Here is a 72089-nt window from a genome sequence, read left to right as displayed (position 1 = left end):
AAAGGCTTGGTTTACTAAGCAAAAAGTGCTTTGTGTTGTTCTTGTGTTACTACTGTTGTTGATTCTGTGTGGGGTGTCTTGGGTTTTGAAATGTGATCAGAATGCACCATCATGTACTACACACAAGATTGTCTCTCAAGTTTGTACAAAAAGAACAGTCCCGAGCAACATATTTCTGGACACCCATAAAAGGTTCTTTGGAGAAGGTACTGCTTGCTACCCTACTGAGTCTGTTACTAGTTTATGGACTGCATATCCATTGTAACTTGTTAAATATACTCATACTCGGCCCCATGGTTTCGTAGAAGTAAAAGGAGCATTTGGGTTTGGTTATCCAGCCCATGTCTGTATTCTCGAAAGCCTCAAGGTACAGGTTATCCAGGATGTAACAACACTTATTGTGATAATTTATATATGGAAAAACAGAATGTAAGGTTGGTGGGTTGGCAGTACAAAGAATTGACAGTTCCCCGAGAGGCTGGTATTTACCCAGCATGTTGCCCAATTGTTAATTTTACCAACCTCATTTTGTATGTCAACTGCTCAGGAATAGTTTTGCATAAGGGCACATACTCTAGGCTAAACCCAAAAGACCCCAGTACCATTGGGTGGAATTCCAGGTATTCTGCTGTGGCTTATGATATGCCTATCTATGCACACCCAGGGTTTTTCTTTTTATTTAATGGGACTTATTCTAATATACATAATGGTGCAAATTATGTGGCCCTTGGGGTGGTGTTGCCTTTAGGTGTGCCTTGTAAACATGCGAAGCCTATGGTCGGATGGATTAAAAGAACATTGACAAAGGAATTTTGAGAAAGGGTGACAGACCTTGAGATAAATATTTACAGTAATGGTATCACTTTGGAGCATATTATTTCTTCCATTATTACCTTTTGGTGGTACTGCAATGGCTAGGGGTGAAAGGGATAGAGAATATTTTAGATGTAAGCTGTGGATACTATCTAGTTCCACAGTGGCAGCCCTGCGTGACATCACCACCCAATTATAAAGTATGCAGCTATATTCCGAGCAAACCAGATATACTGTTGACTTCATCCTAGCTAGTGTGTGCGCGGTAGTGGGAGACCAGTATGTAGTCGGAATCACTAATAATGGAAAATAATATTACCCAACATATTTTAGACATCTTGGAAAATGTTAAAGGAATGGAGAGCGGAAATTGGAGTTGGTCCCTCTTTTGTTGATGGGTTTGGATCCTTGAAAGGGTGATCTATTTTATTGTAATTCAGATTGCTTGCTGCGTTCTGGTGCAGTGTCTCCCCTTATGTTGCTCTTCTTGCACCACCCTTCTCGCCCCTAAGAGAATATCGATCCATGATACCAATGCAGCAATCATGATCCAAAAAGAAGTGAACAATGTTATGCAAATAGATAAGGGTATTTTTGAGACTTCTTCCCTCCTTACTGTTTCTCTCCCTGAAGCTGAAGATATGGAATGCTCCTAAATCGATTTATCATGTTTTATTGAATGATATCTCTTTTGTTATTACATACAATTGCTTAGCTCATGCTAAAAGGAGGGTCTGTTAGAATAATAATTATATGCTTTCGTATTGTTTTTACATAAGTTAGCATTTGCTGCGCCATTTGTTGTACGGAGGCCATCTTGTATCATGATCGAAAGTAGTTCTCTGCCATTTCCAAGAAAGGGCCTTCTGTAGGTTATTTTTTTTCAGAGCTGAGTTCTGCCACACTAATGAATGCCTTGTTCTTATTAGCGCATGCCTTTCCTTTAGATGTAAGCCCTCTCCCACGTGTCTAGTGGCGGGGACAGGCAGGATGGCCTTGACTGATAGACAATGTGTTCCCGGCTTCAGAACCAAAAATTACTCCTTTGTAATATACTGTCCAGCTGCAGTGTTCTGGAAAATTCCATGGTGTGCGTGTTTTTATTGATTCTGAAACGTACATAATGTATTGTTATACTTACTGAAGTCAGACTCTCTCTGCAGCACTCTTAGCAACTGGGCAGACAGGGCTCCGCTCTGAGAAACTTTGAATAAACTAATATTGGTTTGTATTCTCTATTGTCTGACAGACTCTCCATTTCATAGAAGGCAGAGAGGTGGTCGTGAGTGACCCGAGTGACCCGAATTGGGCCACTTCATTCACTTCTTTTGGTGAAGCCCAAAGTGTGCAGCAGGTGCAGTCATTAAGAGTGCAGTCCTCTTGGTACAGGCCAGGGGTCCATCAGGGAAGATCCACTTCTTGTTTCTTCCAAGCAAGGATCTGAATTACTGGTCAGCTCTCCCATATCTCTGGGCTGGCAAGAAGGGGGTAACTCTGACCAGTGCGGTGCATGTTGCTGCCCTCTGTGAAGACCACTTCCCCTGAAGCATGGCATGTTCTTGTCCTATAAAAGCACTATTCAAAAAATTCCAAATTGGAGAATATGTCTTCTGGAGCTTCAGATCTGGCTAAGCCAACGCACAGGAACTTTACCTAACACTCTCCTGGGGGTGCAGGAAGTGGGGGTGGTCCGGGTCTTTAATTTGCTGTCTTTCTCCCTTTGAAGACCAGTTTGGCTACCCAGCCCCCTTCCTACGTTTTACTCTGCAGCTGCAGATCTCCTCCCCCCAGATGTCTCTCGGTTTTCTTGCACAACACTTAAACATCATCAGAGCAGTATGACTCAGCCCTTCAAAGGCTTGCCAATCAGGAGAGGCTGCTCCAGAACTGGATTCAGGCACATCAGAAAAGCATGTGCTATAACTTCTTTATGTCAGAGTTATATTAAGTCCAACATTTACAAGTTGTTGGATTCATTTGATCCAGCGCAAAATCCACCTGGGAAAAAGAGAGAGAGATCACAACTATACTCCCTGCGTCACAGACCCACCGTCACACTAACTCATTCACACACGCATTCATTGGTGGGGCCCATAACACCAACACTTGCACGTTCTCTTTCACAGGTCTGCACACAGGAGGGGGAACGATGCGCTGGACATGTGGGTGGGGGTACTTTATAACCTATAGGGAAAGAAAAGTTATTTTACAAAATATACATTAACATTCGCCACCTATAGATTACTAATCCTAAACATCAAGGCACTCCGCTCACTTGGTCGATAGGACCAATTAGTTGGATTGGTTGATGGTGATTTAGAACCAGCTAAAACACATTTAAGACTCAGAATCCTTTATTCTCTTTAACGAAGAACCACAAACTCATAATTTCTGTTAATCAATAATTGTTTATCTAAAATTTCATTATAATTAATATTAGCATTTGTCTCTTCAAAGTTTAGAATTTCTAAATCAAATTATTTAAATCGCAGAACATCATATTTACCTATTCTGGCTATCTAGGTTTTCTCTAATTCATTGGCTCTGCATAACCGAATTTTGTCGTTAAATTGTCCAAATAAGCAGGTCAGAGCTCAGAGTCTGAAAGTCCTTTGCTCAGCACGTTACAGTCCCAAAGATCATCAAAGGACCAGAAGTCGTGCCAGCATCCGTCATCGCCTGTGGGGTCAAAGAGGTTGTGCAGTCATAGTAACCGCCGAATCTCATAGAGTAGCTGCCTCGCATCTCAATCTAGCCCCTCCCTATTCTACTACTATTTTATAATAAATTTCGGGATAACATGAAACATTTTTGGGCGGAGAAAGATTTCTATTGGTCGGGGGAAAAAGTCCAATTTTGGGACAGTCCAGGTTCACATGGATTTTGCAGATATGTTTCCGGTGATGAACTAATTCTGATTGTTGCAAAGTTTCTAAAATGTCCATTGCTCATTTATACCAGTTTCTGGTATTCTGGGGTCTTTGGCAGTCCACCAATAACCTATCCTTGCCAGGAACGGCGTGTACAGAGGTCGTTAGGAACTTCACGGTGCCATCCAAGTCTGCGCAATAAACTTCACGCCTCACGAGACGGTGGCCACTTCTGAACTCGTTTTCTGCCGCCATGTTTCGATAGGCCCAAATGTCAACTTAAGCGAAACAAACACAAAAGAATAATTAATACAAAGAAATGATGCTGCTAATGTTATACCCGTACTAATCCCTTTATGTATTAATATTTTCCTAGCATATAGCGACATTTAAAGCAGTATATTCACCTTTTCGGTCCTCCACGAAGATGCAGATGTCACAAAAGCACATAAATCATGCGATATCTAATTGCCATATATACTACAATTAATATACGTACGTATTTTATTTATAGGGTAATTTTGCCATTCAAATAGCAAGTTCCCACGTGTAATTTGTGTACGCAAATTAATTAAATTTAATATATCACAGCACACAATTAGTATTTTATCATAAGTAGGTTATTCAATTAATACTTTCATGCAAAATAGAGGAGGTATACAACATTTTGCACCACCTGCTCCATCACATTCTAACGATTATTTTGACACTTTGAATTATTATTTACCTCTCACCTGTCAATAGTTAGACTTTTTTACTGTTAAATGAAGGCCTTCCATGTTAACCTATGGAGCTAATTCACTACAATGGGAAAAAACTAAATTGGTTGTTCTTCCCTCATCAGGGTGTATAAAACTTCTTTAATAATGTATCTGCTTATTTTAACATGCATCTTTACCTTGGGGCAACTAGCGTAGGCCTTGTATGTGACTTATATGTAAAAATGAGGTAGTTTACTACTTTAGAAGTACCTTTAATTCCAAAGTGGAATTTGGATATAGTTTTGTTTTAAAAGCAGCCTGCAAGGCAGGACTGGCTTTTACATGACAGCAGGCACCACAGCGGTGCACACTTAAGTGCATTAAATCTACTGGTGCTCAAAACATACATGCCCTACCATATACTAGGTGTTTACAGACAGGTTGTCTTACCAATTTAATTACACCTAATTACCAAATACCTTTTAAAGAAAGCATTGGCCCTGGGCTTGGTTAGCAGGACCCTGGACACAATCTAAGTCAGTAACCACCAGTATCAGTCAAAAAATGGGGGTGATCAGGGCAAAAAGGATAAGTTTTTCACAGCAGCACACTGGCAAGGGCCAGATAAGTGGGGCACAGTTCCTCACACCTCCCACAGGAGCTACACATGTCTGAGCTCCCCACTGGATCTCACTTCCACCAACACGTTCCCCTCCCTCATGGACACACCGGTCTTGGCAGGTACTGGGGTTCCAACGTCCAGGGCAGGTAATTTTGGTTTACGCTGAATAGTATTGTTATGCCCTTATACCATGCTGCTACCAGCATTTCCACATGCAGCACACCCACTCAGTCTCTGCACACGGGTCAGCCCTACAGTCTCTTTGTACTGCTCCAGATTGTGTCACTTTAAACACCCTCTGCCAACACACACACATTTCCACCCTGCACCCTCTGTGTAGTGTATGGCTTGCACTTTCCCATGCACTCAGGACATGCTTTCACTGTGCATACACTTCTAAAGAAACCTGATGTAGGCCAAGGGTTACTTTAAAACACACCAGCAGAGCATTTAAAAAGGTGAGTGAGCCAGGAGGCCTCACTCCAATGACTCAGGGTAAAAAGGACCTGTTCCCTACCATTGATCAGCACACGGTATGCTGCCACCACCGTGCCTGTGCCGGTTAGCTTCTGTAGTAGCCTTCCACCACCATGAGCATAGTGCTTTGGTCACCCCTCCTAGTCCAACAACACTGAAATCCATGAGACAGGCCTATACCATGGTGCACATGCATGATCCGTGTTCGCCTATGACAGAAAAAATCAGCATTAGATATTCAGACAAGTAAACAGTTGGGCACTTCAGGGCAGAGGTACATGCTTTTACCATGTCGAGGACTTTTCTGGCCCAACAGCACCTAAGGTGATTATCTGGATGCCCTGGACCAGGGCAAAGCCAAAGTCAAGAGATTAGGCCAACTGTGATGGAGCACGGGTCAAGGTCCGGAGCAACGCTGGGCCCGCTGAACAAAAGTACATTTATCCTGGTCATATCAGCAAGATGCGGGGTGCAGCCAAGTGATGCGTCAGTGTTTATTTCACAGTTGAGGTGATGCGTCGATTTTCTCCACGCAATGATGGTGATGCGCTGGTTTACAAGATGAAGCGCTGGTTCCAAGATGAGTTAGTTATGAAGCCAATGGGCATAGTTTTCCCACGCAATCAAGGGGATAGATTGAGCGTCTCTCCTGCAGGAGCGGCGATGTGGAGGTTCCAATACATCGCTTCTGATGGTGATGCGCTGGTTCCAAGTGCAATGCGCAGTTCTGTTCTTGCAACACCTGTGATGTATTGATTCTGCCTCACATAGCAGAGGATGCGTTGGTTCAAGCACCTTATCCACATTCATTGGACCAGGCACAGGAGCAGGGACTAAGACTTTGATATTCCTGAGTTTTAGAACAGGAGCCAAGCCAGCATGCCCTTGGAGATCACACTTGGTTCAACCAATAGTCCAGATTTTCTCAGCAGGGCAGGGGGTAGCAGGCAGCAGGGCAGAAGAAAAACCGTTCTTCCAGAACAGAGTCCAGCAGAGTGGCAGTCCTTGTAACAGCACAGCAGTCCTTCCTCCTGGCTGAGATTCTTCACAGGTCCAATAGTGTCTCATTTGGTGGGGTCAGAGATGCAGTACTTATACCCAGTTGCACCTTTAAAGTGGAGATTACTTCAAAGCGGGGCTTGAAAGCGCACAGAGGTTTTCCCTCCCAGCTCTGGCTTCAGGCTCACCACAAGGGGAAATGCAGCCCTTTTTGTGGGGACAAAACACTGCCTATTCAGGTGTAGGTGTCAGTTCCTACTTTCCATCTTGAGCAGGATGGCCCATAAGGATGTGGATGGCAACTTAGGCACACCTAACCTTCCTTTGTGTGTGGCTGTCTAGAGGAAATGCACAAAGACGAGTAGTCACCAACCCCAGATGTGTATTGGAGACAGCCTGCAGGCATACAAAGCTAAGAGGAAAAGTCAGTGGTCTTGAGCACAAGGGCTCTGCAATGGCCTGCTTTAGGGAGTCAAATGCTGTTGGCATGCCTCTGTCCAAATTGTATTTCTAGGCTGCTTCTTCAAAGTCAGCTCTAACAAGAGGGCAACAATGGTGTAATATCTCTTAACAAACCTCCCGTAGTTCCCTGAGAGGTGCCTTAGAAGGCTCTTACCTCAGTTTGGGGTTGTGGGGTCTCTCAGGCCATGATAGTCTCTAGCTTGGCCTGGAAAAGCAGAACCTTACCCTGCCTACCAGGTTCTCCCAAGTAAACCACAGACCCCTGCATTATCTGACACTTACTGGTCTTGATAGTCAGGCCTGCCTGTTGCAAGGTCTGAAGCACTGCCTGAAGGTGAAAAAGGGGGGTCCTTCCAGCTGCTACTGAAGACAGCTATGTCATCTAAGTAAGCAGTGCTGAAGGCCTCCATACCAGCCACAAAACTGGTTCACCAGCCACTGGAAGATGGCAGAGGCATTCTTCAATGCAAAGGGCATCACTCTAAATTGTTAGTAGCTCTCTGGAGTGGAGAAGACTGTACTCGGGAACTGGGCAGCCCCTAACCTGAAAGGGAACAAACACAACATTAGATCATAGTTCCATTTCAGTCCAAGGGAATGGTATCCCTATTATAAGTTCTCACTGCAATTTCAGAATTTGGGCACAGGACCAGCAGCCACTTCAAAGCCGAAACCCAAAAGGAGAGGGTGACTAAATGAAAAGAACCTTTTGAGTGCAAACTATAAAGGATTTTGTGACATTCTTTGTAAAAATTGTGCCTCTAATTACTAACTGAAGATCGCATGGAATAACGTTATCATAGTGGACTCAGCAGGCCTCAGCCCTTTTTAATTCTGAAATCGCAGTGAGAACTTATAATAGGGATACCATTCCCTTGGACTGAGATGGAACTATAATCTGATGTTGTGTTTGTTCCCTGTAAACCCACAGTTTTGCCTAAAAATTAGTGGTCTTGAAGAAGGTGGCATTAAAGCAATCATGAGTCACCGAAACGTATGTTGACCCAGATGTCTGATACCCAACTGATAACACAACCATGGGTATTGTTTTCAATCTTTTCTCACCATGACCTTCTTTTCAGTGTATTCGAATGGGTCGGGTATTGAATATGCCTGATGAAATTAGTGAGGCAGTATGATAGTATGCTTGGTTTGTATGAGAGTGGGGTTATATTCTAGGGGACATGTGATTATGATGAAATGATGAAATCACTATTTATGATGAAAAAATTATGTAAATGTTAGCCTGTCACAACTGATGAAATTGTTGTAAAAAATAAAATTGTGAGGAGAAAAAAATGTCCTATTGAAAAATATGTGTATCTTTTATCACTTTTTGTATGTAAATGAAAAAGAAAAAATGATGAAATAATTTCATAATAAAAAAATGACGAAGGAACATAGAAATTGATGTTTGTTTGATCGATCGCCCTGTTGAGCTGTTGTCAGCCGATATAAAAGTAATATGGTCTTGTGGGAGGCTTTTGCGACATTGTTTCATTTATTCACCCTTCTCCCAGACCTGAAAGTAACTCTTAGTGGGTACCTTTGGATGTTGAGCAGGAGGACACTGACATCATCGGTGGATGCCATCAATGCTGTCTCGGTGCCGGGGTTGGCTTGAAATCCAGATTGGGAGGGGTCCAGGAGGATTTGGTATTCCAGGTGTTAGGTGAGTTGCTGGTTGATCGCATTCTTAAGGACCTTTGCTGGATAAGGGAGAAGAGAGATGGGTTGGATTTCTACAGTTCAGCTGGGTCAGTGGATGGTTGTTTCAGGAGGAGGTTCACTTCAGCGTGTTTCCAGTCCTCAGGGAAGGAGGCTGAGTTGATGGAGGTGTTCAGGACTGAGATCATCGTCAATTGTCTTGCTTCCGAAGTTGAAGAGGTGTTCAGTGGGTTCTCTCAAGTGCACAGAGTTCATGATGGAGATAGTGTCATGTGTGGTGAGGAGGTCCCAGTTGGTGAGCAGGTGTTCGGGGTTAGTATTCATGGGTGTGAGCTGGTTGATACTGTTGGTGGAAGAGGGTTGGTATTTGAAATTTTCATAGATTGCCGAGTTCTTGTCATTGAAGAAGTCAGCAAGGTTAATGCACAGTACCTTGGAGGGTGTAATGTCGTTCACGGTGGAGGTAGGATTGGAGAACTCCTTTATTATGGTGAAGAGATCCTTGTTGTGGTTTTTGCTGGCTTTGATTTGGTCTGCTTAGGCATTCTTCTTAGTTTCTTCCAGGAGGTGGTGGTACTGGTTGACTGCTTTCCTGATGGCAGTGAGGTCTTCCGTCTTTTTGCTGATTCACAACTTCCTGTATAATTGCTGGCAGTTGTACTTGGCAGATTGCAGTTCCTCAGGGCTCTATTGTTTGGTTCTTTGGACTTGGCTGTCTTGGAGGGAGCAATAGTGTAGGTGCATTCTGTGAGACCCTGGGACAAGTTTTTTGCTGCTCGTTCTGGGTCGGATGTAGAATCTAGGTGCTCCACTGGTCTTCTGATATATTTTTCCAGGCTCTGCGCCTGGATCTGGGGGGCATGGAGCCGGAGTTGGTGGGTCCTGAGATGGTGAAGTGGATGGTGTGGTGGTCGGACTAGGTGAGTTGTGTGGAGTGGTTGCACTTGACTCTGTTACTGGAGGTGAAGATGGAGTTGAGCATGTGTCCTGTGCCGTGAGTAGGACCTGTGGCAAGCTGCTTGAGGCCGATGTTACTCATGCTCTCCAGGAGGTCAGCGGTGTTGGTGTTGCTGGTGTTGTCGAGGTAGAAGTTGACCTTCCCTAGGAAGATATAGTGCTTGGAGTCAATTGCAATCAGGGTGATTATGTCCTGGATGGAGTTGCAGAAGATGGGGCATGGTCCTGGTTGTCTCTGGACAATTATGCCTCTGATGGTGCTTTTTCCATCTATGTGGAGTTGGAAGTTGAGGTGTTCCATAATCTGGATGAGGTCATCTGGGGATGTTGTGCAGCCAATGGTTTCTTTTTAGATGATGGCGATTCACCTCCTTGTGTGTTGGTTCGGTCCCTATGGCTTATTTTGTATCCTTCTTGGATGGCGATGGTGATGTCTGTTGCGGAGGCAGGGTTCAGCCAGTTCTCTGTGAGGAAAATGATGATTGGGTTGAGGGATGAGATTGTGTCCCAGATCTCCGTGGTGTGCTTGCCAAGTGATCGTGCATTGAGTATGATCCACTGGAGTTTTGCTACAGTGGTCTCTGTTTGGTCGAGGTGGTAGACGCGATCGATCTTGCGGTGTCTCTGTTGTTGTTGACTGTTTCATTGCTTAAGGTGAAGCGGCAGTGTCAGCAGGAGAACAGTTTTCTGGTGGTGCATGGGGATATGTGGCAACAGTTGGTGTTGTTGCATCCGGGGTCCAGGGCTTGGATGTCTGCAGTGGTGTGGCTTCATGGGGTGGAAGAGCCGAAGAGCCTGGCACTGGCTTCCATCCAGGTGTGGAAGGGGCATACAAGCTTGCGTTTGTCACACTGGTGGCACGCACACTGTGCGCGGCCATGAAGCGGCCTCCATAAGTGGTCCTGGGAGGTGGAATGGGCCAGCAGGGAGGTGGGAGGGTGGGGAGCGGGAAGCGGGAAGCAGGGAAACTGGTGGGAGAATAGAGGGCAGAGACAAACAATAGGGAAAACTCCCAAAAACAAGGAAGAAACCACTAAGCCACTAAAAGTAAAAAACACTAAGCCATTAAGCCACTAAAAGTAAAAACCTGAAAGTACCAGTAAAAATACATAAGGTAAATGTCCTTTACAGGCAAGGTCTCCACAGCGGGATTGAACTGAAACGTTGGGTGATTGCAGCATGAGCCAAGGCAGCTGAATAGTGGTAATTGGGGAGCAGTGAACAAGACCGCAAAAGTCAAGGGCTGCTAACAAGGGCTGCGCAGGGGCCTGCATAGGTATTCCTGGGAGATGGAAGGGGCAAACAGGTTTCTGAGGAAGCAGGAAAACTGGGGGGAGAATTGGCGGCAAATACAAACAATAGGAAAAAAAACTTAAAAACAGGAAGAAACCACTACCTCTAAAACTAAACACCACTAAGCCATTAAGCCACTCAAAGTAAAAACCTGAGAGTAACAGTAAAAATAAAATAAATAGGGTAAATAGGGCATACAGGCAAGGCAAGGTCGTCACAGCAGGATCGAACCAGATTGCTGAAAGACTGCAGAGCTGTCACCTGACTAGGGGTTGTAGGAAAGTGCCCCTTTTTGCATGGTTGCCCCCCACTTTTTGCCTAATGTTGATGTACTTTGACCGAGTGTGCCCTGGGTTTCTGCCAACCAGGTACCCAGGGCCTATGTTCTTTCCCTAAAATGTACTGTTGCAAAACCCAGTTGGCAACTCTCTGGCCACACATAACTCCCTTTTCATGGGTACCATAGGTATCAAGGGCACTGTGACCGGGGAAGGCCACTAAGGAATGCAGCACTTATTGTGCCACCCCTAGATGCCCATTACCTTCACACACACACACACACACTGTCATTGCAGGCTCCATGTTTTGAGGTAGAACAAAGTAAAGAGTCAACTTGCCACATATCCCTGTGTGCTACGCCTACAACTCACTGCCCTGGCATAGGTAGGCCACCCCTCTAGCTGGGTGCACTATACCAATGGTGAGGTTACAGGTGCATGAGCCCTGTACGCCTACAGTGTCCAAGTCAATTCTTGGACATTGTAAGTGCAGTAATGCCATAAAGAATATATGGTGTGGGGGACTCGTCATTTTGAACTCCACAGCACCATAATGGCCTTAAAAAAACTGGGAAGCTTGGTATCAAACCTCTCAGCACATTAAACCTACACCGATGCCAGTGCAGGATGTAATGAAAAATGCACTCAGAGGGAATCTTAGAGGTGCCCCCTGAAAAATGACCTAACTCTAGTGTCCTGGCCGAGTGGCTGCTCACCAGCTGCCACCACCAGACATGTTTCTGGACCCCTGGTGCTGCTTTTGGGGTACTGAAACAAAGCAAATCCTGGGTTGAGGTGCCAAGCCTCCCCCCCCTGATGGGGAGGGTCCACCAAGGGATATCTTCAAAGGCTTTCAACCTTTGTGAGCTACCCCAGCCATTTGCTGGCCCCAGCAACTGGATCCCACAGGTTCTAGCCCCCACCTTGGACAGCACAATCGGTGGGGAACCAAGTGAGGAAGAGAGGTGCGTCCACCTTTGTCAACTCCACCCCTCAGGTTGGGGAGGCGAGATGAAGCAGTACTCCCAGTCCCCACTATATTGCAGATGGGTGGACCCAGCCAACCAGAGTGAGGCCTATGCCCCCCTCCCACAGGATGGTGGCATAATAGGGGGTGTATGCACCCCACGGTAGGGACCCATTGGTCCTGACCTGTACCTACCTGTAATGCCCCTAAGTTTAGTGATTAGGGGCAACCCTGAACCTTGCCTCCTCAGATCAGAGCAGACAAGAAGAAACCAGAAGAAGAAGGACCGAACAGCTGTGCAGAGAAATGAAGAGAAGGACACACATTGGCTTGGCCCCAGCCCTATTGGCCTGTCCCAACCTTAGACTCCTTCTGCAAAACCTCAGTGTGTCCTGCAGCCAGCAGTCCTAAAGAAAACCCAGAGAACCCGCACTACCTTCGAAACCAAAAAGATTCTGATCTCCCGTGAACACCGTACTCGCTCAAAACCAACTGACTCTGACTTCAGCCGAATCCGTGAGTCTCCAACACTTCCCTCTCGGCGACCCGAGCCTAAGTGACCCAATACCCTCAAGAGGTCCTCCTGGTAAATCCTAGCCTGGATCCAGTGTCCCCTGGATGTCAAATAAGCTCCAAGACCAAATCTGCAGCTGAGAGATGAAGGGTCCCCTCAATCACGACCGAAGGCGACACCCTGACTGACTCCGTAACCGAAGCGGTCCAGTAAAACCAACCGTGACCGTCTGACCGACTCCATCTCCAAACGCTTGCGGTCACAAAACAATGACTTCCAAAGATCCCATTCGCCTCTTCAGCCGCAGACCGACTCCGAGGAATCCTCGACCAAATGTGCAACTACAGCCAAGACCGAATCCTACACCCGGCCGCCTCTGTGCCGCTGGTGGTGTAGTTCTTGTGTTAGCCATTGGGCCTTACTGTGCTGACCTCGACTCCAGGGGCTTTTGTTTCCCAATCTGGTGGCCTGCTTGCCGCAGTCCCCAAGCCCATGACTGTGCTTAGCCTGCTGACTTCCGTGTGGTCCCTGCACTCTGTACCTGGCTGACTCCATGCTGCTGAAGGTGCGACTTGAGTGCTCATCTGACCGACTCCTACCCACAGACCCATAAATCCAGTCTTTAGTGTGGCCACATGCAGGTTATTTTGCCTAAAATGGTTTTCACAGTCAATGACTCACACCAGATAGAGATGACTTTGCCATAACACAGACTTTGTCGAACAGTGAAGAAGGCTCTGGTAACTGAATGTTATGCTGTAAACAAGGTTGGTGCTTACTCTGTGCTATGCTCGACTGAAAAATTCATGAAGACCAAAATATAGTGGAGATACTTGGTGCTGGGGATCATGGCGGCATCTTCTAAGATTTTATTGTTCAGAATTCCGTCCATCATCTGTTCTTTTTGCATTTGTCACCCTAAGTGGGACTGGTATGTCCAGACATGGGTCCCATACTCACTGCAACCCTGAATTCAAGCTAGTCTGGCTGATGAGGAGTGATACCCCGAAAATGGTCCCAGGATGCTTTTTCTGGTCCAGGGAGGACCTGGCTTGGCAATTCAGGCTGGACTGTTCCCATGAGGAGCAGGGTCATGACATATTTGCATACGGCTGGGTCCAAACTGGGGTGGCGTGGTGGGCACTTTGCAGATGGAGGGACCCAATGACAGATGTGGTTTTGCAAAGCTCCATTAATTCCCCTGTAGGGGACAATACTGATCTTTTTCCTACATTATTTAAGCTACTGCTGTCCTTTAGTTTGGCCAGCGCAGTGATAGGTGGAGATTGGAACCTACCCCTAGACCTGCACCTAGACAAGTCAGGGAATCATACCTTCAGACATCTCAAGAATAGGTACATTTTATCTGACATTATCAGTGACATGTATTAACAGAGTCCTGGTGCCTGACACACCCAAGGTATAGGGTTTATGCATTCACCTCCTGCATCTATGGCATTTGCTCTCGCATTGATTTCTTTCTGCTGACTACGACTCTAGCCCAGCATCTAGTGGAGGCCACCAGTGAGCTGAATGTCACATCAGATCATGAGTTTGTCTTGCTTGATTGCGACCCCTATTACCCTGCTGGTGCATGAATGCATCTCATTACAAGGCCCCTGATGATTAGTGCAGGTTCTGTAAGTTTTTGCTTCAATATCTGTAGGATTACACTAACGCAGTGTCTTCCACACAAATGTTGTGGGCAACTGGAATGGCCTGCATCAGGGGAAACCTGATGAGTAACTCTGTGATATCTAAGAGACATTTCGAGTGAGAAATGCACTGGCTGATGGCTTTTACACAACTGGCTGACCATGAAGCATAAACTGACTCCGTCCCCAGCCCTACTTAAGGAGCTACTCCACGCCAAATTTGACTTGAACTCCCAGCATACGAGACAGGCCAAAAAGGTATCTTTCACCTGAAACAGCAACACTATGAAAGTGGGGGAAAAGTAGGTAGGCTTTTGGCAGCGCAACTCAAACAAGCACAATCGAACACCACCAACCCGACTATCAAAGATGGGTTCAACACTTTACTCACTGATCCAGATGACATCCTCAGGGAATTCACTGGTTTATATGAACTGTTATACTCACCGACTGTGGTTGACACCTTGCACGAAGAGCGCACAATTCATAGGCAGATTACCTTGACGATACGCACCTAAGGCCAGGCCACTGTATCGGTGAGGATATCACTAACGCCCAAATAGCTCAGATGATAAATGACATGGCGACACTGTAGGCTCCATGGGATGATGGTCTCCCAATATTATTTTATAAAAAGACTAAACACCTGTCGGTACCCTTGCTGGGCAACCTCTTCAGAGAGATCTCAGGCACCACTGTGCCGCTGCAGGAATTAAATTCGACAAAGATATCTTTGATACTCATACCTTGTCCAGATCCCCTCCGATGTGAGTATTTTTGCCTGATCTTGCTTTTAAATGCTAACATGAAGATCCTTGCGAAGGTCCTAGCCACTAGACTCAAGGCGTACATCCCTCGGCTCATACCTCCTTCCCTGGTAGGGTTTGTGCCAGGATACTCCTTCTCATTTATGGACATTCTTACACCTCCTCTGGCAGGCTCAACACGATAAATATGAGAAGGTCCTCATCTCCCTTTATGCGGAGACGGCGTACGAACTAGTGGAATGGCTGTACCTGTTTAGAGTAATGGAGACCATGGAACTGGGTCAGGCTTTTATTGATAAAGTCTCCTGCCTTTATACATCTCCCAGAGTCTCGGTGTCCTGCAGCGGATTCTTCTCGCCCTTTTTTTTATATTTGACCTGGGAAGAGACAGGGATGCCTGCTTTCCCCATTGTTGTTTGTGATAGCGTTGGAAACACTAGCGGCCGGTATCCTTGCCATGCAGCGGGCCCGGGGATACCTATGCTTGCAGGAAAGTGAAAGGCATTTTATTATGCAGATGGTATTCTGGTGACCATCTGCCAACCCCAGAAATTGGTTCCAGCCTTCATGCGGGGGATTGAGAGGTACTTTGTTTTCTAAGGGTACAGAATTAACTGGGCCAAATGCAAGGGTATGCCGATGATGCAATCAACCACAGCTGGGTGCCTGGGGACTCTTCCATTTACTTGGTGACCCGCCTGCCTTAAGTACCTTGGGTTGTACCTGAACAGCGACTTGAGTATGGTGGTATGAGACAACATTTTCCCCATCTCGAATAAGATGAGGACAGAATTTGCAAAATGGTTCAAATCCAGTTGTCCCTTTGAGGAGGGTGCAGGTAATCAAAATGGATGTGATGCTGAGGCTTCAATCTATTTTTGACATTCACTTTTTAAAAATCCCCTAGGCTTTGCTGCAAGTGGTTGACTGGCTTATCTGAAGGTTTGTGTGGTGAAACTGCCGACTCCATCTCAAGACCTTTAAATTGTATGCCAAGACCACAATGGGGGGCCTTTGCCTCCCTCATGTGGAGTATTATTGCTTGGCCTCACAGCTGACGTATTTGATGCAGATAGTGAAACCCGCAAATATTATACCCCTGTAGGTCTTCCTGGAGCACCATGTCCTGCAGACAAAGGGACCTTTTTGGCTCTCTCCACAGGTCACAGACAGGTTGGACTACAAGGCAACCCGATTATACATGCCACACACTATGCACAGCAACTGACACACAAATTGCCGGTGTGGTGGAGAGTGTTGTGATGGGGAAAGTAAGTTGACTGGTCTGTATGGTGGAACAGAGGGATACAACACCCATGTGACTTACTTTGTAATGGAGACTTGAAATACTGCAACATACACAGACATGACCTTGCTCTTTCGGCCTCACAATTCTGATGGTATTGCCAGCTCACTCATAGCCTTCAGGCAATGCTGGGAGCACTGCTTTACTCGCTAGACCACGGCCCCTTGCTCCACAACATTCTGACTTGGGAGGGCTGTAACGGGGCAATGGGCGTGCTCTCTGCCACCATCACAGATATGCGTTTTCCACTCCAGACTGCTCATGACCTCCGCTCCTGGTGGGAACAGAAGTTGGCTACTACTCTCTCTAAGGAGACTGGATTGATATCCTGGAGGATCACAACAAACTTTTCCTGGAGGCCAGACTGAAATTTTGTTATTTCAAGAGCCTTCATCAATGGCATTGGGCGCCGGTGAAACTCCATAGGGCCCTATGCAGTAGCTCTGAAAAGAGACATTTTTGTTAAGATGTTGTAACTACTTTAAGAAACTGCATTTTCTAACTTTAATTTGGTCTTTTTTAATTTTTTAATAGGGTAGAACTAAAACATACAAATGGGGGTGGACAAAAAAAACAGCTCCTTAAAATTAAAAAGGCGAACGTTGTGGAAAAAATAACTGCTTAAAAAGGGGGACATTTGTGATCTTGGACAAGCTTGTCCTGTGCTGACTTGCTTGTCTCTGATGAAAAGATTATCTGCTTACATAAGCAGCAAAAAAAGAATGCTTTATTAAGATAAGGAGGCTTGCTATCTGCTTCTGTACTCAATACCTGGGCAGTCACAGTAGCCCCAGGTTCAAATGAAGTGGAAGCCAACTCTGCAGCACAAGCTAAATCTGCCCAAGAAAGCCTTTGTGGATGTATAGATCTGATCAGCCTCCGCATGCATTTAGTACACATGTTGTACTGTTTTTTTCAACTCCCCCGGCTGAACTCCTTTTTGAAAAGTTTTCAGGCAACATACTTTGCAGAGACCTTTTGGCTGCCTGGCCTCATATCAAAAAGTTTCCATACCAAAGACTTTTTGACAGGCTGAGGTGGCGCAGCCGGTGCCACAGCACCAGGCTGCTCATCAAAATCTGAGGAAGACATTCTTCCATGCCAAAACAAAAAGGCACACAGAACACAGTAACATGTCCACCCACAGCAACCTCCAATAACCAAATAAACCAAATGGATAGATTCTATCTTTTGGAAATAAAGAGACCCATATGAACCAATCACAACTAATGCTTGGGATAGGTTTTGTCTCCTTGACCGCCTGCGGGACTCTACACTCTCGCAAGAGTAATGAAACACGTTAAAATGGATTTGCATAGTGAAAACTAATACTATACATTATTGCTAATTACAACTGATTACTCTACTTTGAATTATAGTTACAAATTTAAAGAAAAGACAGATACAAAGGCTATGAAAAGTATGGTATTAGAATATTAATGAACTGAGAAGATTTCTCAATATGAAAGTTACAAGAATTTACAAAGAATGAGGAGATGGATGATCTCCACACAAATATTGTTGTATTACTCTGTTTTATACTAAGACATTATGTTTTAGAAATATTTTGCAAACTGTGTGCCCTTTCCTGTTATATTGCAGTACAAACGGCATTCCCTTTTAAAAGAATGCCCGCACACAGGACATATTATTTAGTTATTACACCATAGACACAATCAAATAATAATTCAATTACTTTAAAGAATCCCTAGAAATCCACTGAAAAAAACAAAGGCTAAAGTAACATTATAGTTAGGTGTGATAAAAAGATCTGTTTTTGAAAAAACACTGTACATTGAAATAAACAAATGTTAAAGTGACGTTATAAAAACCACATACATTCACCAGTTATAGTTAGCAGTGCTAACTATAACTTGCACCCCCTTAATGCACCTCTCATGACTCACATATGACATCACTCATGGCATGTTCTATGACATCATTTATGACCTCATTGATGACATCATTGATGATATCTCAAAGGCAGTCAATGGAGAACAGGTGTTCTTGGCTACCACCTCACCAAGGCATGCTCTTCAGCCCTGGAGCTGTAACACTTCTTTTGTATCGGGTTTGGAGGTGTTTTTACCACAAATGGGGCACCACGGGTGCAGTCCTTTCTTTCCTAGCCCTAGGTTCAGCAAGTGCAATACATTTTTGGGTGCAGCCTCTCTTTGCTGGGTCTGGAGAAAAACAGGGCAGTTCTTCTTTGGTTCTCTCTCCAAGTTCAGGCGTGATATGAGCCCTGGGTGCCACTTTTATGCCTAGATCTTGCCCTCAGATGTGGTGGCATCTAGCCAATGGGCTACCAGATCCCTTCCTCCTAGTGACGATTTTCTGTAAAGTGTGAAATATAGCTAGCCCAGAATGGACCCTCCCAACATGGCAGAACCCTTGTCTTGGTGTAAGGAGCTCCCTAGCCCATCCCAGAGGTGTGGCTACTTGAGGGTTTCACGCCCATTGAAAAACTTGTTTGGCAATGGTGTCCCCCTCTCTGTCTATGATGCCAGCATGTCTGTGGAAAGATAAGGGCAGCCCCACCCTCATTTATGGCAACCATTAACACGTTGAAGCTCAAATTTTGGGCTTACACCCAGGTTGACCTTCCGGCCAGGAGGAGGTCACGTCACTTTCAACGCAGTCCCTTTGTGTTCATTCCTGAGAGTCATTTAGACCTCCCTCAAGGAGGGCACAGGGCTGTTTTGAGGTCAGCAACCGTAAACTCTCACTGGTAAACTTTCGGCAACAAAGTTGAAACTTGGCAAAATTGCAATTTGTGCAAAAGTTACATTAAATTCGACTTGACCATCAAGTCGGGTTTAAAGCCACGATTCTTTGATTCCGTGAAGTATCATACTTAGTAGTCCCATTCAGAAGTTAGCACTGCTGAATTGTCAGGGTGTAAATTTGTACTCCCAAAGGGCTCTAATGTACAATGCGCCCAACAGAAAGATTTCAAATATGGCAGAAAAGGTGAACCCCCGCCCCTTAGCTGCTTCCTCCTGAATTGACTCTCAATTATGTGAAGAAATGTAATGGCATAACAAGGGACATTTCACATTATCAATGTGACATGAAATTCCTGATGCAAGATTACACAGATGTAATATCATTCATGTGCAGACTTACTGACATGCCAAAACTTTCTTATCTTCTATTGGACATTTTTCTGCAGATTCATGAAATTTTACCAATGATATAAGCTAACCAATAAACGCTTTAAAATGAAACTGATTCATAACCTAAACTTCGCAGTCGCTATTTACTGCTGGGAACTCAGGTTGCCTCTACACATGTTGTGGTACATGCCACTCCACAGGGGAAGCTTGATAGGGTTCACATCTTAATGCTAGACCTTAGCAAATCACTATGGGGCAGATTAACAAGGGAATTGAGCCACTGGAATATCACTTTTATCGACGTTCTGGAGGGGCAATCCCCTGGACCATATTTGAAAAGCGGTGTTAAGCCACTTTTTGTGGTTTAACCCCTTCGCCGCGGCGCAAATTCCCCCGCGGCGCTGGGGGGGGTGCGGTGCAGCGCTCACCCCGCACCCCCCTAGCGCCGCACCGCCATGCTCGTGACGGAACCACGCCGTCATGAGTCACGGGCGAGCTGTGCTCCTGACGGCGTGGTTCCGTCACGACTCCGCCCACTCTTTATTTCGCCTGCACAGGCGGGGAATCAGCGACGTGTGGGCGGAGCGGCCACAGCATGACGGAACCACGCCGTCATGAGCACACGCCGCCCGTGGCTCATGACGGCGTGGTTCCGTCATGCGCACGCAAGGGGTTAATATTACTTTGCAAATATGGTACACTTTCATACAGTTTACTGCGTGTAAGGGGCATCCAATGGGTGTTGCTGTGGGTGTTCCACCACAACACCCATTGCTTTCTGACACTGGCCTAGATGTACAAGGATCTGTAAATCTGAGGCAGCGCCAAAAACTAACACCATGCAAAAGCAGGTGTTAGATTGGTGCAACGAGGTGGAATATTTTTATTTCTCCAAATGTTTGCTTTTTCTGTGTGCTGCATTCTGCAACCCACATGGAAGTAGCAAATCACCATAATGTATTGTTTATGTGCAGTTATGGACAACTTCCTGCACATAAACAATCACTACCAGCAACGCCACCTTGCACTATGGCTCAGGCATGATGTGTTGGCGCTAGGCAGCTATTTTTAGTACCAGCAATAGGGAAAACGCATTGTGCGCCGTATTGTTGTAAATACGGTGCATCTCTGTGTTTTGGAAATGGCCCCGTTTCTGCAAAATTTGCTGCCGCGCTATGCCATTACCTTGTCGATATGTTCCTATGAGTTGTGAATATCAAATACAGTACCGTCTAGACAAGACTTCATATGTCAAGAGGACGCACATTACCCTTTAAAAAAGAAAGTTTTACTGACCGTCACTGTGTGTTGGTGTATTTGCCAACATTTTAAGATTAACAAATGTCTATTTACAGTGATCTGTGATGGTCCTTCTGCTTCCAATTTTCAAGTGCACATACGACTGTCCCAAGGGGATGTTTCAGTGCAGGGACAGGCAGTGAGCTTTTGGTGGGTAGCGAGAGCTTTCTAAACGGTACATTGGTACCGATATCTAAGGGTAAATGCTGTATAAGAAAAATAATATCCTGACAAAACTGCACATTTACAAAAATGTCTTCATCTGTTGTGAAGAATGCTGTGAGCTTAAGCGTGAACAGTGTGATTTGCGGATAAATTACAGTTTTACTCACATCCAGGGCTAAAATATTCATTGTTTGAGTAGATAGTTTGAAAAAGTTAATCGTTTCTGTGTGTTGTTGATGCTTTGAAGATAAACATATGCCAGCAATTACCATTTCAGAACATTGTAGATTTTAGGGGCACACAACATGTTCTGAAACTGATGAGAACAAAAATGTCTTTGAAGTGAAATTGCAAACTCGAGAAATAGCACATCTGTACAAAGATGGATGCAGTAAAATGTTTTGACTGCTACAAATATTAAACAGATATACACTACGGTGAAAAACATTCTGGATTGTTTGAGTTTTTCCATAATATTACTAATACCTTTTTTGAACACCATTTTGATTGTTTTTTTTTACATAAACAACTGAATATGTGGGCCAGTACAGGCTAGCCGGAATAATAAAGCAATAAAAAAATGCAGTATTGGTAAAGCCCAAACTAAGCCCCCTAAGGGTTTCGAAGTGCTAGGGGCCTTCAGGAAAATTAAGTGAGCTATTGCCCAGAGTCACGTGATGCTGAGCTGATCTGCCTCCGGTGCTGGGGATCAAACTGTGAGCCCCGTGTTCGGGAGTCAGCTGCCCTGGCAGCAGCACCACACATCTTCTGTCTAGCAATGCAAACAGTAATCCCACCACTACCCATATAGGTATGTCGTACAATCTTGATCTGATCAGGAGAGAGAGGTTCTGTACAACTTATAAACATAGAATGTAATCAAACTACAAGCCATATCAGCAGCAGCAGGGCCGGACTGGCTACCGGGCGTTTTGGCATGCTGCCGAGCTGGGGGGCGGTGTCACTGAGGTGCGGGCTAATTTCGTTGATGGAGACCTGCGTGTGCTTCGAAATAAACAAGGCAAAACAAATTTCGTTCAGCACACGCAGGTCCCCATCAACGAAATCAGCCCCCAGCTCGGCAGCATGCCAAAATGCCCGGTAGCAAGTCCGGCCCTGAGCAGCAGTCGTACAACGAACTGCGAAAGATAGTGGAACCTCCCCAGCAGTCCTGTAATATGCAGGCCCTTTGCAACCCCAGCTCTGGTATAATCGATCATATAACTCTTAGTGTGCAAGCACTTGATCCGCATCCTCTCTGCATTTGCTGCTCTCTCAACACTCCTATGCACCAAGATGAAAGTGAAGGCTAGTCTTTCTGAAAATTGTGGGAAGCATATCACCGACCTAATACCTCTGTCCTGTACATCCGGGTCTACTTGGAGCATCTGCAAGGCATCTATCATACCATCCCAGTCTGCCGCTATGGGACTCTTTCGTAGCCTGCGCGCTACTTCTCGCCGGAGCACCAGAGACTCATCTTTGGCCTACTTAAGTTTGGCTGCGTGCTGCTGTTCCATGCCAGGTAGAAGTACTCCAACCTTCCAGTGCATGGCATTCAGTCTGCGAACCTTCAACCGATAATTCAATAAAGCGATTCCTTGCGCTTGCGCTTATATAGTCCTATCATGCTGCTCGCCATCTTATAGAGGTCTTTGTGATCCGTTATTTGTGACCTTCAAATAGAGATCCTGAGCCTGTGGGCAATTCCAGAACATGTATGCTATGTCGGTCTTGGCCTTCATGCAGCACGGGCAAATCAACACTGATCCCAGAGAGATAATGTAGAGCCTTGCTGGGGTGAGGTAGACCCTATTCAGTATGTTGTGCTGGATCTAATGAAACTAGGCATTGCATGAGACCCTACGGAGATATATAAGGGCCCTTTCCAAATATTTTTGGGGTAGTTTCCAGCCCAGGTCTACCCCTTAAGCCCTGCAAAGCTCGGTCCTGTGACAGGTGTGAAAGGGCCTGAATCAGCCATGCTATCAGGTGGTGGCCATCCCTGATTGTATGCATTATCTGTATGAGTGGGGGTTCTAAGCAGGTATCATATAGGTAATGTCACATTGTCTTCCAAGTTCTGCTACCAGTCAGCCATACACCAGAAATTGCCCTGCCTGGAGGTCTATATTATCCCTCAACTGGTCATAGTGCTACTCCTTCACCTTCTTATCAGCTCTTTAAATGGTCTGATAGACCCCAGCCGTATCCCCGGTGTATACTGAGGCATAACCGGCATGAGGGGTAAACCCCTCTGGAAGTTACTGTGGGTCACTCGTAATAACCCACCGGCCTCCTGGGGTATCATTCCCTGCGGGAGGAAAACCTCTTGTATCACCTGCTGCACGTGGGGCCCAGAGGTCAGTCCCAATTCGATTAAGTAGTGACCTGCCAACTAGGGAGTAGGCCATTGCAGCTGCACTGCCAAATAATAATAATCAAAGTTAGGAGCTCCTTGGCTCTCCTCATCTATGGGGAGCTACATATTTGTCAATGCAATGTGAGGGCACCACTTGTTCCAGAGGAAACCCCCCAGCATTGTAAGTAATGTGTGAAAAGTGATGTGAGGGATATTCATCGAGAGATTGTGAAAAAACATAAGAAGCGGAGCAATATCACTTTTTTTGATAGGGGAACCCTGCCCTGCACTGAGAGTGGGAGCCTACATCAAAATGTAATCTGTGGTTGGAGGAATGCCACTGCCCTCCTGTGATTACCATCGATAAGGCCACATGTGGTATGATAGATGTTGATACCAAGGTGGCGAAAGGCGTGAGGTTCCCAGCGGAGTGAGTGTGCATTGAACCTGAAAAGCTGTGGCGGGGAATCTATGTGAAATGGTAATAGGCACATTTTTGGACCAGTTCACTCCTAACCCTGAGCCGGCTCGAAAATATGTCAGCACAATTACTATCTCATTGATGTTCTCTCGTACAGCTCTTATGTAGATTAAAACATCATTTGCGTACAGCGAGACCACTTGTGTGGATTTCCTTAAGGGTATACCCCAGGTCTGACCCCTCTACTGGAGCTTCTACGCTAGTGGCTTGATCGCCCAGGCAAAGAGCAGCGGGGAACTAGGGCATCCCTGACTAGTGCCTCTAGTGACCTGGATTAAGGCTGAGATGAATTGCTCTAGCCTCACTGTTGCTGTGGTCTCAGAGCAGAGGAACTGTATGAACCTTTGCAGCCGGCCATCAATGCCTACTTTGATCAGAGCTGCAGACATGTGCTCCCAGTTGACGGTATCAAAAGCTTTTTCCAGGTCTATCACCAAGCATGCCACATATGGTCACTGCACAGGGCCCACCTCCAATATCTAATAGAGCTGGCAGATATTAAGTGTCGTGGATTGACCCAGGATGCACCTATTTTGGACAAGGTGGACCAAATGGGGGAGATGTTCCCGTAGTCAAACTGCAATATTTGTACTCAATATCTTGTAATCTGTTCCCAACATTGACAGAGGCCAAAATGATGCCATCTCCATAGGGTCCCTCCTGGGTTTTGGAAGTGATATCAATAACGCCTCACAGAGTGTTGGAGGTAGGCACCCTACATAGAGGGTGGCAATGTATAGTTACAAAAGCTTAGGAACTAGTATCACCTCATATGCTTTATACAATTCAATAGAAAACCCATACAGTCCCGGGGTTTTACTCTCTGAAAAGAATGACTAATTTCCTGCTCCTTAGTGGGTTGTTAAGATACTCTCTCCCTACTGAGTAAATGACTGGCAGTGTAATCCTGCTTAGGAAGTCTTAGATCTGGGCCTGAAGATCCACCAGAGGGGATCATAGATAGAACGGTAATAAGCGGTAAATGCCGGGCGCATCTAGATTTGACGTGGGAAGGTGCATAGGGGTTACCCCTATTGCTGTAATGGGGCGGTGTCTACCACGCTCCACAGTAGCCATGCCAACAGTCGGCTTATCACCTTCAGCATGCATCCTAGCCTGATATGGGTTATGGTCGGGAATGCACAAGGATTTTGTCCAGTTTGGAAGTCATTGGGTCTATCACCGTTCCAGTGTCCTGCATAACCACACCTTCTAAGCCTAGGACCTCAGCATCTTTGCATATCCCCGGGACCGACAGCCCCTGACACTTGTCCCCCCGCATCAGGGGGTGCACCTCCCGCTGATCCTACTTCCTCCTTGTAGGGCTAAAGGTCCAGAAGATGAGGATGGAGAACCTGTTTGTCCCACCGATAGGGACAATGAGCCTCCACTCACGTGGGCCCACCTCACTCTTGGCCCATTAGCAGAGAAATGTATCAGGGCTGCATAGACAGACCAAGCAGTAACCAATGCGGCCTGCGGCAATGTATGTGCAAGTGAGATTGAATCCATGGCAATGTGTGGACCTGCGTCACATGTCAGGTCAGCAAACTGCCAATATGCACAGTTGAGGGGGGGACAAGCAGTTCTGTTGTGACCCAATTGAGGATCTGTCTTAGAACAGTTGATCTGCTCAGGGTAAATGAGTTTCCGCCCACGCTGAAGCTTCTTCTGCTGGTTCCTAAATTAGGATGGCCCACTACAATTTTATAGATGACTCAGAGCAGCCGGACGTTTCAAAGTTTGCATTGGCTGATTACACACCACACCATATTTCTGGACCCGCCTCACTCCTTGGGGCTATTTATTATTAATGCATGCTATCAAGGGGGGGCACAAGCAGTCCTGTAGTGTGTCAGTTGCAAAGTCAGGCCCGGGGGGCTGGAGGGGGAATAAATCCGCCTTTAGTCCAGCAGTACAGAGCAATGCAGAGTATGTGTCTGGACGTGCAGGCTGATGTCTACTCGCTAATATCCGAGTCCAGTACATCGACTGCTTCCTCTTCATAGAGTAAGCTCAGCCAGGTCTCTCCATCTTTTAAAGCAAAAACCAAAGGAAATGATGGACGGAGTGTTGAACATTGCAAGCACTCACCCCCAGTCAACTGATCTGGGTTTAATCCATCACCGTTCTTTAGCCCACTCTGCCACCCCAGTTCAGACATGGCCATATGCAAATCAGTCTGACCCTGTGCCTCATGGGAACAGTCCAGCCCGAACTGCCAAGCCATGTCTTCCCTGGACCGAAAACAAGCTTCCTAGGACCGGTTTCTGGCATTTCAGCCGTCTTCAGCCAGGCTTGCTTGAATCCAGTGGCAAAGTGAGCAAGGGACTCACGTCTGAGCATACCCTGCCAACTTATGGCGAACAAAGCAAAAACCAAAGGAAATGATGGACGGAGTGTTGAACATTGCAAGCACTCACCCCCAGTCAACTGATCTGGGTTTAATTCATCACCGTTCTTTAGTCCACTCTGCCACCCCAGTTCAGACATGGCCATATGCAAATCAGTCTGACCCTGTGCCTCATGGGAACAGTCCAGCCCGAACTGCCAATCCATGTCTTCCCTGGACCGGAAACAAGCTTCCTAGGAACAGTTTCTGGCATTTCAGCCGTCTTCAGCCAGGCTTGCTTGAATCCAGTGGAAAAGTGAGCAAGGGACTCACGTCTGAGCATACCCTGCCAACTTATGGCGAACAAAGCAAAAACCAAAGGAAATGATGGACGGAGGGTTGAACATTGCAAGCACTCACACCGAGTCAACTGATCTGGGTTTAATCCATCACCGTTCTTTAGCCCACTCTGCCACCCCAGTTCAGACATGGACATATGCAAATCAGTCTTACCCTGTGCCTCATGGGAACAGTCCAGCCCGAACTGCCAAGCCATGTCTTCCCTGGACCGGAAACAAGCTTCCTAGGACCGGTTTCTGGCATTTCAGCCGTCTTCAGCCAGGCTTGCTTGAATCCAGTGGCAAAGTGAGCAAGGGACTCACGTCTGAGCATACCCTGCCAACTTATGGCGAACAAAGCAAAAACCAAAGGAAATGATGGACGGAGTGTTGAACATTGCAAGCACTCACCCCCAGTCAACTGATCTGGGTTTAATCCATCACCGTTCTTTAGCCCACTCTGCCACCCCAGTTCAGACATGGCCATATGCAAATCAGTCTGACCCTGTGCCTCATGGGAACAGTCCAGCCCGAACTGCCAAGCCATGTCTTCCCTGGACCAGAAACAAGCTTCCTAGGACCGGTTTCTGGCATTTCAGCCGTCTTCAGCCAGGCTTGCTTGAATCCAGTGGCAAAGTGAGCAAGGGACTCACGTCTGAGCATACCCTGCCAACTTATGGCGAACAAAGCAAAAACCAAAGGAAATGATGGACGGAGTGTTGAACATTGCAAGCACTCACCCCCAGTCAACTGATCTGGGTTTAATTCATCACCGTTCTTTAGTCCACTCTGCCACCCCAGTTCAGACATGGCCATATGCAAATCAGTCTGACCCTGTGCCTCATGGGAACAGTCCAGCCCGAACTGCCAATCCATGTCTTCCCTGGACCGGAAACAAGCTTCCTAGGAACGGTTTCTGGCATTTCAGCCGTCTTCAGCCAGGCTTGCTTGAATCCAGTGGAAAAGTGAGCAAGGGACTCACGTCTGAGCATACCCTGCCAACTTATGGCGAACAAAGCAAAAACCAAAGGAAATGATGGACGGAGGGTTGAACATTGCAAGCACTCACACCGAGTCAACTGATCTGGGTTTAATCCATCACCGTTCTTTAGCCCACTCTGCCACCCCAGTTCAGACATGGACATATGCAAATCAGTCTTACCCTGTGCCTCATGGGAACAGTCCAGCCCGAACTGCCAAGCCATGTCTTCCCTGGACCGGAAACAAGCTTCCTAGGACCGGTTTCTGGCATTTCAGCCGTCTTCAGCCAGGCTTGCTTGAATCCAGTGGCAAAGTGAGCAAGGGACTCACGTCTGAGCATACCCTGCCAACTTATGGCGAACAAAGCAAAAACCAAAGGAAATGATGGACGGAGTGTTGAACATTGCAAGCACTCACCCCCAGTCAACTGATCTGGGTTTAATCCATCACCGTTCTTTAGCCCACTCTGCCACCCCAGTTCAGACATGGCCATATGCAAATCAGACTGACCCTGTGCCTCATGGGAACAGTCCAGCCCGAACTGCCAAGCCATGTCTTCCCTGGACCGGAAACAAGCTTCCTAGGACCGGTTTCTGGCATTTCAGCCGTCTTCAGCCAGGCTTGCTTGAATCCAGTGGCAAAGTGAGCAAGGGACTCACATCTGAGCATACCTTGCCAATTTATGGCGAACAAAGCAAAAACCAAAGGAAATGATGGACGGAGTGTTGAACATTGCAAGCACTCACCCCCAGTCAACTGATCTGGGTTTAATCCATCACCCTTCTTTAGCCCACTCTGCCACCCCAGTTCAGACATGGTCATATGCAAATCAGTCTGACCCTGTGCCTCATGGGAACAGTCCAGCCCGAACTGCCAAGCCATGTCTTCCCTGGACCGGAAACAAGCTTCCTAGGACCGGTTTCTGGCATTTCAGCCGTCTTCAGGCAGGCTTGCTTGAATCCAGTGGCAGAGTGAGCAAGGGACTCACGTCGGAGCATACCCTGTCAACTTATGGCGAACAAAGCAAAAATCAAAGGAAATGATGGACGGAGTGTTGAACATTACAAGCACTCACCCCCAGTCAACTGATCTGGGTTTAATCCATCACCGTTCTTTAGCCCACTCTGCCACCCCTTTGGTTTTTGCTCTCCATCTTTTAGCCACATTGCAGTAAGCTTGTTCCTAGTACAAGCGAGGTGGACACTGGCTGCATGTCTCCTGCGCAGCCCCCTCTTCCGCTACTGTCAGCCCTAGGGGCCTCACTTTCTTGGCCTGGTGAAGGCCGCATATTGCTGTCATGCAACCCTGCTTTGGGCTGTCCCCACTCACCACGATCTTTGTAGCAAGATGCTTCTTACTGAGGCGCCTGTCCAGTCTTGGAGGCTTCCCGCAGATGGGCAGCACACTGCACCTTGGATAGGGCTGTTGCCTCTCTCCTCCTGCAGCAGTGCTGTCTGCACACAGCCCCTTCTCTGCAGCAAGCATGAGGGCGCACCGGTACAACGCGTTGGCTTCAATTTCCCTCTCCCCACAGAGGGACTCCGTCAGGAAGGGCTTATCTTCGGACTGCCGCACTCGTCCCCATGGGGCGTCCTCACCTGAAGGGCAAAGCCCACAAGAGGAGTACTGACTTTCGTCTCCTGCGTCTCCTGCGTCCCACTAGGCCTAGCAGTCATGGGCCTGCGCAGGCGGTCTGGTGGTCCCTGACCCTTTCTGACTGGGGAGAGGGGACCGCCACTCACCACATGCCACCTCCAATGTTGCACCACAATCAGAATGGTGCACATCGGGGGTAGACAGGTAGGTTACCCGGATTGTGAGTCTCTCAGCAGAGCGGCGTTAAGTCGCTTACCCCATCCTGCCCAAGTTGGCCATGGCCCCTGATATTATTAATGGTGATGAAGAGTTTGATTGTTATGAGTAATGAGTAAAGATGATTTTGAAAATTATGAGTAATCGTCATCAGCAAAAACAGCAATATTAATAGCAACAACAATATTACTGCTAGAAAGAACCAGAGTGTCAATATTAAGTGGACTGTGGCCAGCAAAAGGCTTTTAAAATCAATTGTTTGAAAGAAAACCCACTTTCAACAGAAACGAAGTTGCCTGATGTGCTTTTATGGTTTCCCAAAAAAAACAAAGTAATACCGATAAGTCACTTTTTTACTTATAAATAATAACACGACCCAACATTCCTTCCTCCCTAGATTTATAAATGAAGTACCGATAAATTGATGAATTAGTATTATTGACAGAGAGCGAAACTAAGGTATGAAACACTTTATAACAACACATTAACATAATTAGGATGATAATTATTTTTGCTAATAGCAGAATTTATTTTGCGGAGTAATGCAGCAGTTTAAATTGATCTGGCTGATTTACAAAGCTTTTTCTACCTGTCGAGACTTAGTTGTGGATTTGGTGTGGTTTTAACACGGATTTCCAGGAGTTAGACACAGACAGGGGAAGAAGTGCTAAAAATAGGCACAGTGTTTGCTATTCTCTCTGCATCTTGTCTTGGACCATCTGTCACTTTCTGTTTTTATTGTGCATGCCTGTAGTTTACTTAACATACCTAATGATAGATGCAGGAAAATAGGCAGAGGAAAAAAAGCACGTGTAACTGAGACACCTTGATCGCAGCCAGATCTCTTAGACACAAGGAAAATGTGCACAATTTTAAAGCGTAAATAGTCAGGAATAGCTTATTGGAATAAAGGTAGCAAATAGATGTATCCATATGACCTGGCATGTCCTGTTATTTGCCCAGGATAGCAGGAAGATAAAGAGGTGACACAATCCGCTCATCCAAGGAAATCAAATATTCTCAACTTAATTTATGAAGTCTTCTACTGAGTCACATCTAAGCATCTCAATAGCAATATCAGTTACAGAGTAATTAAAATTCACTGTTTCTACTCTATCAAAAGAGTAATGGTTTTGAGAGTTGTCTTTCACTCACATCACAAAATGAAATAATTTTTTGAAAAAGTAGGTGTAACGTATTTTATTTACCAAAGAAAGTGAAAAGTGAATGAATTTGTAGGTGCCGAGCAAATTTAATTGTAGTTTGTTTCAGAATGGCTCACTTTGAGGGACTTCTGAGCTCAAATATGATTAAAAGAGAAGCATTTAATTTGCAATAGTTGAAAATGATATAGTATTGTTGTGTGAGTGCTAGTGTATGTAAACTTGGGAAAGGGGTAGATGTAAAGGGGCATCCTTGAACAACAAAAGCTCTTGGGTCATCCCTGGTTACTAACAAAAGACTTGTTGGAACAGATGAATATGAATAGGTACCCACTGACAGTACCCGGTCATGTTACTCAGTAAGGCAAAGACAAAAACTCTAGAGCATAACTCTGGCACAAGCCCTGCTTACAAAAAATAAAAATGTTGGTACAGCAGACTATGAATCAGTAGCTGCTGAGTGCCTGTGGACATGCCATGTTGACACGCATTTTATTTACTCAATGACAATGTAAATTGCAGGTTTTTGTAGACGCTAACTAACCAAGGTAAAATGTAGTTTGTTTTTAAAAAATGTTTTCACTTTGAGTGAGTTCTCAGCTCAATTATTATATTAAGGGTGAAAGATACATTTGATTTGCAATTACTGAAACTCGCATTGGTTTGTTGTGTAATAGCTGGTGGGCCTGAACATGCTCCGAAGGGCGAGGTGTAATCAGGCATCCTTTGGCAGAAAACCTCTAGGGCCAGCCCTGGTTACAAACAAGAGAACTGTTGGTGCAACAGAAAATGATTCAGTGCCTGCCATTGACCGCTCCTGGCCATACAATGCAGCTGATTTCCCATACAAGGCCATCAGTGACTTGTTCCTGTTCATAGATATGTTTCCTTGCATGGTCTGGGACGGTTGAAGAGCCTAGTGATTTTCCAGTGCTGTGGATTCCTGAGTTTTTTTCGGGTTGATCCCTCACTTCTGGTCTTGATCAAATCTGTGCCTGAAAGTTACATTGGATATTAATACAATTTGATGTATCACAATTGAGCACATTGCCCATGCTGCAGACACTTATGCACTATGGACCAGATTTAAGAAGAAGTCACGCAATGCAGCTACTAAGTTGTGGCACTGTTCTACTCTGTATCCGTGCTGGCGCACATTTGGCTGCATTGCACCAAAGCATCATAGTGCAAGGGTGTCTGTATCGTGGGACGTGTAGGTGTTGTGCTGGAAGGGGTCCCCTTCAGAACAAATTCTATGCTAAAATGCGTTCTCCACTTTGTATGTGTGCTGTACAATGCAGCCCACATGCACAGTATGAAAACCGAGGTGAAATGTAAACATTTCTCCCAACTATGCCTGCCTCAATGAGGTGCAGGATTTTGGTGCAAATCCCACTATACAATTCTTTGTAGCTAGTGAGTGGCATCAAAACTCGCAAGTGAGTGAATGGGAACTGGCTGCAATTAGGAGCTATCATACTATAATTAAAAAGGCGTAAGCGTCCCACTACGAAACCAAAATAACCCAGGCATCTAACGCCTCTAGGAAATTCTTTAAAATTGTGAAATTTTTGACCAATCCAAAAAACGGACACACACTCATCATCCCCTCAATAGCATGCTGCAATGAATAGGAAGTGATTTTTCAGAACAATATAGCCAACATCTAACTGTCTCTATAAAAGAACAGAATTTTAAATGCCTTTACATCAGAGAAATGTATGCCCAACACATCCCACGTGGACCTGTCTTCTTTCCCCCCATCACTGAGGAAGGACTCTCCGCTCTACTCTGCAAGGTCAAATCAGGTTCCCCCATTGACCCTGCATCCCCACACATATTGTCACAAGGAGCTACATCCACCTTCTCCATTATATTGAAACTCCTCAACTTGTCCCTATCCACTGAGTGGACACATACAGAGGTCAAATCCTTGCTAAAAGAGCAATCTCGACTCTACATGTCCAGAGAATTATTGGCCAATCTCTCTGCTCCCAGTCATAGGCAAGGTGCTGGAGAAGCATGTCAACCAAACAATGTCTACATTCCTTGAAGAAACACACCTCTTGCACACCTCCCAGATGGGATTTCATATACAGCACAGTACAGAAACCGCACTCCCTGCAGTGACAGCGAAATTAAAAATGCTGTTTAGGAAGGAACAGCTGCTATCATCCTCCTGGACCAAAGTGCAGTGTTTGACATGGTTGACCATGAGACACTTACATACTGAATGGGTGAAGCCGGAATAAAGAACACTGCTATTAATTGATTCACCACCTTTTTGGAGGATAGATCCTTCCACATTTGTGAGTATTTACGCTACTCTGATGTCCATCCTTTGTATTGAGGGGGCCCATAGGATTTCGCCCTCAGCCCCACACTTTTTAACCTGTGTATGCACCCATTGGCATATATTGTTCAGGAGTTCGGGCTGTCAATAGTCTCATACACCAATGACACACGATTTGTCATCTCCCTTGCTCCTGGAAAAGGCTTACAGTTCCATCAGTTGTCTCCCTGCTTGGAAAAAGTATCCAAGTGGATGGTGAAATCTGAACTGATGATTCTAGGGAACAAACCAGACCCCCACCCACCTAGAGACTGTCCAGAATGTTTGGGTAATCCATCCATTCCCTTCTTGCCCATCAAAAGCCTCGAGATGTGGCTGAACAAGTCTCTTTCCATTGATGCATAGGCAAAAAAACGTGTGTCGACTTGTTTTGGCACACTTAAAACACTTCGTAAAATCCTAGACATTATCTAGAGTGTGTCCAGAAGAATTGTGATCCAATCTCTTGTTCACTCCCGGTTGGACTATGGGAACTCTCTATACATAGGCTACCCCAAATTTGTCGTCAAAAGGCTTCAGGTTGTTCAAAATGCGGCAGTAAGGATGCTATACAAGGTACACAATCTGCCTCAGCAAACAGTGCTCTGGCATCTCTGCACTGACTCCCCATTGAGTCAGGGATCACAATTTAAATCACCCTGTCTGGGGCATAGCAGGCTTAACACCAAAGGACCTGCTATGATAAGGCCAGTCTTGATACCCTATTCCACAAGAAGGGCTCGAAGATCATCTCCGTGTCGACTCTTGAAAATATCTAGAATTCATATGGCCTGATGGGGTGGTAGGTCCTTTTCATATCTCATCCCCAAACTTTGGAACACTTTCTCCTTGGATTTAAGATGCCTAAACTATGAATCACAGTACAGGAAAATGCTAAAGGCATGGCTATATCCACACTAAGAGCCCTCCTTGATACACCTGAATTTCAGTGAAAAAGAGCATATTATTTACTGAATGTGAGTGATTTCATAAATATGCATTATGTCCTGCATGCTGTGAAAGTCTATGCCCAGTAGCACTAGAGAAGTGATAGAAACTTGGGTCTAGTTTTAGCTTGCTGAATACGTTCCGGTCATAAAAGCATACAGCAAAATGTAACATTTATTCTTTGGTTGATGTCATCAGTGATGCTATCAATGATGTAATTTGAGATGTTATCAGTGATGACATCAATGGTGTCATTGTTATTTAACATAATTGATGTATGTGAGATCATATGCAGTGCATGGCAGGAGTACAAATTATAGTTAGCTCACTGAGCTATAACTGGCTAACTTAGGTGCTTTTTCATTTTTCAAACATTATATTTTGGGGATCTTTGGTATTTTCAGTCTACATTGGGCACCCCTGGTCTAGATCTTGATCTATGATTCCAGAAATAGATCTTGCGAGAAATTGGGTTACTGGTTGGAGGGGAGCCCTACTCAAACAGCAACCACAAATGTTGCCAGGGTGAAACAAAAGCAAATCCCAAATTATCCTCCGCTTAACTCTCTAGTGGCTTGGCTTTAAAGCAGTCAGGCTTAGCTTAGAGGCTATGTTTAAACTATTTATGAAGCACGTCAAACAGTAATAAAGTGGAAAAACAACACAAGAAAATCAGACATCAATTTAGAAAATTTGAGAAAAATTTAATATGAGGCTAAAGCTACAAAAATCTAATTAGTTGAACCGGAGATAGGCACATTTAAAGGTTTAAGCAAAATAGTGCTAAAAACACAAAAGCCCCAACTGTGGTTATCCAGATCAGGACAAAGTCACATGTTCGGGCCGACTGTGATGGAGCGCAGGCTGGAACCAACTTAGGCCCACTGAACAAAGTACCTTAAATCCTGTATGCAGAGTATTGCGGTATCCAACATTCAGGATGTATTGTGCAGCGGCGGTTCTGATGGGCTGCAATGCGAGGTCCTGTGGTGAGGATGCACCGCACAGAGGCAGTTCCTAAGAGCTGTGGGGTTGTGATACGAGGTCCTGCATCAAGGACGCATCCAGCACCAGCAGTTCCGAGGAGCTGTGTTGCGAGGTCCTGCATCAAGGAGGCATCACACAACAGCGGTTCTGATGTTGGGCTGCAAACAAATGCTTAGTACTGCATCGATTCTGCTCAAAAGACCACAGCTGGGCTGGCAGAGCACCTTCTGGCCCACTTTCAAGGGTCCATGACTCGGGTGGCACCACTGGGGATGCAAGATTTACAGCAGACAGAGTCCAGGTGAAGCGTTCAAGGTGGGTGGAGCCTTTTCTGTCCCTGAGTTTCTGATCAGGTGGCCAGCCAATGAGCCCTTGGAGTCACTCTGGTGGTCCTGGGTACAAGATGCATGTCCAGTCCTACTCACTCAGGCAGCAGGGCACTAGCGTAGTAGTCCTTCTAGTGGCTCTGCCACAGGCCCAAATGTAGACTAAAGAGTTGGGTCTGAGTGTCAACATTTATACCTGGTTCCCAATTTGAAGTTGCAGAAACTTCTAGAGTCCTCCCCCCTAAAGAGGTGTTTGGAATCTCCTGCCTCCATGCCCTGGTCCCAGCTTGTCTTAGGGCACAAAATATTAGCATCAAACCATTTGTGAGTGTGCTGAAGTAGAGTCTTTGTGATGTGTAAGTGTGGTAGGTGAGGACTCTGTTGCAGCATCAAGTCAAAAATGGCCCTTCCTGCCAACACATATTCTCCCTTTGTCTCACTGTCCGAGAGCAATATACAAAGTTAAACTGCCAGTTACACCTAATCATGTGACTTAGGATACAGGTCGTAGGACCAAATGGTTAAGAAAAGAACATAATGGTCCACACAAAAGATCACAAGGAGAGAGCACCCAAACAGGAAACGTACTACTCCTTAACTAAATTATTACTCACAAAGTACATCCACCAAAGAATTGTCAGGGGGAAATCCTGTAACTAATATCAAACAGAGAATTAGATGTGATGTCAAAAATAGGAAAGATCTCTTTTTAAGGACGAGAACCCTCACTCACCCGAAGGTGACATGCTTCATCACAGGGTTCCCTTCTCTCACTTGGGCCGCAAGGTGCCAGGTGTGAGTTTCAACTCTCCGAAATTCTCTGTTTGATATTAGTTACAGGATTCTCCCTGTGACAATTCTTTGGTGAACATACTTTTCATGTGAAATAAGACAAGAACATGACAACTTTCTATAAGAGGCATTTTTAGAATTGTGAATTTGAATCTAACTTTACCATTGAAGAGGGTTTTAAATTGCAATTCTTTAGACATTCCTACCTGCTCCCAATTGAAAGTTATCACTTACTTAATGTAATAAGGTAACCTAATTTTATTCTATGAAAGAGGTAGGTCGTGCACCAGCGAAAAATGCATTTAAGAGCTTTTCAGTACCAGGATAGGTAAAACCTCAAAGTAATGTCCAACTTTTTAAAATGCATTGCACCCTAGCCTATGGGTGACATGTAAATTAACAAGCATTGGCATAGCCAATAAGTCTCGCCTTTGGGACCTTATGAGTGTTTAGCCATGCAACAGTTGAATAACTAAATACTTATAAGGTCCCAAAAGTGAGACCTATTGGCTATGCAAAGCGGCCGTGCGGCCACCAAAGTGAAAGTGATCACGGTAAAGCGCGGCGCGCGCGCCCGCACACATGCACTGTAGCTCCAGGCTGGTCTGGTAGCACTTTTTGGAGCCCTCTCAATACGTCTTGCCAGACCAGCGCATGCGCTGGGTCAGGCGAGACCTAAAAAGGGACGCTTTCTGACAAAGGGTTTATTTTGCCTGGTTAAACTGGAAGTTTAAAAGTGCACTTGCTGGCTGCAGTGGCCAGACTGTGTAAGAGGTTACTTAAGTGAGTAGCACAATGAGTGCTGTAGTCGCACTAGTAGCATTTAATTTACAGGCCCTCGGTACATGTAGTACCACTTTACTAGGAATGTACAAGTAATTAAATATGTCAATTTGGTGTAAGGCTGTTTCAACATGTTTAAACGAGAGAGCTCAAGCACTTTAGCACTGGTTTGAAGTGGTAAAGTGTGCAGAGTCTTATAAGGCCCCCCCAAAAAATCATCAAAATAGGAGGGAAGGCATATACTTTGGGTAAAGACCACCCTAAGGCTGACAGGTCTAAAAGCTCTCCACCATGTATCACTCCACATTCTTTATTAATCAAAAGGAGATTAAACATGCAAACTAGGTAGGTATATTACCAGCAATTTACAGTTTGATGCCTAAAAAGCACTGTTCCGTGGGAACTTACTATTTAATCACATGTGCTTGGGCAACGCAATGCCACGCTGTGGTTGGCGGTATGCTTCATCGTTTTACAAATAGTATTTTACAGATCTAGTATAAAATGGTATAACTCAACATAAAATTGCAAAGACGAGGAGAAAAGAACGTATTCTCAGTAAGGAAGGCAGGCTCGATAATATTGCATGCGCATGCAAAACAGGTAACTCCAGCTGGGAAAATATTCATCTTGGCTATGCTAATTTTCCCCATCACTAAGAACGGGAGGGTGCACCATAAATCAAAGTCAAACACGTCTCAAGTGGACGGAGATCTGTTCTTGTTACACTGATGACGAGAGAATAGCCAAGAAACAGGAATACGAATGATAAATAGGAATTAATCTGATTCGAGAAACGTTTACGAAGCAGGACTGCAGCAGGAGGTGTTATGAATGAGAAGGAGCGTCCCTCTGAAGGAGGCACAATATTCCCGAGAGTGTGTTTTGCGATTTAAATCAATACAAATTTCCACAACCACTTACATTTTCCGATGGTTATTTGTATTTCATCACCTTTTTTGCCCTGCGCCCCTACAGTCTTTGAGCTGCTTTTCAACATTTCCTTGTTCTGGTACATTGCGGAAGGGGCAGTAAGTGACATTGTTCAATGGGCTGGCAGGTCGCGTGCAGGTCATGGTGTGATGTCATCGGTGTGGTCTCAGCCTTTTCAGTAATTTCCAGACGTCTCTTGTGAAGGGGGTGGTCACTGAGAGGAAGGTGCAAACGGTGCAGACCTGTGATTGCAAATATCTTGCTTTCTATCCTGCAAGGTTCGCTGAAGTTGGATGGTATTGGATTAGCATTCTGTATTGAGTATTCGACCAGAGAGAAAGCTTAGAGTGCTTCCACTTGCTGTTGCCAGGGGCAGGTCATTTTGTAGTAACCACTGATACTTTGATCCAGTGTTCCTAGCCAGTATATCATGTAGACTTCGGTCCTGTTCCCAGTGCGTCAGAAAGGGCTGAGAAATTTGCTGAACCCGGCAAACTCAATGATTCCTTATTTTCACTGGGAAAATGATGAATTACCTTCTACATTTAGGGCCATATTCACAAGGAACTAACGGCACTTTATCGCAGCCAAAGTTGCCATAAATGTATTGCCCCATTCACAAGCTGGTGTTAACAGCCCACAGCACCAGTTTACCCACAATAACATCCGCAAAAAAAATCGCCATGGATGACCCAAGCAACTATCGCTAATGAGATGCAGAGTAGGCGTTCCCGTGCCAAAAGCAACGACAACACAACTACACAACATTCACAACGATCAGACAGAACTGCGATAAGAACACAAAACCGGTGATAAGGCGGGTTAGCAGCAGGAAAATAACACCTGCTCTGACCTGGTGCTAAGTCGGACCACAGCCTGCACCACGAAAGGGAGCCCAGCCCGGAGCCACACATGAAGAACCACATATTCCCCCGAGCACTGCCCATGCAGCACGGACACCAAAGAGGGGCACTACACCCACCAACACCACAACCAGGCCCGCAACACCCCCCGGGCCCCTCTGGGCCCCCAGCCCTTCTCGGACAAATAAGCTGCACACCAACACCACGAATCCCCCCAAAAATAAAACTTTGACTGATGTTGCACACATGCGTGGCCAGAAAGTGGAGAATCAGACATACAGCAATGCAATCACCAACACAAAACACCATTCATATAAAACCCAAACAGCATTCGGATGAGAACTAGTGGGTCTGCACTGGAGAATCTGTAGGACACAGCCTGGAAGACAAATTCCAAGAGAAGAAGGAGTGCCATGCGCACAACAAAGGATAGAGAGTGAGAGAGGGAGGGAGGGAGAGAACGAGGAAGAGAGATGGAGTGAGACTGCACAAGCAGCGCAAGGCCTCCCTGGCACGTGGCCCTACATGCCAACATGTGTGTGTGTGTATCACTATAGGGACACCATGAGCCCAAGGCCTTGCCTCAATCACTGCGCCAAAGCCACATCACATTCCGAAAATGCAAGTAGTAGTCAGACAAAAATCAGGGATGAAAGCTCCTTTGTACCAATGCAGAAGGCGGGAGGACACCTTCACCTCCAACCTTGGTCCTGAATGCGGCTGAAACACCCTGAGAGAGATGCCATGGCAGACGTGGACGACTCCCACACCACGCATTGCGCAAATGAACAATCCAACTGATCAACACCCCACACACAGAAGGCCCTGCCTGAGGTACCCAAGCATGGGATGCCCTTGACACTCACGGAAACAGCAACCCATCCTACCCAACGTGACACACACAATCTAATCATAGCCCAGAGCTGTGGCATATCCTCCACACAACTGACGCAGTCCAGATGAGTGCCGGTGCCACGAGATGCAACAACGCAATGTCAGGCCATCCTGTGCACATGCACATCCCCCGTCACGTGGAACAGTACTGTGCACGTATGCTGCATTCACTGGGCGCACTGCCACTGGCAGTGCTGGGAATCAACTACCGGCTGAGCTTCCGCCTGGCCTGCGTCACCTGCGTCTAGCCCTGGTTTCACTGCTGAACATGCACATTCGAGTGTCCCATAGATGTATGCCTATCCAACACAACCGTAGATGAATTGGACTATGACTTGTGTCGGCGCCCCCTGTTGGATCACGAACAGGAGTGTAACCGAGACAGCTATGCATGGGATGCATTGACATACTGCATATGTATTGGCAGTTGTGCATGAGAGATTACACAATTCCTCGTGTGCAGTGACAACATCGAGGCGCTCCCCTATTGGGCTGTGTTGCGGATTGGGGAAATGACATGGGCTGAGCTCACCTGCCCGGACCAGTTAATGGATTGGCTCATGCTGGTGTTCCTCGAACATGACAATGACGTACTATTAGCACACATTGCACATGAAGCTGCGCTGGCATTCATGGACGAGTAACTACGTCCCTGCAGCCACATCGGATTGACACCCACAGCACAGGTCCCAACAACTTGTTGCATCATGAGGAATGATCACATAACCCACCACAACAGAGGACATGTCTGCCATCCTCAGGACTCAGGATGCATGTGCGTGGAACTACGCGTGTGTACACACACCTGTGCAAGATGATGCCAGTCCATGCTCGGAGGAACACAGCATTGTTTTGCAACGTTACCAATATCGGACACACTGCTGGGGTGAGTGAACACACATGACCATGTTGGACGACATGTCAACAGGTCAGACCCTTCCACCTTATCACAGTCAGCAGAGCAGACAATCTGTGCACTCCGATCGCAGAGCGCTATGCTGATCACATGGGTAGTGTGTTGAGCCCCCTCACACGGGGAAATGGGCAGACGCCAGACAACACATGACTCGTCCAGAACGGCAAGGTGTTTTTGCCTCACCATTTCCTGAACCTCGACATGTTCCCATGCTGCGTGTAAGCACCTTAAGCCTGTCCCTGCCTGTTGTGGCCATTGCCTTATCCATACTGACACGCACATGCCAATGAAGTCTATGCCAATCCACTGGTGTCTAACTGTGATGAGTGTTGAATCGAATGTCCACTCGTGTGCTACAATGAGTATCATCCCTACACAGGGAGGAACTGACTGACACATGTACAATGGGGGTGGCTCCCCCTTGCAATCTCCACCTCTGTGGGCCAGAGATTGTAATGGGATAGTTGCTGGCCGACGTGCACTTATGAGACTTCTGAAATGAGAGTATGGGGTCCAAAATCAGATCATGTGTAGCTATGTCATGAATTGTAACAGGATGTGGCCACACAGATGTGTGCGTGTAGGTATGCGACGTGAGGTCCGGTTGTCACATGTGTTGTAGGACACTACCTCTGGCCTGCTACCGATTGTGCATTCCTACACACAGCCCTATTCAATACATGGACGTGTGCCTAAGTTGGGGGGTTGCGAGACTGTAATTAATGTGCAATGAGGACACAGCTAGTAATCACCTCCACAGTCATCCAATTGGCCATGTGTCTCAGGGATACACATACACATAGATGTCAGTTCCCAGGGTGTACCTACATGTGCATCATTGTCCCTACGTCCCCCCATACCTCTATACGTACGTGAACATGGTCATGACACATATGTGTGATTTAGAATGTTTTATTCACATTCAGTTGATTGACGGAGCTGGAGCTGTACATGGCCATCCTAGCCCACATTACATGGAAGCCCAGCGGTGGGCCAACCGGAGTCCTTTGGGGGAATGTAAAGTGTTTTGGACAAGGGGGAGTGCAGTCCGCAGCAGGCTTGCTGTGTGATTGACCAGCAGTGTGGATATGGCAGTTCGTGTCGGGTTCCGGGTGAATGTCGCAGAGTGCTCCGTGGGTAGTGGGAGGTGTTGTTCCAGGGCATGATGCATAGGTCAGAGCCAGGCAGGGACAGGCCATATGGTGGTGATGGATGCTACTGCCTCCTTCCCCACACAGTCATTTCCATCCCCATCTTACACTTCTGATACGGGATCTGTGTCCAGTGTGTCCGGTGTGTGTGGCGGGGTAATGGCTGCATCACTGTGTGCCATTGACACATCAGACTGCGAAGGTGGTGGGGCTGCATCGCCGTGTGCCACTGACACATCAGGGGTCAGAGCTGTGTGTGTCGATGTTCCCGCTGCAGCCATCTGTGACAGGCTCGGTGGCATCAATGGCAAGATGATGTACTGCAGGACATTGAAGTTCCCAGCTACTTCTCGCTGGTGTCCAGACGTGGCAGCCAGACGTCCAGCCTGCATCTGCTCCATGGTCTCCATTGCCCTCCGCAACTGTGCCAGCTCTGTGCTGTCATTTGATGGAGCTGGATATTTGATGGGAGACAGTGTGTTTACCGACTACATGACAGATGTGTGGTAGTACCCGTACATTGTCATCACTCAGTGTCAGGCAATGCATGATGTGAGTGGACAGTTGATACACACGAGTGGAACATGTTGTGAGCTCTGTCCTCTGGTGTTGCAGATTGTACCACGTTGCCGCCATTGCTGGTGTACTGTGATTGCTATGTGTGTGTGCTGCATTGTGGGGGAGTTGCCCCTACAGCTCTGATTTTGTGTACCCTTCTCCCTTTGAGGTGTGGTGCCTTTGAATTGTGTGCTTTTCGGGGGCTGTATTGTTTTTGACTTGGGTCATTTGTGCTCCTGTACAGATTTGTGGGCCATGGCATGTATTGTGACTGCAGCCATGCTATCTGTCATGCATTGTCACTTGCATAGTCAGTGTGGCTCACAAAGCCGCTGCTTTCCTGGATTCAGCACATATGCATGGGTAGGTTGTGATATTGGTGTTGAGGAGGAGGGGACCCTTTGTGCACATAGTGGACGGGGGCCTACTTGGTGTTTCTATGTGTGCTGCAGTGTGCCAAGGCTGTCAGGGACATGTTCCACGATCATTGTGGGTGGGCAGTGTGCACCACATATTTGTGCATGTGTGCCATTGTGCCCATCTCCCCCCATCCCCCAGTCCTAGGTCGTTACTCACCCTGTTGCTGTTGGGTCAGGTCGTATCGGGCTGTGTCCAGGACCACAAGTCTTGCCACCGCCTCCACACTGCTGACTGTGGCCACCATTTCCTCCAGCTCATCCAGCTCCTCTTGTGGACTTCCACCTTCAGTCACTGTGGCTGCATTCCTGTTGGCGGCGAGTTTCTCCTTCATTTGGCTGTGCACTTCATGTCAGCGCCTCCTGACCTCCTCCATTGACCTGCACGACACCTCTGATTGCCTTGTCTTTTGTGACGATGGAGTGCCAATGCCAGTGCAGCAGGGGAGGTGCCGAACAGTTGTTGATAGTTTTCTATCATCTCTGTGACGATGATCCAGTCTTCCTGCGAACTGAACCCCGTCTTCTTCTTCCTCTTCTCCTTGCCCTTCCCCGGGGGTTCCGTGCTGGTCCTCCGTGGGGCTTGGTGAGTTCGGCATGTCCTCTGTACTCGGTCCGGGTGCATCCATGGTGCTATGCAGTTGGAATTGGTTTTGGTGGGTGTTTTCTTTCTTTTATGGTGCATTTTCCCGCCAGTCGCATGGGATATGCAGGCCTGTGGCTGGTGTTCGCTAATTTTTTTACCTCCTCGCATGATTTATTGTGTTCGCGTTTTGCATTTTTGCAGCATGGCGTTGAATTTTGCGTGGCCATTTGGCACGTTATCTGGTGACTATCGCATGCTAGTGCCGTGTTCTGAATACTTGGTTGGCACGGCGCAATTTTCCCGCATTGGGCTGCGATGTTGGAAGTTGCGTTAGGCTACTCTTGCGGTAGTTATCACACGTTCTTGTGAATACACTCCTTAGTGCTTACTGCACCACATTCTACATGCGTCGGAATGAACCTCATGTTCTTATCCGGTAGGGCTAACTACAGGATTGTGATAAATATCACAACATTTGTATTCCCAATTGCTGTGTCACATGGGTCTGGGCAGGGATCAGAATTTACCAGTCCTCTTAGAATTAGGGCCTTAGTTTGCTCACTAAATTCACACTTTGATTATCTCAGTTTTGGCAATAATCAATTTTTGCAATGACGTTTACTTCAGTCGCAATTCCACACAAATTGCCCTGACAGAAGAGGCACTTCAGTTAATGACAGGAAAGCAAGTCACCATTCAGCAACACAAGTAATAGGAAGCTACCATCCCTGCTCATGGCTCTCACATATCCATGAACACAATCTTTCATTGCAATCAATGCAAAACATATTCACTTGCTCATGGACAATAATCCCTCATGCCCTGCGCTTTGATTCCTCAAAAAAAAAAAATTAAAAAGCATTCCACAGAGCTCTGCTTCGAAAAGCGATTTGCGATTTATATAGAACTATGAAAATACCTTGTCGCACTTAGCGTTCTGCTTGTATGTTAACATTTGTGGACGTTAAGTGGTGCAATGTGTGAGTGAGTGGTTTTTTTTCTCTCGAAATTTTATACAGCGTGAACTTGACCCGAAATCAGGTATCAGAGCGCTTTACATGAGCAACGGTTGCGTTACACAAGGACACATTCATTTTTGTAAGGCACAGGGAGGTTAAGAGATTTGCCCAGAATCACAGGATGTTGATCATGGTTGCCGAGATTTGAAACCAGTTCCCCCGATTTGAAGTCGACTGCCCTAACCGTTAGGCTACATATGGCCTGGTACTCCCCCAAGTCCCCTCTTTACCTTTGGTACCCACAGCCCTTGTCCAGATGGGGTCTCCCTCCCTCCTACAAGGCAAGTATTGAGACCACCCCAATTTTTGGAATTTTTGGATTAGGGGGTGTAACCGCCTGGCCATATTTATTGCAAAATTAAAAAACAGTATTTATTAACATTATATACAATTACGCAGAAAGGCCAAATACATTGTTAGACAGATGATGTCACATGGCTATCCTTAACTTCTAATACACACGACACTCCTACCGTAAATCTAACAATGCATATATTCACTTTCTGCATGTCCCCTCTAGAGCCTACGGCATGGTCAATGACTGGCAGCCTCCAGATCCCAGCAAACTACGCGAAATTACTTCACCCGATTTGGCTTGCGCAGGGGGTACAGCTTACCGGACGGATACTTTCCCCCGAGCCCCCCCCTGCGCCCTGTGCCTTAAACTCCATAACGGGGGCTGCAGAAATTCTGCATACTGGCGCCCTGCTGCGCATGCGCATGCGGGGGTGGCCACAGGCCCACTGGAAAGAATGACTCCCCCGGCCCCCGCACCCCGACAGCCTACCTACCGGCTGTCACTGCCCCTGGAGTTACATGGTTCTGACCGCTAAGGACCGAAGACTATGCTTACCAATCATGACCTTACCGCCTGACCGGAGACACACACAACTAAATACGACGTTATTACGTGAAAGAAAATAACATGTACTGACATCTATTTAAACGTTATATTTCAACCACATAACTCTGTATTAACCAATCCTGTACTTGACAAGCTTACTTAAAATGACACTTTTATTATTATAAATTCACCAAAACATCATATTTTCCTTAACTATCTCCTGAGATACCTATAATAAAAGGAAAAGAGCCAAGCAAATGCATTACTGCCAAACACATTTAAAATGTACCTAATCATCAATTTACATTAATTCTATCTCCTGAGATACCTGCAACAAAAGTAAACGAACAAAGCAAATACATTACTGACAAACACATTTACAATGTACCAAATCATCAAATTTTCGTTACTCCCATCTCCTGCGATACCTGCAATAAAATCAAAAGAACTAAACAAATACATTGCCGATAAACACATCATTAAATGTACCCAATCGTCAAGCTTGCATTAATGCTATCTCCTGAAATACCTGCAAGGAAAATTTTTAATAGAACAAAACCAAAATACATTCCTGACCAACACAATTAAATTGCCTGCCTTACGAGATGGTGGTTGGGGAAAATTAAATTACGGGCCGCTGGTGGCCCGGGTGCTGTGCCCGAGGGGAGAGCAGAACAAGAGACTGTTCTGCTCCCCACACCCCCTTTTAAAGGAGGGGGCACGGGCCAGGCCGGTCTAAACCGGCCGGGCCCCCACGCTGGATGCCCGCGTGAACCGGAAGCACTAAAGTGCTTCTGGTTCACGCCCCGCTGACACACCCCTATTGGACGCATGATGGGGAGGTGGGAGTGCTCCCACCTCCTCCTTTCCCCCGGGGACCGGTCCGACCGCCATAATGGCAGCGCGCGCTAATTAGCGCTCAGCCTTGTCCAGCATCTCCCTAATACAGGGATAAGGGGTTCTCAAAGATTCTTAATGAAAAGTATTGAGTGTGACTTAAGAGCTACAGTTCAATCATAAAATATTTATCTTTGCAAGCTGCACATTCACTTTCTCCCACTTAATCTATTTCTAGGTCTCTCTTCTCTGTTTTTCATTTCTGTTGTTTGACATTTATAGTTTCTTACTCTTCGTTTTGTTTTTCTCCTATCATTTCTGCTCTTTTTAACTGTCCATTCCATCTGTCTCGTTCTGTTGTCATTGGTGGTCTCTTTGTGACCATAAGTCCGTCCTAGTCCTGACTGTCCCCGCTTGATGACACCATGTGAATCAAGACAGATCACTTTATCTTTCTGACTCTCATTTCCTTTATTCCCCCACATCTACCCAAATTAGGAGTGCCCAGGCTGATGTCCTTCATTACACAATATGTAAAACCAACTCTACAAATGTGTGCAACCAGGAAGTGCCTAACTTGCCATGTTGCATTGTACACACTTACTACGCCTTATTTCCCATTAGGCCTTTTCTCTTCCCTGTTCTCTCTTTGCGGTTCTGCCATGTTTGCAGATCCCCGTACCACAATGCATGCACACGCAATTGAAATCCCAGAGCCAAATGCCGCTGCTCATTGCCATGTCCCTGGTGTGACTTCTGTTCTGCACATCTCAGAGAAGAAGAGCCGGTAATTCCTCAGAAAGTTGCTCACAGCACAGACCTTTCAAAAATGGCATGCTTTCCTATAGGCCAGTAGGCCTGCCTTTTCTCTACGTCTCTACACTATAGACACATTAGTGGACGCTATGAGACTTAGGGCCATATGTAGGTAAATTATATTTACCGATTCATAAATACTGAATTTTACCGAATCGGTATTTATGAATCGGAAAGTTATATGTAGGTAAACATTCGGTAATCATTACCGATTCGGTAATATTCGGTAATCATGAATCGGAATTTACCGAATCGGTAAATACCGAGGTGGTATTTACCGAGTCGGTATTTACCGAATCGGTATTTACCGAATCGGGAATTCAAATACACATGACATGATGAATCAGCCAATCCTGTGCAAACTAAACCCCACCCAACCAGGAAGTGGCCACACCCAGGCAGGTGCACACAATCAACAGACTCTGGAGAGGCTGGGAGTGCAGAGGAGAGGAACAGAGCAACTGCCTGATTCAGCAATGGAAACTGCAGCAATGGCCAGCCAGGACACAGAGAGGGATGGAGGGGAGAGGAAGAGAAAGCTGAAATTCAGCCAAAAGGAACTGCAGGTACTGGTGGAGGAGGTTGTAAAGCAGCACTAGAAGCTTTTTGGGAAACAATCACTGCAAGTGGCTGAATCTGAGAAACGGAAGATCTGGCTTGGAATCCAGGCGCAGGTGAATGCCATGGGAGTGACCCCCCGGGAAATTGATGTCCTCAAGAAGCGGTGGTACAACAGCCGTATCATCACTAAGAGGAAGATGGCAGAATTGAAAAAAGAGGCCAGCCGGACAGGAGGGGGACGCAACAGGGCACCAGCTCTGACAGAACTGGAGGAGCTAGTGGAGACCACAATTGAGCCAGAAAGCATTGTGGGGATTGGGGATGCTGACAGCTCCGGCAGAGGCACCAGCAAACAAGGTAAGACGCTTGCACAGCAATGTGTCCCCCCTACTCCTATCCCAACTCCCCAAATGTGCAATGAGAATCCCACTCCAGTACATGTGTCAGTGCATGCTAGCAATGCATCATGGGAGATGTAGTCCCTGAAAGCCCAAACATGATGCGATTAGCACAGAATAACAAGGCATGTAACACACAGTAGCGAGAAGCAGGCAGAGGACAATGAAATACTGTTTCAAAAAATGTCATGGCAGCAAATCTATGCCTCAGGTACACTTAGCTGATGTTGCATTTCTGTCCACAGGCACTACTGCGCACAGAACTGCATCTGAGAAGGGAGAGAGGGCACACCACAAGGACAGCGCGGAGAAAGCCACCACCAGTTCTGGCCAGGGAACGGCGCCACAGGCAGTCTCACCACCACAGCCAGCATCGCCACCCCAGCCAGCATCGCCACTCCTGCTGGTGTCACCACCATCTTCACCACCTGCATTGCACAGGTCGAGGAGGCATGCTGCTGCCAGGTTGTATGTATCAGACTCATCATCTGAAGACTCGAGGGGGGCGGAAACGTCCACTGTGCCCCTGGATGTAACCCATGCCAGTGTGCACTCCGCCTCTGAGGGGGCACACACAGGTGGCAGACGGCGCCGCAGGGCTCGGCTGCAAAGTCCACCTCCCCTAGGGGAGGGCCATGGAGTCTCCTCAGGGCTTGAGGCCACCATGGTGAAAATTCAACGCATACAGGCAAGGGCAATGATGTCCGTACAGCGCCAAATGCGTGGCCTCAATGAGACATTTGTTAGCATTGACAGGGGCATCAGCGCCATGGCAGGGGGAATGGCTGAGATGGCTGTGGGCATGCGGGACATGTCCCAGTCCGTCATGCTGCTGTGCTCAAAGTATGATGAGGACAGGGCAGCACGGCGCCGGGGACACCAGAGAAAGGACCAGAACACAAGGGCAGTGAACCGGCTGGCAACTGCCACTTTGCTGCTCTGCAGGCGCTCTGTGGCGATGCAGGAGGGCCTTGCGCACTGCAGCACAGACGTGTCAAGGGGGATGGTGAGGGTCACCAGCGCACTAGAAGTGCTACTCACCAGCCAGTCTGCCACAACTGGCGCTGTGGATGCTGGGGACATCGAAGATACGACCAGCAGGAGCAGCATAACCCCCCCTGTCCCAGACACACATCGGAGCAGCAGGCGGCAAGGTGCTGCCACTGGTCCCACAGCCAGTGAGGACGCTCACTCAATGCCATCCCGCACTGGAGCACGTGGGCGCAAACACTAATGCATCACGAAAAACAATGACACTATTGGGTGAAGTAACCCTTGACTCACATATGTTTATTACACAATATTGATGGGACAGGTTTTCCTTTATGTTGTGGCGTAGTGCTGCCTCATTAAACTACGTTATGGCATCCAACTACTGGCTGTGTCCCCTTACTCACTCAGAAATAGTTGCATGTGATCCCTGCCCGTCTCACTCTCCCATCTGTTGCTGTTGCCGCTCCTGCTGCGTTGGCCTCTGGCTGTGCAGACTCATCATCATTGTCCTCAAAATATGTCATTTCGACCTCTGTACCTCTCTTCATGGCAAGGTTGTGCAGCATTGCACAAGTGGCAATGATCTTGCAGCAGATGATGGGTGTATACTGGCGTGCACCTCCGCTTTTATGGAGGCAGCTGAACCTGCTTTTCAATAGTCCAAACGTGCGCTCCACCACATTGCGTGTAGATTTGTGTGCCACATTATATCGTCTCTCACTCAGGGTTGATGGGTGTAGGTAGGGAGTGAGGATGAATGACCGCACAGCATATGCACTGTCGCCTAGGTGAGTAAGAGGGAACCATCAGTCACATGCCTCAATACACTGTGAGTTGCACTAAGTGTGAGGGGACATCACTGTCACTTACCTAGCAGGTATCCTTCTCCAAATTCTCCGGCAAGCAGTCGTGTGTAGATCCCACTGTTCTGGAAGATGTAGGAGTCATGGGTGCTCCCAGGAAACTTTGCAACAATATGAGTGATGATGTTCCCTGCATCGCAGATTACCTGCACATTGATGGAGTGGGTGGACTTTCTGTTCCTGTAGATGTGCTCAGTGGCAGCTGGTGGGCAGATTGGAATGTGTGTGCCATCAATACAGCCAATTACATGGGGGAACTGTGCCATGTGATAAAAGTCTGTTTTGGTTTTCTGCAGTTCAGCCTGTGTGTTTGGGAAGCTGATGTAGTGGTGCATTCTCTGCATCATGGCATCCAGGAATTTCCTGAAGAAACGGGACAGGCAACTCTGGGATACACCGCCCACCGCAGCTATCACCCCCTGGTAACTGCCAGATGCGAGTAGATGTAGGCTGCAGAGTACCTGCACATGTGGTGGTATGGCATGCGCCCTTCTTGTTGGCTGGTCCAGGAGTGGGTGGAGGTCCCTTATCAGGTCCATGATGGTTTGTGGGTGTAGCCTGTACCTTTCATGTATCTCTGCGTCAGTCTGTTGAAAGAGTGTGATGCGCTGTCTGTAAATGCGTTCCTCCCGTCTCCTAATCCTCAGACCTGCTGCCTGTAGAAGTAGGCGCCTTGCAATGACATACAGAGCGGCCATGTTGTCCACGCTGTTGCATTTTGGGATTGCTTATATGCACTGTTGATGCTTACCACCTGCTTTCAATCTGTGTTAATTGCCGACTCTTAATTACCGAATTTCATGGATTTCTTATTTACCGAATTTACCTACATATCTTTTCCCGTTTTACCACTTCATATTTACTGATTCGGAAAATATATATTCGGTAACTATGAATCGGTATTTTAGAATTCGGTAATTATGAATCGGTATTTACCGATTCATATTTACCGAAAACTGTTTTTTGGCCTCCTACATCTCGCTTGACTGAATACCGGTCGGTAACAGGATTTTTACCGAATTTCGCCGTTACCGACCGGTATTTGGCTACCTACATATGGCCTAGACACTAAAAATCTTAGACCTTCTAAACTTATTTGCGATAGCTGACCAGCTGCCCACACTTTGAGGTACATCTGATCTGCCGAGAAAAAATGCTGCTTTAAATACATGCCCTACATGTATTTCCAGTGAAGCAAAATATATTATCTCTGAGGCAGATAATTGATATGCCTATGTAGTGATGTGCAGAGCTGCTAGAAGACGCAGGAAGTCTGCACTAGTTACCAGACTCTTGCCCTGAGAAGCTCGTATGACAGCTCCTAATAATTAATATCTCAGCAGAATTGAGATCAACAGGCAGTGTGGCGGGCAGTCATGGCTGTCTTAAAATTCAATTTCAGCAAAGACTTTTACAATTACACTTCCTAATGGACACGAGGCTGCCAGTAGGTTGACGGGATACATTTTATACATGACTCACTGATCAGGTATCAACCCCCTGACTAGAATCAGGAGGCTCCGTGGGCAGCGTAACGTGAGCTGACGGGGTGGAGACATTTTGTGACACTCTGTCAAGGCAGCTTATAACATTCTTAGGCCTGAAAATGTGACTGCTTTGTAAAATCTGAAAACGGTAATATGCAGTCTCATGTTGAAGCATTTTAAATGGAGGTATTCCAATATGAAACCAGACTAGAGGGCAGAAAGTCCCAATTATAAAAACAAAGGCACTGGAGCTCGAGGAGTTTGAAATTCCAGGAGCTACGAAGCCTTTGTTTCACAGCTGTTGCTGTGATTGTTCAACAGCTAGCAGCACGCACAGGGCCACGGCTGTTAGCAGCTGAACATTCACAGCAAGAGCAAGGGGGCCGTGCAGCACATCCTCTGTCTTTCACTTTCCCCTGCCCACTCCATGTATTTTTGAATTACAGGGGAAAGAGAGAGGCAGATTAGTACAAGGAAACATTGAGAGCAGCGGGTCTATACCCGTTTGTTTGGGGCACTGCTGTTCCATTGTCTTCAATGGAGCTCTAAATATTCTAAGTGTTCTAATATAGCCTTAGAGCCCGCCATAGCAGGCTCTACTGCCCTTCAAGGGCTGAGCCGAAGGCGAGTGCCTTTAACAAGGGAGTGGGCCTTTAATGTCCGGTAGAGCCCTCTACGGAGGGCTCTAAGGTTTTCAGAACATTCTGCCCCTAGAGGGCAGAATGTTCTAACTAGTAAAAACAACTGCCTCTCGGTGCCTGAGGTGGTTTAAATACCCTCGGGCTCCAAGAGGCCTTTGTTCACAGCAACAGCTGTGAACAAATTCAAACATTGGAATGTTGGCGCTCCGGGCTTCTACCAGCCATTAGGAGCCTGGAGCACTCCATTGGTTTTTTTACAGAGCTCCCAACATTCCTATGTTCTAATGTTTGTTAAAGACCCTGACAAACCCAAGGATATGATGGACGGAGTGCGGAAACTTTTGAGACACTCACCCCCAGTCACAGATCTGGGTTGAATCCATTATCGTTCTTTAGCTCACTTCGCCACCTCAGTTCAGAGCTGCCATATGCAAATCAGTCTTGACCCTGTGACTCATGGGAACAGTCCTGCCCAAACTGCCAAGCCAGGTCTTCCCTGAACCGGAAACAAGCATCCTGGGACCGGTTTCGGGGTAACACCCCTCTTAACTCAAGCCAGCTTCAATCCAGTGGCAAAGTGAGCAAGGGACCCATGTCTGCGCATTCCCTTGACAACTTTGGCTAACAAAGCAAACACAAGGAGAGGATGAACGGAGCGCTGAAACTTTTCAGACACTCATCCCCAGTCACAGATCTGGGTTGAATCCATCATCGTTCATTAGCTCACTTCCCACCTCAGTTCAGACCCAGCCATATGCAAATCAGTCTTGACCTTGTGCCTTATGGAAACAGTCTAACCCGAACTACCAAGCAAGGTCTTCCCTGAACCGGAAATAAGCATCCTGGGACCGGTTTCAGGGTAACACCCCTCTTCAGCCAGGCTAGCTTGAATCCAGTGGCAAAGTGAGAAAGGGACCCACGTCTGGGCATACCCGGCCAACTTAGGACAAAGAAAGCAAACACAAGGAGATGATGGACGGAGTGCTGAAACTTTACAGACACTCACCCCCAGTCACAGATCTGGGTTGAATCCATGATCATACCTTAGCTCACTTCACCACCTGAGTTCAGACCCAGCCATATGCAAATCATTCTTGGCCCTGTGCCTCCTGGGAGAAGTCTAGCCTGAACTGCCAAGCAGGTCTTCCCTGAACCTGAGTTATAATAATCCACATTTGTAAAGCGCAAACAATCACCCGCAAGGGTCTCTAGGCGCTGGGGGCCGTCGGGAAGATTAAGCAAGCTATTGCCCAGAGTCACATGGTGCTGGGCTAATCTGCCGCCGGTGCCGGGGATCGAACCGTGATCCCCAGATTCCAGAGTCAGTCGCCCTGGCCGCGGAGCCACACCTTTTCCTTATTATAGACTAGAGCTGCAGATGAGGCCTAAAACAATGATCAGTGCCCCTAAAAACCGGTATAGCCTGCAGCCAAAGGGCTATAAAACTATTGGAACATTCCACCCACTGAGGGTATAATGTTCTAAATTACTATGAGAGAAAAACAAAGACTAACTTTAGAATGTTGGAGGAGTAGGCCCATACCAACCATGATTAGACGTAGCCACATCATTATCATCAATATAGCAGTTAACATGCCAGCGTTATAATATATGGCATGGAGTTCCCCCTACAGTACTTTATAAGGATATTGATAGTCAACCAGGACTTCTGTGACCATATGGAAGAATGAAGCCAAAGGCCGAGTTCCATTATAAGGTCATGTAAATCTGCAATATCCTAACAATGTAAGGTACTTTAGTCTTTATAATACAGGCTCAGACCACAACCTTACCCACAAACCAATTATATCCCTGGTGAGATGTTCTTTCATATGAAAGAATTAGGATAATAGTAAACACGCAGAATAAAATTTGACTTTCTAGTGCAAAATAAAACACACCAAAAAGCAGCTAGATATTTTTTGAAAAAAGTTATTAGAATCAGTTTAGTACAAGTCAGATTGAAAAATAATCATAGCTTAGAATACTAGAAACATGCAGAGAGATTGTTCTTTGATATAATTACCAAAAATGTGGAAAAAACAAAAATACTGCCATAAATATTGTCTTTCTGCTTTTTACTGTTTATCTGAAAAAAACAGTGAAGAAGAAGGAAAAGCCTCATTTGGTTGCCCCATTACCTGCCTTCCCCCTCAGCAACTGGCTCTAGCAGCAGGCACTGTGATGTCACATCTCAAATGTAATAAGTTATTATAGTGGATTGACTACGTCATTTCTTTATCACTGGAGACTAGGTGCATCACACGTCACCTGTAATAAGAAAATTAGAGATTACATTTTATAACGGAACTGCAGGCTCCCATGTATTATAGCATGTGTACTCCTGCATCTTCTGTAGAAATCCACCCACCCACCCATTATCTCACTGTAATACCTGTGTCATTTTGCCTACCCTATCCCTATTCTCTGTCTTTCCATGTTGTTGAGCCTACTAGTCCTGCAACAGGCTGTCAGCTCCTACTTTTCTTGTCACAACTTGTTGATCATTCTCACCCTGAAACAACTGATTGATGGTGAAGCTGCCCACTCTGGGACCATGGCTCCCACTCCTCAACATTACCTCTATTCATTCTGCTCTCTTTAACAACTTCATTAAAGTTATAATATCAATTACACTTATTTTTTCCTGCCATTTTTAGTAACTAAAGAAAAGCCTTCATCAGAGGGTATTCTTTCCCTTCTAGAATCATACTTAATTTTGACTAATTCTTTCAATGCTCCCATTAGGTCACTTGGCACATTTGGCTTCCCAGCAAGGATAAGGGCATCCAATTCTGCTTGAAAAGAAGAGAATGCTTCATACTTGATACATGTATTTCGACAATTAGACCTGGCACTTTTGGCAAGTTTATCCCCGAACCTTTTGCCTCCCATTTTTCTGACCCTGCTTTTGTTGGCTAAAGGATTCTGGGCACTTTACCACTGATGTTCAGTGCTAAAGTTCATATGCTTGCTCTCTGTGTAAATTGTAATTATGATTGGTTATCCATGATTGGCATATTTGATTTACCGGTAAGTCCCTAGTAAAGTTTGCCAGGGACTGTAAGTCAAATGCTACTAGTAGGCTTGCAGCACTGGTTGTGCCCCCCACATGAGTACCTCTGTGAATGTTTTTCAGACCTGCCACTGCAGTGTCTGCACACACAGATATTAACTGCCATGTCAACCTGGCAAGTGCACCCACGTGCCAGACCCAAATCTTCCCTTTTCTTACTTACAAGGCACCCCTCAGTTAGTCCCATGATACCGCTATGGGCAGGGTGCAGTGTATGGAAAAATAGGACATGTGCTGGTGTGTTTTGCATGTCCTGATAGTGAAATACTGCATATTTAGTTTTTCACAGTTGAAAGGCTGTCTGTCCTATAGGCTAACATGGGAGCTGCCTTGTATCATTTTACTAGTGTAACTTTCCATTGGGAAAAGATGGAGGAATGGAGGTTAGGCTCTCAGAACTCAGAATTTAATAACACACCTTTTAGTAAAGGTAGTTTTTAAATGGTGTGTTTGAAAATGCCACTTTTAAAAAGTGGGTATTCTCTTGCTTTACCATTCTGTGTACCTCTGCCTGGTTTTGTATTCACCATCTGGCTTTGAAGTGACAGGACCTGGGGATGTGCATTTATCTCTAGATAGTCAGAAGGGGTGCTGATGTTTGTCTTGCCTTGCCTGGAGACTCATCACAAGGAGTAATAGAAATGGTCTGCATTTAGAGTGGTGGGAGGAGTTTCGTTAGCACCTGAATAGATGGAGGTATACATGCATCAAACCAAATATTGGTCGCAAAGGGGGGGATTTGCAGAATCTGCCCCTTTGCGACCGGTATATTTGCATTTGGGATGCATCATCCCATATGCAAATATCGCAAATTAAGGAACCACAAAATTTGCTTGTACTTAAATTGCGATTGCAGTTAAGGAATCACAAATTGCGATTCTTTATATACAATGCATAAAAGCAAAAAGAATTGCAATTTCGCAATTAAGAATCGCAAATTACCGTCAATCTAAAGGTGATGGTAATTTGCGATTTCTTAGAAAAATGCACCAAAGTGCATTTTTCAAAGTTCCATGTTACACACACATGCCCTTGGAGCATGTGTGTGTGCAACATGTGGATAAATTGTAATTTCAGGGATGCAACAGTGTGTCCTTTTAACACCCTTGCACCCTTGAAATTGCATGCGCAATTTGCGAGTACCTAATGGGTACTCGCTAATTGCGCATGCAATTCCCATGGGCCTCTAGGCCCATAGGAATGAATGGGAAGCAATTCCTGAATTGTGACTCGCAATTTGCGACTCGCAATTAAGGAATTTGTAGGAATCGCTATTTTATTCGCGATTCCTACATGCATAGCCAATAGCGAATCTTAGCGATTCCTTAAAAATCCCAATTAAGATTTTGCTATTGGCTACTTTGATGCATATGTACCTGAGTCTCCTTTGCACAATGCTGTCTCCACCCTCTGTGGTGAAGCTGGACCAGGAAAGACAGAGCTGGTTTGTACTGAGCTCAGAGATCCTTGCCGCAAAGAGAGCAATGTGAAAATAGGGTATAATTATGATTCCTTAAACCCAAGGACTTTAGATCACTTCTGGAAACAAGTGGACCCTGCTGAGAAGAAGAGTGGAAGAGCTGTGTGAGGAGCGCTACCTTTTCTGTGTGAGGTCTGGGTTGCCCTGTAGTTGCTGTCCCTGTCTGTGGGAAAGGACTGACTCTTTTTGCCCTGCTGTGGTATCCTGCTCGTGAAGAATCTCCAAGGACTTGGGTGTGCTTGCCTCCTGTTTTTGGAAGACTCGGGACATCAAAGTCTTCCTGGTGCTTTACTTAATGGAGGTTTCCTGGTCCTTTACTTATTGGAAATTTCCTGGTGCTTCTCTCCGTGGAAACTTCCTTGTGCTTTACTGCTTGGGACTGTCCATGAGCTTTACTTGCAAAAATCGTTGCCATCCAATCGCTGGGCCCATCTTCTCCACCAGCTAAATGCAGAGCCTGAGGCACTACCACCCCATGCTGTGTCATTAGGTCGAGGTCAGAGAAGATCTCTAATTATAGGCGCAACCACTCATTGGCGCATCCCATGTGCCCGGAGCAGGAGCTTCACCTTTGCCGCACCAGTCCAACTTGCACCTGCACACCAATAAAGGAGCCGTGCCTCGCACCTCTGGAAACAAGGAAAAGCACCCTGTTAGGCGGTTGTTGGTCCGCCATGACTGGACAGGGACCGCATGAGTGCTGTTTTTTTGCCCTGCATTGTAGTCTTGTTGGGGGCACTTGGTCCTGTTTGCCGCATTTAGCCGGGCGGGAATGGATCCTTGACAGAGGTCCCGCTTGGCCCTTTTCCTCTCCCAAAGGCGCACTCGCCATCCTAGACACCTGTGCCCAAGACCCGCTGGGGAAGAAGCATATGAATTTTTCCAGCTCTGGTATTTTTCCCAAATGCATCATATTGCTTGATGATTGTGAAAACAGTTGCTGTACTCCCTGTTTGAAAACAGAGTAACAAGTGTCATTTTACCGAATCTACCTACTATGTGCTGTGAAGGGGTTTTGTGACATGCAACCTAAAAGTATTTCCTGTCATGCTCTAACTGTGATGATTATAACCATTGCCTAGTTGGCAAAGTGATTGTGATTTATGCGATTGTGGTCTATAAGTTGTTTTATACAATATAAGAGATATTTTGATATACCCGGGTGTGGAGTCTCTTTTGTGGTGCATTTAGTGTGTCAGTGGTGTGTGTGTGTGTGTTTTGAAAACTCTTTGCACATTGCCTCTGGGATTAGCCTGACTGTTCTGCCAAGTTACCAAGGGGGTGAGCAGAGTTATCTTGGGTGTGCAACTCCCTTATCATGACTAAAGTGCTGGGTTCTGCCTTGCTTAGGTGCATACCCTAGCCAACCAGAAACCCCATTTCTAACAGACACAAAGTATACTGCTTGCAGAAACTCCCTCCCTGTTGACCTTCCCGCTGAGCAAAATGATGGCTACCAGTTCTCTCTTGGTCACTGAACAATCTAACTGCAAGTTTTGTGTCTATAAATTTCCCATTCCAACCGTCTGTTCTGCTCTCCCAACAAATACTCATTTTTTGCATAAGGTTTAAGCTTGCATATAGATTAGAGGTCCCAAGCTTGGCCTAATATTCTATGTATGAGAAATACTTGAATTAATTCCATTCACCCCTGCCCTTGTATGTGTATTGCCCATCTTTATCGGACAATTTCAATGCCTTTTATGTGTATTCATTCATTCCAACTTGCATTCCCCAAGTTCATTCTACAATGGACCCACATATCTATGCTTCCAATTTCTTCTGCTCCTTCATCTTGCACTTTACATGACATAGAAAAACGTATCAATGTCCGACTTCCTCACCTTATACTTTTCCTCCGGTTGTACGTAAACTGCACATGACTCTGATTTCCACTTTTATTTTCGTCTACTTAAATCCTGGCCATCCATTTCTACTATTTTTTAAATAGTATCCTTTGGATTTCTCACCACTGCTCTTACATATTCGCTAATCAACTCTATCCCCTCTGTTCCTGCTACCCCTGCTACCAAATTATTGTCTTCATGATAATAACGTTTCTTCTCTCACCTTTTAGTTGACTGTTCTGATTTGATAACAAGCAAAGTTTTGTCAGTTGCTCTGAATAGTTGCTCCTTGAATCCTTTCCTCTTCTAGTCAGTCGTCCACGTCCTTTTCTATTTGCAGCCTTCCGTCCATTACTGCCAATTAACCTAGAAGAATGCCATTGACCCATTTGGCTTCTATCACGTCTGACACTATAAATACTGCAAAGCATGACCATGAATATTGACTGGATTAGTGATGCTCCCCATTCAGATGTACCAGTCCAATTACTATTCTCATAACTGATACTGTGGTTGCTTTCCTCATGTTCTTTTTATCTGCTTCAAAGCCATCACCCACAAAAGTTCTGAGCAATATTTTCTATAGAATGAAAGGGTTAACAATTTCTCCAGATTAGCCATTTTTTTCTCCTTCTCCTCCAAAAGTAAGCAGGTGACTCTTCCCATGCCCTTTAATGCCTGCTACACGATTTCCCACACCACAAGAACATTCTCTCCATATTAGTCAGTATGTGTTCCTTTTTTATATCACTATCTATTCTTCAAATAGTTGTAGAGCCATCTTTTTCCTACAAACTGCTCATTTTCTAGTGCCTGTGTTGCATGCATCACTGCCTCCATATATACCACTCTGATTTTGAGAATAAAATATAGTGCCTGCCATTGTGTTAGCACAGTAGGTGCACAACTCTTCATTATTTATAAATTACTCTTTAAACACAGTACTAATGGTGTTTTCTACAATTTCACAATCCTGCGATCTCCCAGCCTCCTATTGTTTTCTACATTAACCAGACCCTCACACGCTCTCTGATCGGCTAGCTCTCTTCGCAAAAGGCACACTAGAATCATCATTCTTCCAGAAAAGCAATACATCATTCCAAGCTTTCAGTCATATTGCCATTCTTCAGCACATTAGTGTTCTCCTCAAAACAAGCCCCCTGCCCCTGCTGCTTGTGAATATGTATCAATTCTGCATCCCTTCATCATCATGCAGCCACAATGAAATATCATTGTATTCTTCGAAAAATAGTTTTCATGTATCTCCTAGTTCATGATCCTGTGGTAGGACTTTTACACTCCTTTCAGTGACGTTGTCGTTTACCTGCAGAATACCTGAAAGATGGCCTTCTGGGTGCCACCATTATATATGTAAAATTCATATGGACCTCTCGTTGTTGTAAAAATCTCACCTCACCCCATGAACTAAATAGGATAGACAAAAACGTACACCTATGAAATTTGTGAATTTTGCATTGTGCTAGTTTCTCAAAGTTTTGTGACTTTCGAAGATGGGAATTTTGCCTGTGGGCGACTGGTTTGTGCAGAAAGCGTCTTGTTGACGATTTATCTTTGAACCAATCTGCTGTTGATATTTAGCATGACGTTTGAGTGCAGGCTATGCCTTTGAGTTCAATTTTCACAAGTGTGAAATTTCAGAGTCGTGCAAATTATTGCTACATTTTGTAAAACAATTTGTTTCAAATTTTGCATACTCTTAGAGCTAGGCATCTTTAGCAGTTCGATCTTTGAAATTGGAAATCTGGACTCATTTGCTACCGGGTCCACATTAATCTGCAGGAAAGTCCCTTCTTTTACTATGCTTCCTACTTTTACCAGTGCTTGTGGCATCACAGTGTTCCTCAATATCTCAAAAGAACTTTCCCATGCTCAGAATGTAGAATCATCTGGCTCCTACAACATTTGCTTTAACTCAACATTCCTCTTCCTTTCTCTCTCTGAAAATATTGTCAAATGCCTTTTTTTTTGTCCTCATACTGCCAACACTTAGGATTCCTCCTATCTCTCCATACCAACCTTACCAACCCTCGAAGGAAAGAGAGAAAACAGAGCTTCCTCACAAAGATAATACTGTTTCCATTTCCATCTCCGGTTCACTTTAAGGGCCCCAGAATGTTACTAAGGTGGCCTGGACCAACAGTAAGCTTGGCTTAATCATAGGACTCACTTGCCTTCTCCCTCCAATCCATCAATGCAGACCAAATCCTAGCTTTACTTCTTTGGTCACACGCCATGTCTGATTCACTGGTGTAAATGATGTTCTTTAAGCATTCTGCAAAGGTTGGGGGAGTTTCTGATTTCCACATCCTACATATCTCTTGTCTCGCTAAGATTCACATAAAATGTAAACTTTGAACTAGGTGCATTCAACTGATAGTCATTCATAAGACCAAAGAATATCAAACTAGTACTTAGTTCCATTGGTATCCCCAGCACTTCTTCCAAAAAGTTACATACCCCCATCCAGCAGGGTTTAATTCCCAGACACTCCATAAACATATGCATGTAATCTGCTGTGGGATACTTGCACCTTGGACAATTATACGTGTTACCTGTGACTTTGGATAACTTTTGTGGAGATCAGTGGACTCTGTAGGCTGTATACAAGTGATTCCACTTAAGCGATGCTGGTTTTACTACAGCCTGTAGCATGGCAAATGAATCAGACTAGAATTTTTTGATGTCGTCATCTCTATATTCTTTACCCCAAAGATTTATAATTTCACTTTCCACATTATCCTCTGCATCCAATAGGGCCCAATACCAGAAAGATATTTCTTTTTTCCACTTGTCTGTTCTGGTTACTTGATCCAGTTTCGAATTTTCCTCCACTTGAGGCCAGCTTTGTGTTGCCCACCAAGAGGACATCTGATAATATTTAATCCTTGTCAATGTTCCTCTTGTTAAGTTGTTGAGCACTTCCCAACGTACTAAATTAAATTCCTTTTTTAAATCTTCCCAGTAATTTATACCTCCCGTTCTCAGCGGCTGACTGAGTTGGTCTCTAAAGCATTCAGGGGTGCCTGGGAAGTCCCAGATTGGGGCCTGTGCTGCATATTATGGAATCTTCATTCTCTTTCTTATATAGAACCAGGTCTCTAAGGCCGCCCTTCAAATCTTTAGCCTTACTTTTTTGTAAAACTTCGGATCTCCATATTTATAAAGAAAATGTTGCTGACCTTGCACCACATCTTTTAGCATGTCCTCAAATAATAAACCCTAATGATGAACTATCAGTCTTACTAGCCAACATTCGGAAATTTTTAAAGTGGAAGGCATAGGAGTAGGTTAGTAAATCCAGTAGTGCCAACCCACCCACGGTGAGCCCTCTTCTAGGCTTTTTCCAGGTTATTCTCGGGCCTTTCGTTGCCCAGATAAAGCTACCAATTTTACCCTGTAGCTTGGCCATGTCTTCTTTCCTGAAGGACAGTGGAATGGAGTTATATAGGAAAGTGATTTTTGGTAAGATAATCATTTTCACGAGGTTAACCCTCCCATAGATGTTTAAAGGGAGGTTTGCCCATCGTAGAAGTGAACTCATTACCTCCTTACCAACTCTCTTCCAGTTAACTATAGGGATTTCCTCCAGTTTCTGGGTAAGCTGTACCCCTAGGTATCTCATTTGGTTTCTGACCCCCTGGCTTCTCACCTCCTGATTCCATTCCATAATTTCTGTTTTTTCCCTATTGATTTTGTACCCCAAGACCTCACTGAATCTCTCCGCCTTCTCCATTTGACTTGGAATTGCTTCTTGAGGATTTGTGGTATATAAAAGCAGATAATCTGCATATAATGCAAGTTTGATTTCTAACTCACCAAAACTAAAAGGGGAAATTGAGGTATCTACCCTAAGCCAGCTGACATATGGCTCAATATACAAATCAAACAAGAGCGGGGATATAGGACACCCCTGCCTAGTGCCTCTTCTAATACCAAACCAGTCTGTCAGGTCCCCATTTACCAGCACTTTTGCTTTTGGACTAAGGTATAGGTTTTTCACTGTCTTAATTAGGTTATTCGGGAAGCCAAAACGTTTTAGGGTTTCCCACAAGTATGCCCAATTCACTTGATCAAATGCTTTGGCAGCATCTATTGCAACTTCAGTTAGTGAGACCTTTCTTGCTTTAGCCATATCTATGGCCCCCATTACCTGAAAGGTTAGTTTGTTCAACTGCCTCCCTGGTATGCAGCCCCTCTCGTCTGGATGAACTACCCCCTTTTTCACCTTTGCAACCCGTGATGCCACAATGCCTAAAAATACCTTATAATCTGTATTTAGTAAGGATATAGGTCTATAGGAGTCAATCTTCTGGGGGTCTTTATTCGGTTTTAAAATTAACGTGACTGTGGCTTCTGCCCATGAACTAGGTGGATTTTACCCTTCTATATAAATTTTGTTGAACAAGGTTTTTAAAATTGGCACCACTTTTTCCAAAATGCATAAATACAGCTCTACTGGCAGACCATCTGGGCCTGCAGCTTATCCCCTTGCCATTTTTTTTACATTGTGCCCTTACTTCTTCCTCAGTGATGCGTGCTTCCAGAAATGCCTTTTGTTCCTCTGTCAGTTGGGGGAGTGTTATCAATTTTAACCACTTCTGAATGTTCTCTTGTCCTGGCATTATATCCTTTCTATACAGTTCGCTCATAAAATGTAGAGCTCATTCACGAATCTCTTGGTCAGCTAGTATGGTTTCTCCTGACCCTCTTTTTATTAAGTTCTTAATGGTATTCCTTGCCCTATCTGCCTTGGCTTTCGAAACCAACAAAGAACTACACTTCTCCCCGTATGCAAAATGCTGAAGCTTGCTTGCTTTCCACCTATCTAGAAGCTTCTTATCTAGTTTTGCCTGAAACTCAGCCTGCAAACTCTCCAACTCTTTCGCTAATACTGACACTGTGCTTAAACCTTCCATTGATGTCTTCTGTCATTCTCCTTCTTTATCCTTGATCTCACTTATTTTTCTCGCTTCATATTATTTTGAGGCTTTCCTCCTTCCCACCATTATAGACCTGATTGTCCCCCTTAGATACGCATTAAAAGCCTCCCAAACTATCTGGTCCTTAGCTGTGTCCATGTTAAATTTGAAATACTCATCCGTCTTTTCCCCTAGATCACTGCTCACTTCTTCATTTAGTAATATCGTCCTATCAACTGTCCACCTTCTCTGCGCCTCTTTTTTCTGCAATCCCAAGGTCATAGCAACTGCTGAATGGTCTGATATGATTGATCATCTCGACCTCTGTAAACAGCTCCTGATCTATAAGGAAATAATCAATTTGTGAATGATGCCTGTATTTCTTGCTGTAAAAAGTAAAGTCTCTAGTTTCCCCATTCTTACTTTGCCAAATATCCAGCAAGTTAAACTCTCTCATCATATTTGTTAAACTCGCAAACGTTTTAGTGGGACTATTATACTTTACTTTCGAGGTGCAATCTACTTCCTTATTTAAAACCAGGTAAAAATCACCCCCATTATGATCGGTGCTGTTGTGTCTTACAGACAAACTTCAAGTTTTGAAAGTGCTCCCGTATTATCTTTGTTTGGTCCATAATATACTGCACAGATCAAGGGCCTATCCTGAACCGTTATAGTGGCCACCAACCATCTCCCTAACTCGTCTGTCTCGTGTTTAACTACTTTTATTCCTACATTACATCTTATGAGTAATGCCACTTCCCTTGTGCTTCCTCTTTGCTCAGAACAGAGCACCTCCTGAACCCATCTTACTTTACTAAAACTCTGTATGCACTCTTGTGCTTCTAAATGGGTCACTTGTAAAAAAAATGATGTGTGCCTCACTATTCCTTAAAAACTCAGTAGCCCGAGACATCTTTCTCCTACTCCTCAGCCCATTAACATTCCATGTTAATGGTTTCATTTTATTGGACCTATTCATATTTAGCACTGTTGTCTTTATAACCTCCAGATTTCTTCCATCGTAAGCCTAAAGCATGTATGAGGACTAATTGTTTTCTTTTCCCCCCTTGCTCCCCACACCCTGTGCTCCCCACCCCCCCAGGAAACCCTCCTTGTACTCCTTTGGCGTTTCAAAACCGCCATTCGAGATCCTCCCATTGCCGCGGGAAGCATCAACACAAAAAAAAAATTGAAGAAAACCCACAATTTCTTTCTTTTTCACTATTTTTCTCTATTAAGTACACCATATCATCTCTACCAACAAAATCTAGCTTCTTTTATCTATATCAAACTCATGTCTGCATATGTGCCAATAATATGTCAACTTCGTCCGGACGGCTGATATTATGCATTTTGTTTTGCCACATTATTTTAAGCATGGCTGGAAATTTCATTTGGACCTGGGCATCCCGGCCTCTCAGTTCACCCATTCTAGTCCCAAGCTCCCACTGCCTCTGAGCCTTTCTTTTTCCAAGATCTGATCTGATTTGGTAATTAAATGACTCATGTTTTAATGATGTTTCTTTCAAAACTCTCCCCAGTACTAGCTCCTTAACAGAGTACGTAAGAAAATTAATCAATATTTTCCTCGGAGCCTTTCTAGCGGGATTTAGCTTGAAGGGGTCTCTATGGACTCTCTGGATCTCTTTCTCCAGCTCTACATTCGGTCTATCCCTCAGGATTCCTTCTTTCAGCATTTTACATATAAAAGCCTTGATGTCCCCACCTTCTGCACCCTCCCGAACTTTAAGGACTCTTAAATTATTCCTTCTCGACAGCATCTCAAGCCTCTCCATATCCTCCTGCAAAGTTCTGTTCTGTGTTTTTAGTTTTTCTAGATCTTTAATATTTTCTGACACTGCTTCTGACCTTGCTCTCCAACGCCCCAGTTCGTGAGGCAACATCGTCCAGTTTTTCTTCTAAGACGTCACACTTGTTGTGTGTCCCCTTCTGGTTAGTCTCTGAAATCTCAAATTTCGAGAATATGTCATTTCTTAGATTCAGAAACATCAATTCAAGCTGACTCTTTCCCCCCTCTGCTTCTTGTGTTGTATCCATCTTTACCCCCTCTAAGGTACTGCCACTACCTTGTGGTTGGCTGACACCTGAGGTTGGTGTCATTGTTGATATAGTAGGGGATGTAACTGTAATATGGAGGGAATTGGCATTACTGAATGCCTCCTGGGTCGCAGAATGGGTCCCAAACTGATTGTTGCATTGACTTTCCATGCCTTCCCCGCTTTTTTTATTCGCTAATAGTGCGAAGCGATTTTCCAATCGTAGAGGGGCAGAATTTATGTGGGCGCCTTTTTTTCCCCTCCTTTAGGGGCTACAACCTGCTCCATTATTTTAAAGTAGGAGGTTAGGGACTGAGCAGTTTTTATCAATATACGCGTTGCCTTGTCCCCACACCGCTTTTGTATCCCCCAGATTTTATCGCTTTTTGCTTTGACAAAACTGGTACCACCTCTCTAATCTCCTTCCCCCCCGCACTGGTTTTACACCCTCTGTTTTTCACTGGGGTGAGTCCTCAGCTGGTATCTATTTCTTTTTGGGGGCTTCTTTATTAATTGGCGTAATTATGATATCCTTATCTGGCCCCCCTGATACCTCTGACCCAGCTTGAGCACCATCTGCTCTTTCTATGGCTTCCTCCTTCTCCCTCTCTTTATCCGACTTCAAAGTCATGCAGAGCGAGTCCCTTTCCATCGACCAAGCCTCTGTTTCTTTGGCTTGTAATCCTCCCCAGCTCCTACGCCTTACCCCCTCTGTCCGAGAGTTCGGGCTGAGCTGCTCACCGCTATGTCCTCCTCGACTCTTCCCAAGTTTCTCATTTGGTCTCCCCAGCCAGTGAACTGTTCTGTCACTGCCACCCCAGGCCCGGAAACCAATCAATGCTGCAGCTGACCTCGTCCTCCTCCAGAGGTCTGCCAAGCGCCTCAAGGTCCCGTACTGATCCGCTACGCCCTGGCCCATGTAGCCGACAGAAGGAATTTGGGGATTTTTCTACTCCGCTACGTCTCGCATCGCTAGCGGGCTGATTCTTCCTCTAAATACCGGTTATTTCAGTTCCTGCCTCGCGCTGTGAGCTCCCGCGACTGGCGTCAGCCAGCCGCCATGTTTCCCCTATTACAAAACACCCCATTAGCAGCGCCTTGTCCATGTACACTTGTCCCTTCAAAATGGATTCCTAACAGGTGAAAGTTCTCTGACAATAAGCAAAATGCAGATTTTGTGTCTCATTTGGCCTAGTTCAAAAATATCAAATGCCCTGCTACCAACTCAAATGATTTATCTATTTTGTGGCATATGATTGAGCACTTCTGTTATTTCAAGCAAAGATTGCTACTGTATACACCTATACTCATTTTTCACTATTTTAACTTCACCACCTTCGTACCTTTGATTTTTAATTGACCTCAAATTCTCTGCCCATCTACCATATACTGGTCCCTGATTTGGCAATATGGTCTTCCTTGACAACTCCATACCTGGGTGTGCTAGAGCACTCATCCCTTTGTTCAAATTTCCGTGCAATGCACCTTGTTATGAGCCTAGGGACTGAAAGGGTTTTAACATAATCCACAAGTTCAAACTTACAGTGTAACCAATGTGGCCACACAGTAAGGACCCAAAGTCAGTAAATAAGATTAAGTATGGATTTAGTACAAATTCAAAGCCAAATTGATGTACACTTATCAAAATAATTCATTGTAGAAATACACAATAACTACTGCCAGACCAAATCGTCTACCTAAATTAAGTCTCAGCACCACAAAACACATGAGAAACACAGTAATGGCAAATCAGAAAATTAGAAACAGAATCTGATGATCAGAATATGATTTGCATTTGCCTTGCCTAGGCATGAATAAATCCAAGTTACCTAAACTTAGCCAACTCTATGTAGCACTAATTAGGGAAAACTCAATTAAATCCAGTAAAGCAGGAACGTGTCATTATTACATTTGTAGAAGTTCTCTGAAATCAGTAGTATTGCATTGCATAAAGCCACATAACAAAGAAAAGCAAAGCGGTCTGCACACCTCTTAATCTGAAGGGAATCTGACTAAAGCTGAAGTGTGAGCATCATTTAAAACACACACAAAACAATTGAGAATCCAATTACATGTGTCTCATTACTTTCCACCTTCACATGGTAAAACTTGGTAACTACACTTGAAACTTCTTTCCTTTGGTCCGCTCATCAGAACGTTCTTTCCTTTGGTCCGCTCATCAGAACGTGCTTGGATCCTCCCGTCTCCTGATTTGGGACGGACAATAGTCCTTCCTATAGTCATTAAGGCTTCTTGTCCTTGCCATAAGTACCCATGCCTCACTATCTCTTGTACACAGTGTGCCTTCCTCTAAGCATGAGATCATACGACCGCACCTGCAGAGGAGAGAAAAATATTGCAACCTGAGCAAACATCCATGTTGAAGGTTATACATAAAATGTAAATGCTAAGTCCTTTGGTCAAGTTAACGTGGCAAGCATCGCAGCACACTTTTAAATGCATACTCATAGATACTTATTCAGTTATAAGATAAAGGCAGAATACTATTCAAATGAGTACATGAATATACAAGAATTGACAATGTAATTCAAGCCACACGTCCAGACAGCAATCTGTTGATACTGTAAGGAAAATTAGTATGCACACTCAGTTTCGTGTCAAGATTACAGAGTAAATGCACTTTCTGTATCTGTTCAGATGCACTATATTACGCAAGTGATATTAAATCACAGACATACATGAGACCATGTGTATGAATGTATGGCATGGTCAAAATTTAAAGGGGGAAGCCAAAATTATGCTGTTCCAGTCCCTCTCTGATGGCGAATCAAGCTATCAAAGATTACAATCTGATGTTATTAGATCAGCCAGCTAAAACCTTGTGGTTTTTTAAATTTTTCATCTAGGTTCTTCCAGGCATTTCATATTTTCAAAGTAATTACTCTGACTTACCTCTAGCTCTATATCCGCCTCTTTCTCTTCACTCCCCAACTGATCGTCATATACTTATATCCCTTTAAGATCATAATTAGGAATACTACGCAAAGGGCAATAACCTCAAGGGTTAACAACTCAGCACCCAGAATTCCACTTCCCAGGTTTCCAAAGCATTTGCCTAACGCAGAAAATCAATTTCCAATGGCTTCCAAGCACCTGTTGCTTCAAGCTCTTGCAATTCCTTTTGCAAGTCAGCAATGTTAATGATAAACTTCAAATCCCTACTCTTGTCAGGAATGTAGGTGCAGCATTGCTGGATTTTTAACATCTGACAGACTACACCCTCCTTTGTGAGCAGGATGTCCAAGTCAAGACGGTTTTGCAAAACCATGGAACTAATAGCCCCATTTCTGTATCCACAACCAATAAGGCTCCAGCTGTACTAGTAACCAGCTTATCCAATATGGTGGCTAACTTTCATGTCATTTACAATCACACCCACCAATGGAATAATCGCACCAAAAATATCTCCCACTACTTCTCCAGCACTAACACCTCGTTTAGGACTAGGATTCTGTTCCTAAGCAGGCTCATTGAGATGTTCCATATGAAAATCTTTCAGAAAACTACACCCAGGTAACTAGTACCATACCAGCCTCAGGACAATGTGAAATAAGTGTGTCCTGCACACATATAATAGATTCCAGGAATAACAGGTTTACAACCCATCAAAAAGAAAATTCCAATTTCTCCTAACTTCAAATATATGGCCACACTCAATCTTACCCAAAAAATTATTGTGAAATGAAGACCTCTCCACAAATACACATAAATATATCCAATCTAGGGTGAATACTACCTGATTTCCTGTCACAAAATGTTTTATTTTCTCCGTAGTCTACTTATGCTCATTCTTAATAGTGTTATCTGTTTTTGACCTAGATTCCAAATTTCTCCTCCTTCCTACTACCAAAGTGAAAATTTCTTCTCAAACTCTGCTAGAAAGCAAGTCAAATTGTGTGTGTATCTATGGTAGCAGTATCTATGGTCACAACAGGTTTAAAGAACCTATTATTGATTCCAGGGAATTTAGCATTGGGGTCAATACGATGACTTAAATGCTCAAGTATGTGGAGCTCCAAGAAGGCTAAATCCTGATTGGAAAAATAATATTCAAAATGTTCAATTCCATACAGAAGGTCCATCAAAATACTACAGGTAACACCATAAATCAAAGGAATATGGTGGTAATTAATACCCTCTACAGCTGATGCAGGCAGTTGGTTACAGACGTGGCAATCCCATGCATCCATTGTGTCAATATACTCATAAAACAGTTTATAATAAGCATTTGCAGAATAATTGCCTTTAGATATATCTATGTGCAATTCTGGCTCATCTAAGCTATTACCACTAGGGCATGAGGATTTGGGATGACTTGTAGACTTAGGGCCCAATTACGAGTTTGGTGGTGCAGGAGTAGACCGCCTTGTCTGCGGTCTACTCTACACTGCCAAACCTGTGGTGCACCACCTGCCAGATTGCGAGTTTCCTCATGTTCAGCGGGCTGTTTTGGGCAGACCCACAGCGTTACCTCTGAAAATTTGCGCAGCAATAGGAATGCCAAAAACATTTCCTGCATGGCATGGACTATAAAGTCCATGCCGTGCAGAACTGGGGTGCATGCACACAAGGGGTACATCTTGTGCCCCCCTGCATGCATCCACATGCCCTTGGGCAACAGGTTTCAGGACTGCCAGCCTTTTAATGGAGGAAAGACCTCCATGATACCGCTCGTGGTCCTGAAACTTGTAATATGCCTGGCGATGCCGCAGTAGCACCACCAGCATATTACTGAGGCCCTGACCACTGCCAGGGAATGGCGGTTTCCTGGTGGCTGTGGCGGTGCAATGGTGGTCCGACCACCCAACTTGTAATGTGGCATTTGGACCACCGGTACAGCAGTTGCTGGACTGCCACCACTGCACCCCCACGAGTCTGGCAGTCCCTGGACCACCAGCCTCGTAATGAGGCCCTTAGTCTCTACTGAATTAGATGTAGATATATATATTTCTACAAGCAAACTGATCAGTACTACAACTACAACTATTAGGTAGCCTGCTATTATGTACCTAAGTCTACTAATATTTAGATTGGCTTTAATTATTTCTCTAAAAGCAAACCATCCAGTGGAACCTAGCAGCAGGAGGGTCCTCTTTTTCAATATACACCTGTGCAAATGGCAAAACCAGAGTTCCTGAAGTATGCAGCTCCTCAATTATTTTCAAATCTTCATGAGACTTCCTTAACCACACTACATGTTCTGCTAAATGATGACCTTACACTCTTTCAGCAGACTCAGGCCCGGGTACTCTTTTTACTTCACCTGCAAAGTCTATTTAAGTGCTTCTGAAGGGAAACTCTTCAAGTTCATTGACAATCAGTTCCAAAGTGAAATGTCTCAGTTCATCTACTAAGACAGAAAATACACTCACATCCAGGAAAGGATATTCCATAACATCCAGGATAAGATGTTTCAAGGCACCCAATCTTATCAACAAAGTAAGTTCAAAAGTAAGATCAAAATGAAGATTAAGTTCCTGGAGTTTCAGTTGAATCTCCTCCTTTAACCCGGAATTCCCAGAATTTTCTCTCTCTGTAATTTGTGTCAAGGTAAGACCATTCAGGGCAAGAACACCTCAAACAGAGCATTCTAGCTTGTTTGATCGTCTGAGTACAGTCCCCACACTTCCTTTGTCACTCAGATAAGAATCCCTAATATCTTCCAGAAGAGCATGGAGCACAGAACCAATCTCCCTTTCTCCTGTCTCAATGGCCAGCGCTCTCCTGCTGCCACTTGCAGTTCTACAGCACTAGGCCCTACATCAGGGTTCAAATCTGGTTTGGTTACAACAGGACTAGCCTCTCCTACTTCAGTTCCAGTCACCGATTCTCCAAGTCCCCCCTCAGCCGAACAAGTTTCAGATTCTTGCTGGTCCCCCTACAGCTTGACTACCCTCCCATGGTGTCTCGCCCACCACCGGTCCTTCTGTGAGAAGTGCTGTTACATCATCAAGGAGACGTGGAACACGGTGAGTGTAAGCAGCATACACCCAGTTAGGGAGACCTTTGCACTTCACGGCAGTTGCAGTAACTAGATTCACCTAGAAAGAGCCACGCCAGCGGGGCTCCTGACAACTCTTTCGTACATGCTATTTCAGCAAGACCCAGTCTCCAGGACTAAGGTCATGGCACTGCTTCTGATGTGGCAGGGCTGTGGCGGCTTCAAACTGATGAGACACAGAACGCACCACATCTGCCAATCCTTCGCAGTAGTCAAGTATCAGATCATCAGTAATGTTCACAAGCCCAGGTACAACTAGTAATCTCATTGCTCTGCCCATAATGATTTCATGGGGGGACAATCCTGTCCTGCAATCAGGGATGCTGCGCAGACTCATCGACACAAGTGGCAACGCATCAGGCCGTTTCAAAGATGTAGAAACACACACTTTTGCAAGTCTGAATTTCAAAGTCCCATTGACCTGCTCCACCAGACCTGAAGCCTCAGGACAATAGTTACAACCATTCTTTCTTCAACTTGTAAAGATGCACACAGCATCCTCAAGATTTCATTGTTAAATCGCGTGCTTCGGTTCGATTCCAGAGAAGTCAGGAAGCCAAACCTAGGTATTAGCTCCCACAACAGCAGCTTTGCTCATGTGAGACTGTCGTTTCTCCTAGTTGCGTATGCCTTAACCTATCATGAAAAAATACACACCACAACCAGGATATACTTCAAACAATTGCACATGCAACATCTCAATGAAATCTAACTGCATCTCATTGAATGGACCACCTGATCTCCTTATGTGGCTCTATGTCACTGCAGTTCTTTTCCCTACATTGTTCTGTTCACACACAACACATCTGTGACACAATGCTTCTGCCATCAATCATAACCTTGGATTTAACTAAGTCTGCCTAAGAACCTGGCAATGGCTTCCCTCTATACATGAGTAGGACTTTGATGATGCATACCCACTGAGGGCAAAAGACTATTTGGCAACACAGGTATTCCATCTCTTGAAACCCAAATCTCATCTTCATCCCTCTTGACACATCCTACCCTAACCCAGATCTCCTATTCTGCCTCTGATACTTCTTCCTTCATCCTCTTGACTTCCTCCAACGTATGAGCTGTTGTTAACAAAAGGTTGTCGTTGATCTCCTCTGTCCCCTCATTGGTATATTCACCATTGAAGGTGCAATCATTTTGAGCACAGTACTTTGTGACCTTTTCAGCATAGCTGTTTCCAACAGTCACATAATCATACCCTTACAATGGGCAGCACATTTTCAGCCACAACTTGAGTAGGTATTTGCAATGCTTCAAGAAGCTTCCTTACTTGTTCTCCATTTCTGATGGGATACCCTGAAGAG

The sequence above is a fragment of the Triturus cristatus genome, chromosome 4_1 (genome assembly GCF_964204655.1).
Source record: "Triturus cristatus chromosome 4_1, aTriCri1.1, whole genome shotgun sequence".
NCBI classification, from domain to species: Eukaryota; Metazoa; Chordata; class Amphibia; order Caudata; family Salamandridae; genus Triturus; species Triturus cristatus.
Note: the sequence above shows the minus strand (reverse complement) of the source record.